This window comes from Hemibagrus wyckioides, linkage group LG11 (assembly GCF_019097595.1).
Source record: "Hemibagrus wyckioides isolate EC202008001 linkage group LG11, SWU_Hwy_1.0, whole genome shotgun sequence".
Taxonomy (NCBI): Eukaryota; Metazoa; Chordata; class Actinopteri; order Siluriformes; family Bagridae; genus Hemibagrus; species Hemibagrus wyckioides.
In genome coordinates this window covers 5,900,695-5,972,783 of record NC_080720.1, presented here as the reverse complement: position 1 = coordinate 5,972,783, position 72,089 = coordinate 5,900,695, and the positions used below count along the sequence as shown (strand labels likewise).

The 72,089-nt window shown below is 36.4% G+C and overlaps 2 protein-coding genes across 3 annotated transcripts; both read left to right on the top strand.

Annotated features, from left to right (window-relative positions):
* Positions 1–23,351: 23,351 nt before the first annotated feature.
* LOC131362231 (leucine-rich repeat-containing protein 15-like) lies at positions 23,352–30,841 on the top strand. Of its 2 annotated transcripts, XM_058404114.1 has the most exons (3): positions 23,375–23,478; positions 27,433–27,523; positions 28,113–30,841. In XM_058404114.1, the coding sequence occupies exon 3, from the start codon at positions 28,121–28,123 to the stop codon at positions 30,314–30,316; it is 2,196 nt and encodes a 731-aa protein (XP_058260097.1). In that variant the 5' UTR covers positions 23,375–23,478; positions 27,433–27,523; positions 28,113–28,120; the 3' UTR covers positions 30,317–30,841. The 2 variants fall into 2 exon arrangements, with proteins under 2 accessions (XP_058260098.1, XP_058260097.1); XM_058404115.1 differs by lacking the exons at positions 27,433–27,523; positions 28,113–30,841 and adding an exon at positions 24,442–27,405 and having other exon boundaries at positions 23,352–23,478.
* A 3,521-nt stretch (positions 30,842–34,362) lies between these two features.
* LOC131362029 (reticulon-3-B-like) lies at positions 34,363–50,701 on the top strand. Its single transcript, XM_058403748.1, has 7 exons — positions 34,363–34,777; positions 41,826–42,033; positions 42,423–42,561; positions 42,645–42,714; positions 48,893–48,939; positions 49,242–49,300; positions 50,265–50,701. Exons 1-7 carry the CDS (start codon positions 34,522–34,524, stop codon positions 50,305–50,307), a joined length of 822 nt encoding a protein of 273 aa, XP_058259731.1. The 5' UTR covers positions 34,363–34,521; the 3' UTR covers positions 50,308–50,701.
* The last annotated feature ends 21,388 nt before the right edge of the window (positions 50,702–72,089 follow it).

Here is a 72,089-nt window from a genome sequence, read left to right as displayed (position 1 = left end):
CATCAGACCGGGTTCCTTTGAGACGCAACAAAAAAAGTCACACAAGTAGGACGTTTTGTTTTCATGTGAGCATAAGCAAGCAGTCGGATATGAAATTCGCAGGAAAAGAAAGATCATTTTAGAACCTGTCTGCTCAGAGTTGCGGTGGTTTAAATTAGTCTACTACTTTATTTATATTTTGGTTAATCAAACCAACAAAATGTGTTATATGTTGAAAATTTTTCTGGGATGTTTATCTAAATTTAAAGTTACAAACTTGAATGATGTAGCTGAGGTTGAAAAACTGTCAGAGCCAGAATTCATGGAACAGGCTGACCATGATGTTATTTCCATATTGAATATTTTACACCTAGTTTTTTCAGCTATTCTGTCCACCCACTTTAAGTTGTTCAGAGAGCAGAATAGGACAAATGTCCTTTTTTTTCCCCTTGTCTAAATGTCCCAGAATATAAGCACTCCCTTAAATGAAAGGGCAGACATATACAAATGCAGATAATGATTTTAAAATGTTTTATTTTACTACATGTTCTTTGGTGATAACCTAAATGCTTGACCACACGAATTCACACCATGTTGCCATCCACATTTAAAATACAGTTTTTCACAGGGGTGTTTTCAACAAATTGTGGATTGAAGCAGATTATCATTGGCTTCACAAGCCTAGGTGGACACCAAAAATAAACAATTTTAACAACTTCAAAATAAAGTGACTGGAGGATTGATTATTATATTTATAAGCAGTGGAGGCTAATGGTATCGTACCTGGAGTAAGATGCCATATATTTTGATATTTTACTGAAACTCGATAATTTTTCTTGGAAACCCTTAAGCAGAAGTTAATTCAGGATTTAGGAGATAGGAGAACAATATATTGTTTAAAATTTAAAATGTAAATAGTCCAATTCTTAACTATATTGAATCTGGTAGTATCTAATATATACTATAAGTGTGTTTTGATTGCATTAAGCCAACAGCTTGTTGGAAAATCAACACATTTACCTGAAGTAGGCCTAATATAGGAACACATGTTTGATTTAATTAACAACCTCTGTGGTGACATTAAATTTAAAGCTTTAGTGGTCTTACATCTGGCCTACTCTAATTATTATAAATATTATATATTCATATTGAATTAAAAAATAACAATTAGCATCTGGTAGAATGGCAGATCTCCTAACAAATCATGATATTTAGATTATAGAAAAGTCATCTTAAGTCTGAAAACAAATGGAGTAGGTGTTGAAATAAAAAAATAATAATAAAAAAAAGAAAATAAGTCGATATAAAAAAGAATAAAAATAAATAAATGAAACTAAATAAAACAAATGATCAAAAATATTGGAACAATCAAATGGCTTATTTTTTTATTTTTTTTTACTTTGAATTTGTTGTTTAAAAGAATAAACCATCATGAAGACCAGACAGCTGTGTAAGGGAGTCAGAGAGCTGCTTCTGGGTGTAGCCAAAACAACAATATAGAATATCCTAAAAAAGAATCTACTGGTGTACTAACAACCAGATATTAAACAGATTGATGAAGGAAAACTGTGAAAAAAAACTGTGAAGACATCATAATCCACAGTATGAAGAAGAGCACAAGAGTAGAACTACAGAGGCCACACTATAAAATGCAAACCACTCAATAGCAGTAAGGAGCAGAAGCCAGACAGGAATTCTCAAAGACTGCTTAACTCTCCCAAAATTGTGGAAAAAGAAACCTTTGCAAGCTAATTGGTCAAGCATGGTGGAGGTAAGTGTCATGGCTTGGGTTTGCATGGCTGCTTTTGGAACAGACTCACTAATCTTTATTGATGATGTACCTCATGATGGTTGCTACCGAATGAATTCAGAAGTTTACAAGGACATTCTATCTACTAATTTACAGAGAGATACATCCAATCTAATTGAGAGAAACTTCATCACGCAGCAAGACAATGACCCGAAAAAACTGCCAACTCAACAAAGTAGCTCCTTGGGGCGGGGGAAGGAAAAGATTTTAGTCTGGCAAAGTCAATCACTAGATTTTAACCTAGTTGAGCAGCATTCTGAACAGGAGAACCCCCTGAAAACACCACAACTGAAAAACAGATGTAGTACAAGCTTGGAAAAGCATCACAAAAGAAGAATGAAACAATGTCAGTGGGTTGTTGATTTTTTACTGGATTTACTGGAAGCAATGGATATGCAACCAAATATATTTATTATTTTCTTTTATTTTTTACTTTAAGACTATCTGGTCCAAAACTTTTGCTCACCTCACAAGTGAATAGTCTGCCACTAAAGATGCCAAGCTGTTTAACACATTGAGATACATAAATATTGGGAAATAAAAGCTTAATAAAAATATGATTTATTATCATTTAGGAATGGTTCAACCTCTCAGTGTCATACAATAAATACAATCCTCACAGTAGAAAGCAGTAACTATGTAAATATTTATAAAAAAAGGTTAAGTAATGAATAGAGGAACATAATAGAGGATCTAGATATAAATATTAAGAAATGAAAGCTCAAATTCTGATCCATCATCTAACATACATCTTTCAATCTTAAACCCCAAACCTTGTTGTTCCAGTACATTCAGAAGGGGGCTGTAAATGGGCATGTGGTAGATTAGTGGTTAACTCATTAGACTACAGGTTGTGAGTCCAAATCCCAGGTCCACCACTGCTGGGCCCCTGAGCAAGACCATTAAACCTCAATTGCTCAGTTGTATTAAAGGTGTCTACCCAAAAATGTAAATGGAAATAACACAAATAACATAAAAAATCTGTTCATTAGATTCAAGTCTGTATGAATTAGTTTCCGTAGGTGCTATATTAAAGTGTATTAATATAAGCATGTGATTTGCCCAACAACAGGCACTAGTGCTATAGAAAATGAATCAATACCTTCTGACCTGTCAGATTCAATAATTCAGCTGCCTAGTAATATCAAGGGAAATGTCAAAAATTCAATAGAAAATGAAACAGCTATATTGACAGCTACAGCCAGGCATTAAACCAGACATATAAAGATGTAAACATTCATGTTTTATATTTTTAGATTTTATTTGTTCTGTAGTAACATATTGTAAATATCTGCAAATATCATTGTTCGGGTTTTAGCTTTTGCCATGTTTGAGATATCGCTGCATAACAGTCTCAGAGTCGTGATTCAAGGGACAAGCGGTGGCCAGCTGTGCACTTTTACATGACAGACATTGATCTAAAATACAGTCAGGTCCTTATCTTAGCAAGCTAGAGAGAGAGTGCCACACTGTGGTAAACATGGCACACACACACACACACACACACACACACACACAAGCTTTTGTCTTATTTGTTGCATGAAGAGCTTCTATCGATATCACGATGTCATTATTTGATATCTACATTGATAACCTCAGTAACCAAATGGAAACATCTGAGCATTTATAACAGTTTTTTGTTGTTTTTAACAACAGCAGAATCTCTTTTGTATCAAGAAAAAACAAAAACAATAGTACAAAAGAAAAGAAAAGAAAAGAAAAGAAAAGAAAAGAAAAGAAAAGAAAAGAAAAGAAAAGAAAAGAAAAGAAAAGAAAAGAAAAGAAATCCTCAAGGCAGCCAGTCAAACACTCCAAACACTCTCTCTGTCTTTCTCCTTCTGTCTCTCTCTCTCTCTCTCTCTCTCTCTCTCTCTATCTTTCTGTCTCTCCCTCTCTCTCTCTCTCTCTCTCTCTCTCTGTCTCTCTCTCTTATTTTCTCTCTAAATTATTTTGATTCAAAATATTTACAGTTTCTTTTTAATAATATCAGTCAAATTTCATACAGTTTTTTTCCCCAGTTGAAGGACACAGATTTGGTCTAATCACGTTTCTGAGTAGCTGTAGATTTTTATTTATTTATTTTATGTTTTTTACTTTTTTGAGTGCTTGCTCATTCTACTTTTGCGTGTGAATTTCTTATTGGATTCTATCATATACACTGATCAGGCATAACATTATGACCACTGACTGGTGAAGTGAATAAGACTGATGAACATCATGGCACCTGTTAGTGGGTGGGATATATTAGACAGCAAGTGAACATTTTGTCCTCAAAGTTGATGTGTTAGAAGCAGGAAAAATGGACAAGTGTAAGGATTTGAGTGAGTTTGACCAAGGGCCAAATTGTGATGGCTAGACCACTGGATCAGAGCATCTCCAAAACTGCAGCTCTTGTGGGGTGTTCCCGGTCTGCAGTGGTCAGTCTCTATCAAAAGTGGTCCAAGTTAGGAACAGTGGTGAACTGGAGACAGGGTCATGGGCGGCCAAGGCTCATTGATGTATGTGAGAAGTGAAGGCTGGCCCGTGTGATCCGATCCAACAGACGAGCTACTGTTGATCAAATTGCTGAAGAAGTTAATGCTGGTTCTGATAGAAAGATAGCAGAATACACAGTGCATGATGGGTCAGGGCTGTTTTGGCAGCATAATATTAGGCATGTGGTCATAATGTTATGCTGATCCGTGTATTTAGTTATTAAAAATGGCTCATAAACTAACTTTCTTTTGTCTGTTAGTGAACAGATGAAATACTAAAGACACGTCATTAAAGAGTTCCCAGCCATATCTGCATCACAACCAAATGTAATTAAGAAATGATTTATTCTGGGTCTCTGACTAATTCAGCTTTCTACATTTGTTCTCACCATTTAAAAAATCCTTGTGTTTTTATAAAGGATCCAACCGCATTATTTATTCAGTGTGTTCTCAGTGTAGCTTCAGATGTTTAAATCGGAAACAGAACAATGGATCAGTTCTCTGAACAAAATACTGTAGCTTTATCAGAGTTTCCTTTCTCGCTGTCATTATTTTTTTTTATGTAAATGATGATACAAAGCATATGTCAGAAATGTAAAACAAAGACCCCTGTTTCCAGGAACTTGTTCTTGTGCTTGTTGGTTCTTTACAATTAACATGTGATTTTCAATAGCATTAAAATTGAGGTGGCCACAACACAGACACAGACACACACACACACACACACACACAGACACACACACACACACACACACACACAGAGACACACACAAAATTGAGCCATTCATTTAGTCATCAGTCATTTTCTCAACCTATTCACAGACTTTCTGTCCTCTGACTTGGGCTCCTTACATTTGTCCTTGAAGGTGATGGATTTTTAAAAGGTTTTCCATGAAGTGGGTCAAACACCTTTAAGCTACTTTAAGGCTCCAGAAATGGCTTAAAAAATCCAAAAAGGATAGAGGTGGAATTAAAAATTAAAAATGAAATAATAAATAAATAAATAAATAAATAAATAAATAAATAAATAAATAAAAAAAAGAAATGTTTACTGCTTTAGGATTGGTTTAACCTCTCAGTGTCATACTACAATCCTCACTGTAGACAGCAGTAACTGAATATTAAAGGGTTAAGTAAGGAATAGAGGAACAGAATAGAGGACCTAGATATAAATATTAGAAAATGAAAGATAAAATTCTGATCTATAATTCATCTTTCAATCTCAAACCCCAAGCCTTGCTGTACCAATACATTCAAATGGCACTGTAATATAACACATTAAAAAAATAAAAATAAAAAAAATTCAGTAGATTCAAGTCTGTGTGAATTAGCTTCTATAGGAGCAGTCATGTATAATAAAGTAACTGAATACTAAGTAAAGTTACATTTTTTACCCCAAAGTAAGAAGATTATTTCCAATAACAGCAAGTCCTTAATTGTTTTATTAGTCCACCTTTTTGCACATACTTATTATATGTTTTTATATATTAAAGACCTACAGGTAACTATTTAAGGTTGTAGTTGTACAGTGTCCACAAAATCAGTTCTTCCCTGTTCCAAAATCAGTTCGTAATTTCTTCTCTCTCTCTCTCTCTCTCTCTCTCTCTCTCTCTCTCTCTCTCTGACTCAATAAAATAAAAACACAGCTTGTCAAGTTCTCAAGTATCCACAAAAGGTCATCTGTCCTGAAGACTTTCCATGTCGGAGAACTTATTGACTGTCATAAAGCACTAAAAGAGAAGACTCCTTCCGTAAATGTTAAGTAAATGTGTCCTAGGAGAGAACTTCAGCAAACTATTGTTATCACATGTATTAACAAAATTTTAAAATATAAAGCAATAATTATTAAATAAATAAATAAAATGTCTTAAATCATTTGGAATTTCATTCAGCACTATTGCAAGATTTGCAAAATTCGTCTAATCAACCATTCTGACCGAGAGAATTGTGTGATAATGATGCATAAGAGATTTTATTTATTGTTCCAAATTCAACAATACTGAGTGGACTGTGCTGTTTCATTTCTCTACACACCGGAAACAAATTAGCTCGATTCATTCTCTTGCTAATGTGAGGTTACATCTTTATGTTCATGTATTACCAATCTACATTCAACCACCATAATCTGTGATAATGTGTTTCGGCCCACTGTTGCCCCCGTGCTAATGATGTTGTTTGTATACTGATATAATTACATGACTACTGCCTTAAAAAAATATGAGCATCATGAGCTGTGGTAATAATCAAATCTCCCACTCACTCCCTCTCTTAGCCATTTAGCTTTTCACCCTTACAAACAAAGAAACTCCATTTATTGTGGAAAATGTGTATATCACCCTAGAGTCAAATACGATAACAGCCTTTTGTAACGTGTTTATGTACCATTACAGGAAAAGTAGCTTCACCTATCATAGCTTGCAAATCCTAATAAAAATAATGCAATGGGCATCGTTTGGTTTGCAACTGAACAGTTAAGATATCATTATTGTGGAGATGTAACATCAACTGGTACATGAAAATTGAAGCAAAAATAGACGCAGCATAAAAGCTAGAGAAAGTGAAAGAAGTGGTTGGATTATATCCACAATTTAATCATACTTTCTTACAATTCTATTTCATCTTGATAGAGGTGTACATGGGTAATGTTGCCACATCACCAGGGTACTAGGGTTTGATCCTGAACTCTTGGAATGGTCTGTGAATGGATTTTGCGTAATGTCAGAGTGGGTTTCCTCAGGGTTCTCCAGTTTCCACCCACCACCCAAAACATGCAAAAACCGCTCTTAAATATAAACAAGTGTTTTGTATGCATGTAATAAACTGGCATTCCATCAAGGATGTATTCTGGCCTCAAGGCCAGGGCTCTTGGAATACGATCCAAATCCACCAACAACACTGAGAGACATTTCACATCCTTTTTTTTTGTTGTTGTTGAAATGTATTTGTCTTTTGTTTCTAGTGCATAACAAGTTTTTTTTCCCAAAGAGTTTATTCTGTAGGTGCCCCAGATATGTGGAACAAATCTGTAGGAAAATGGCAAGCAGGAAGCAGGGTTACCATAGTGCACATTTCATCTTTCAGTGATTAGTGTCACTCTCGCCATGGTGATTTATGTAAAGCCATTAGCATGAGTAATGTCAGAGCAGACGCGTTTGTGTTTGTTTGTTCTCCCAAATGACCACTGAAAAATTAGGCACCTGCACAGATCTATAACTAGGCTAAGTATTGTAGAAAGAAACAGCTGAGCACACCAAGGCCTGTGATAGGAATTTACAATTACAGTGGATTAGATATTCAGCCAGATCTTTCTACATCCAAAATTGTACAAGTTCAGAAGCCCAGAAGGGAAAGCAATATAAATTTACGACAAAACAATATGTTTCTGACTGTGAACTCTATTGTATCTTTCTCAGTGCTTAACAGTACTTGGTTATAGAAAGACTGGATATGGTTTCTGAGCAGCTTTAAAACACCAATCGAGAGGCTTTTTGAGACTGGAAAAACACAGGGCGCTGAAGTCCTCTAGCCTTATAATAACCATACCATTTTAAACAGTTTGGTCAACACTCATGGTGTGTATAATCACCAACACGTTTCAAATGACCTGATCAGCAGGACTGTTCATGTTCATGGCAATCTGAAGTCATGTTTACAGACAAATACTGTGATTATATGCTTCTGATTTAAGACAAATAGACCAATGGTATGTTTGCTAAACATAATGCACTGTGCCATATGCACAAAGTTATTCATTTATGGGTTTAGTATTGATATACATATTAATGAGTGGGCAGTACATTTTTCAGTCCCTAGCTCAGGTTACTGTCTGTGCATTTTCATACATCATGTACGTTTCCATTCATGTTCACCAATGTCCTTTGGGTTTTCTAGTTTCTTCCTACTTCCCATAATCAATCTCCATGTCACTGCCTCGTGCCCAGTGTTCCCAGGACAAGCTTGGGATCAATCACAACCCTGACCAGTCTAAAGTGCTTACTGTTCACTCATGGCCAAGGTCTATTCCAACCTCACATCCAGGGTTCACAATATCCACCACATCTCTGGCTAGGACAGGGTAGTTATTCAGTGAAAGAATGAGCAAGCAATGGCAGAATCCTTTGATAGCAATTCTCTATTAAGCTAAACAATGTTTGTAATACATTTCTGATTGCTTTGCATGAAAATATATGACGATGAAAACCTTAATCATAAGCAACTTGTCATTTTTTCATTGCAGTAATGAGTCAGTTGTGATTCACATACAGCTAATAAAGAAGTGCCAAAGGAAAAATGAGTGTCGCATATATATAAAACACGGTAAGTAATGTCCTTATATAACTATATAGGCGTATATACTGCATATTTATAAACTACATAGCTTTCTCGTTCCCCTTCTTCTGCATAGCAAAGTAACTTAACTGTATGTCTCATTTTCTTCATATGATATGCTTACATATTATTGGACTTTTCATCATTGTGTCATTCCTAATTGCAAACCGCTATCTCTTTATGTCCTTAATCGGTCCTTGTGGCTTAGGGGTGAAGTAAGAATTTAATCAGTTTATTTTTTATTCCTGCTACGTCTTGTGCCATAATTATAATTCAGCACAACTTCTCAACACAATCAGCAAAACCTCAGCTGAGGCCAAGGACTGTCTCTGTCAAACTTCACAACTCTTCATTTCCTATGATTAGTGTGAATCAGGACGGCCAGTTCTCTGAGAAAACACTTAACCATTCATGGTAGTCCTAAGATGAACCCTGTTTGTCAGTACAGATTTTCAGATGGATACTGTATATGGATTCATTTTATAAATTGGTCATAGGGGCATTTATGCAAGAAACGTGATATTCATGAACATGCTGTTAATGTGGAAACAAATTTATTTATTTATTTATTTCAGTTGCACACATGAACCTTCTGAAAATTCACAACCAAAAACTAATATATAAAAAAATTAAGATAAATAAGCCTAGCTATTCAATGAGGACAAAAGTACTGGCAAAAAAAGTACTGGTATGAAAGTAGGAAGTGTTAGTGTGTATCTGTGGGTGCCAACTCAGTGGCTGAGCTGCATTACTAGCAATTTAGCACACACTGTTCTTGGATGCTCTTTCACTGTGACCGCTATTTAACTGTACTTAGCCACCAATTTGTCAATTTCAGCTCTCTGTGAGATTTGGGTAAGCATGATTGAATGTAGATAGATAGATGTATGTAGCTTTGCCATGAAAACTTTGTTAAGGTTGGAGTTTAGGAGGATTTATTTAGTTTACATTTATACACTAATTTACTGTAACACTGACAAATGAAGCTCAGCGACGGTGTAAGTTGTCCAGGTGAGTCTCACCACCCCAGTGAAATCCAGTTATGTCTCTATATTACTGTGGATCTGTGAATACTGTATAACCACTTATTATTCGGAAACTGGCACTAAGAATCTGTGAGAAGTTTACAGAAGGACGGCTTGCATGAGAAGGAAACTTATTTCAAATATTGTCACTTAGTAAATTTGTGAGAGGTCTCAGCATGCATGAACATGTGTCCAGGTGTTTTTCACCATGAGTAACGGATATGTAGGGTTGCTTGGATTACACATATTTCCATAACTACTGGAGTTATTTAATTTAATTTCATTTCATTTCATTTCATTTCATTTCATTTCATTTAAGTTAAGTTAATTTCATTTAAGTTAAGTGTGTGTGTGTGTGTGTGTGTGTGTGTGTGTGTGTGTGTGTGTGTGTGTGTGTGTGTGTGTGTGTGTGTGTGTGTGTGTGTGTGTGTGTGTGTGTGTGTGTGTGTGTGTGTGTGTGACTGTATCTTGTGACTGTCTGTTTTTGCTGGTAGCTTAGTGGTTAAGGCATCGGTCTACTGATCAGAAGGTTGTGAGTTCAGATCCCAGGATCATCAAGCTGCCATTGCTGGGCCCTTGAGCAAGACTCTTAACTGAATAAGAAATAAGATAAAATGTAAGTTGCTCTGGATAAGGGCTTCTGCCAAATGCCATAAAAATGTAAAATCTTATCTGTTAGTGTGCATTACTTTAGAAAAAAAAAATCTATTTTAATCTTATTATAAAACGAGATGTCAGTTGACTCTTCACCTATTCTATATCTTTCTTCAGCATGGAAACGCCATTGCTGAAGTGAAATTAGATATTTTTTAAAAGGTAGAAGTATTCTTTGACAGCCAGAATTACTTCACATGTCTAGTGCAGAAACGCCTGAACCTTTTACACACATAGCCTAAATTCAGCAGGTATCTTCCCACACACTTCCTGCCATTTCTGAATGTCATTCATTCTGCTAACCTCTTATACTTTTGGGAGATTACTCTAATAGCGTCCGTTTTTAAGCTGGCTGTATACATGAGACTGCTGCTGTCAGTGCGCTCTAGTTCACTTTCTATCTCACTGTTATGCATCGCTCCCAGCAGGTGTTCTTAGCCAAACTGGAGTCAGAACACTGAGGCTTGCTGTGCGCTGCAGGAACCTTTCCTTTAGTGCTTATTTTATTATTATGTCCACCGTGTTCTTTCTGACTACCTCCAGCAAGCCTTTGGTGTTTTCCGGACAAGCTCTTGTACGCAATGCTAACATTCTACCTCGTTAATAGATTGAACCATTTGGCTGACTGCAATAAACTTTATAATTTACTGCATGATTAACAGAACATGGCAACAGCTTGCTGTATCGCATTATAATTCTGGCCCCGTCATTTAGGCCTAGCGAATTACGCAACATAATGTAAATGGAAAAGCAAAAACATCATCTGGAAAAGCAGTGATGGGGCTTGATTGTAGACGTGGATTATGATTTCGCTGTTACAAGGCATCTGTCAATGAAATGTACATACAGTATGCTGGAAGTGTATACATGTTAGTGTGTGTGTGTGTAGGAGGGGCAAGTTTCTATATGTTGGTGGGGACCATGTCTTTCTTTAACCTGCAGTTATAGGTGTTAATTACATGGGGGTTAGGGATTTTTAGTAATTAAAAATGACACATAAAGCTATCTATCTATCTTGTATCGGTGTTGTATCATGATATATACAAATGTACATCTATCTATCTATCTATCTATCTATCTATCTATCTATCTATCTATCTATCTATCTATCTGTCTGTCTGTCTGTCTGTCTGCCTGTCTGTCTGTCTATCTACCTATCTCTCTCTCTCTCTCTCTCTCTCTCTCTCTCTAGATAGACAGATAGATAGATAGACAGACAGACAGACAGACAGACAGAAATTTTAACACATTTATATTTAGTCTTATATGATATCTTCCCATGTACAAGTCCCTGTGTAACCAAGCTTATTAATATAATCATAATGAGGATTTTTATTAATATAAATCTTTAACTTGCAGCCAGAATTTCTGTTAGAGCAGAAAACAGTAATTACATTTTTAAAATCAGTTAACCTTCAGATTAATCACATTCATCGGTCATTCATATCACTGATGCTACAGTATTAAAATAAGTTTCTCCCTACTTTTTTATGCTCACTAATAAACAGTATAACTCAAAAATAACACAATAATGTGCGTAAAAAAAATACATTTACATAATTACTTGAGGGCATTGCATTGTATAGTCACGCTATATCAATTTTGTTTCTGTGAAGAAACAGAGTTGATCTGGATTTTTTTTTCTTTCTTTCTTTCTTTCTTTTGCTCTACATGTTTGTCACAATTCTCAGGAGACTTTTAAAAGCATCACTCTGATGTCTGGAGTCAGATATTTTCTATACTTAGACATTATTTACGTATTAAAAAAAATAATAGACATATCATTTCGCAGTATTTTTTTAAAATATATATATTTTTATGATTAACAACATTATAACTGATTTATTTATGTGTATGGACTGCTCAAGGGTTTTGCCTCATTTTTTATTCATTTATTTATTCGTTTTAAGTAAGCGCTTAATCCTGGTCAAGGTTGATTCCAGGAAGCCTAAGTAAAAGTTTGGCTCGGAATTTAGTCCAACAAACAGTGGAAAACTTCATGACACTACAGTGTCTTTCAGAAATGTTAAACAAAGATCATTTTAGTACAGTATATCAATGATGATATATTTTCCCTTATTTTCAGGTGAAACTACTTTAATTTATTATTAGCTGTTATTATAAAAATAATAACATACCAGAACAACTGCATTAATATAAACTATTTCAAATCATTTGACTTACAAACAGTACTACTGACAGTGATGAAAATGAATCCTTCTCTTTGGAATAGTCAGATGACTGATGATTGAAACATGATTTTTATTTCAGTGGATTGAACAAAGCTAAACTTGTACACTGAAGGGCTGAGGTGTAACAGGTACACTCGAAGCTTTAATTAAAAGCCACGTTCACCTACTGCAGTGTCTATTAGTGTAATTTAAAGGGTTAAAGATCTGAAGTGGGAAACTGTTGTTCCTCTGGCACCAGTTCTAATCGAATATTTTTTTATTTATTTTTTTTTTACATGGGGGAATTTTCACTTAATAAAATGTCTTTTATTTAATTTGTGCACAATTGGTTTTATGCTTTAACCAAATTCACATCATTTTACTCTGTATGACTGCTGGCTCTGAGACATTTCATTAACTATGAGTTTTCATTACTTTTCCAGGCACGTACACGACACCAAAATGCTCTAAATGCTGTCTTATGCAGCCCTCTTGTGGTGAATATCAAATGTTGCATGTTTTCAAAAATGAAAAAATATTGCTAGACCTGCGTTATGAGACGCACCCTGGTGGTTGTAATGTAGTATTTCTTATAAGTATAAGTGTGTGTTACTCGTCGGTGGCTGTGTAAAGACTGTTAAGACAGACCGGAAATAAAAGTCTAAACCAGGACAGTAATTTATCTAAAATATGAAAAATTGTATGGAACTATAGTGTCATTATATTTATTTGTGCAGTTACCTAAAATTGAAATAAAATATGTTCCATGTAAGTTCCATGCATTACTGAGAATTTACCTGATACCTGCTTTAATTGTAGGAGATAATAAGGGTTAGGGTTGGTCAATATTTAAAGACAGCTAGTTTTAAAATTTTATTTCAAAATAACCCTCGATTTCTTATTCAATCTTGGATGATGATTTGCCCAGACACATGCCAGTTTATCGCCATTATATTTATTCAGTGCTGATTAACTGACTTATGTAAAGTTCTGATAAAGTGAATGGATTAAATAGCCATGATAACCTGTACATGTGAATTAATAATAAGAATTATTATTATTATTATTATTATTATTATTATTATTATTATTATTATTATTATTATTATTTGTTTGTTTGTTTGTTTGTTTGTTTGTTTTTTCATCTGAAGCCGGGGATAATAAGTTAGATTAAGAACTTCTCTTGAGGCTTTTTTACACTGAAATGTGTATATACTATTTACACACTTCACAGCAGTTGAAACTGGTATTTTTTATTCATTTGTTATGTTTCATATGTTTCTTTTTTTTTATAGTTTTCATATGATTCATTTGTTTCTCATGTTATATTTCATATGTATGGCAGGTGCTTACCTACTATATTATTCATCTAATCACATGTGAAATGTATATACTTTTCCCATGAAGTAATACAAATTCTTCCTGCCCATCTGCATAATATTAAGAGATGCTATTAGTATAAGTATTTGTTAGAGGTAGCAAAGGTGATATACTTTCATATGTAGAATGATTAGAGTGAATTTCACAAGTTTTACACTGTTAGCTAAAATACTGTTAGTAGACATCTTTAATCCACTGCATTGTTAAACTGTTAAAGATTTTGTGCAAAATGTGATCTTTTTAGAAAGACACCAAGAAAAGGTTGGGAATCAGCCTAAATAAAATCTTTTCCACATTTAATCAACAAGATGTCACAGTATATTTGGTAGAAAAACACTGCAGTAACACTGTACCATCCAGCAGTGACCCCAAGCATTAAGGACATATTATAAACTGGACTGCATACAGTTAATTCAAGCATTGAATTTGACTTGGTCAGCAAAGTTGTGATTATAAAGTTGTTTTAGCTGAGTTAACACTATGTGCCTATCTGCCATCTGGGGAGATTTGCAATGCTGACATTGCAAGTATTAGCATCTGTGCATCCAGAATTTTAATTGTAAATAGTGAATTGTAATGATGTTTGATGAGTAATGAGCCTAACAAGGAAGAGTTTTCCAGTTCACTTCAAGGGCTTTTAGGGCTCTTGCTGTTTGTAATTAGCCTTGCCAGTAGGTGGACTGTCATACTTCCCCTAGGTGTGTGTGTGTGTGTGTGTTCGTGTGTGTGCGTGTGTGTGTGTGTGGGTGTGTTGGAACAAGTTGGCATACAATCCATGGTGCATTCTTGCCTCATGTATAGTGTTTCTGTGGCACCAGGATGCACTATGGGAAAATGGCAAGCAGAGACTGTGTGATACTCTGGGAAATGTTCTGCTGGGAAACGTTGGATCCTGACATTCATGTGGATCAGTCAAGAGTCAAATCAAGAGGCTTTTATTGTCTTTTTGACCAAATAGAGTCGATGCAGTATATAGTAAAATAAAACAATGGAGCCTGGTGCTAAATACTGCAAAGAATAAGTAAGCTAAATAAGTAAAAAATGTCACATTAAAGTGTATTTGTGCAAACAGTACAAGACAAAAGACAGAAACAGAAATACAATACACTGCAAATGGATGTTACCTTGACATGTATTATCTACCTAAACACTCTTGCAGACCAAGTACACCCCTGTCATGGCAACAGTATTCCCTAAGGGCTCTTTCAGTTTTTCAATTTACAAATGATTGTTTCTCACCCTAAAGCTTGATCTGTGTTTAGTTTTAAATCTTTCACATACTGTAAACACCCATGATTTGATAAGCAATAATAGAAGATCTACTGAATAACTGTACTTTTTACTTTTTTTATTTTTTATTTTTTAAAGTAATTGCTTCAGTCTGCTGAAAAACCTGTCTGGATCTGCAACTGGACCATTGCAAACCATTTGCTGATCCTTGATCTACGTCAGTGTCAGTGTACTGGATTACAGCTTATATACTTCTGCATAAACATGGAAGGCTAAAACTTAAAATCAAAGAGCTGAATGTTTATATATATGAAGTGTAAAGCTTTATTAATGTAGTAGGAAGGTTTGCTTCATAGTCACCTAAGAAAATCAGGTAATGCTGCCCAACATAACAGGTACAAAACCTTGAGCATGAGAATATATGATATACAAGGTATGACAGTCCGTTGTTAATCCCACAGCAATGATAAAGCAACACATTAAAATGCAATGGTGCTAAAGCTTGAGCCAAATCCATCTGAAACAGAATAGTTTTGCCAATGCTGATTCAGATCCGGTATTGGACTGTAACTTACACAAAGGCTAGTGCTTTGTCAATGCTATTAAGGTTTTAGTACAGCCTGGACCAATCTATCTGCTGGTGAGAAGATTAGGTTACAAAAGTAATCAAATAAGACAGATATAAATGACTATACCTCCAGAAAACAAATAAAATAGAGCGATAAGTGAGACCTTATAGAAGAAAAATAAATAGGGACAGTAAATGATAAACAGAAATATATGCTTATTTTTAATTGATTGACTTTGAGACTTTACGGAATAAGTAAAAGTATTTTGGAAACTATAATTGAAGCAAACTCCAGGGAGCTGAGAAAAATTAGACATTTAGATAATATTTATAAGGTTAAGAAAAGCACAGCATCAGACAGTCCAAGGTTAGGAATCAGCAAATAGAGATATCAGTGACAGAATCCAGAATCCAAAGATTCAGATACAAAGGGGGTCAGGCAAAAACAGGCAAACAAACTAACAAAAAACACTGCAAACAAAGCTCAGAACAGAAGACCAGAAATGCAGTTCAGTATTCAGCATATGTATTCAGCCCCCTTTACTCTGATGCCCCTAACTAAAATCCAGTGGATCCAATTTCCTTCAGAAGTCACCTAATTAGTAAATCTAGTAGTAAATCTAGAGTCTAATTATAAAATGTGTAATCTCAGTATGAATACAGCTGTTCTGTGAAGCCCTCAGAAGTTTATTAGAGAAAGGAACACAGCAGACAGGTCAGGGATAAAGTTGTGGAGAAGTTGTGGAGAAATGATCCCAAGCTTTGAACATCTCACGAAGCACTGTTCAATCCATCATCTGAAAATGGAAAGAGTAGGGCACAACTGCAAACCTACCAAGACATGGCCGTCTACCTAACAGGCAAGGAAAAGCATTAATCAGAGAAGCAGTCAAGAGGCCCATGACAACTCTGGAAGAGCTGCAGAGATCCACAGCTCAGGTGGGAGAATCTGTCCACATCTGGAGAACTATTAGTCATGCACTCCACAAATCTGGCCTTTATGAAAGAGTTACAAGAAAAAATCCAGTATTGAAGGAAGCCATAAGATGTCCTGTTTGCAGTTTGCGACAAGCTATGTAGGGGACACAGCAAACATCTGAAAGAAGGTGCTCTGGTCAGATGAGACCAAAATTGAACTTTTTGGCCTAAATGCAAAATGCTTTGTGTGGGGGAAAACACTGCACATTGCCCTAAACACACCTTCCTCACAGTGAAACATGGTGGTGGCAGCATCATGTGGTGGGGAGGCTTTTCCTCACCAGGGACAGGGAAGCTGGTCAGAGTTGATGGGAAGATGGATGGAGCCAAATACAAGGCAATCTTAGAAGTTAGAGTCTGCAAAAGACTTGAGACAGGGGCAGAGGTTCACCTTCCAGCAGGACATCGACCCTAAACATGCAGCCAGATCTACAATGGAACAGTTTAGATCAAAGCATATTCATGCGTTAGAATGGCCTAGTCAAAGTCCAGTCCTAAATCCTAAAACATTTCACTCTTCAAATGGGCAAAACTTGTAGAGACATACCTCAAAAGACTTGTAGCTGTAATTGCAGCAAAAGGTGGTTCTACAAAGTACTGACTCAGGTAAGCTGAATACAAATGCACACCACACTTTTCAGATATTTATTTGTAAAAAATAATTTACCATTTTCCTTCAACTTCACAATTATGTGCTACTTTGTGTTGGTCTATCACATAAAATACGCTTGTGGTTGAAACATGAAAAAATGTGGAAAAGTTCAAGGGGTGTGAATACCTTTAAAGGCACTGTATGAAGAAATGTGCAAATGTGGCAAGACTTTGCAGAGTACTGCCAGATCTGTTGCTTGATTGAGCAGATGTTTTGGAATAATTAAGAATGGCACATTGTGGATGAGGGAGGTATTATGAGGCAGAGATGGTACAAGACATTTTGCAATCAATATTTTTGACTATAGATTAATTTGAGGAGAGAAACTGCACAATTGCTGTATAATAATAATAACAATAAGAAGAAGAAGAAAAAGAAGAAGAAGAAGAAGAAGAAGAAGAAGAAGAAAAAGAAGAAGAAGAAGAAGAAGAAGAAGAAGAAGAAGAAGAATTATAATTTAAAGATGGTATACACTGAACACCAGTGAGTGATGGAAGCTTGCTCTGTTTCCTACGAGACTGTGTAAAACACAGATTCTGCCTAATCACTATTTAATAAGATACTTCAGACTCCTCAGACCCGTGAAGCTGCTTCAACTCATCAGTTGATAATTATTCCCAGCTTGAGTAAGGTGCTAGAGAGATAAACCACTGACATGTTCAGTTCATACATTATCACCCACAGGACTGGAAATGAGAACCTCTTTTTTAGGCCTCATTTTTCATATGAGGTTTGCCAAAATATGAAATATTATTGTTTAAATATTACACAGAAAAATATATTGAATTGAACATCCTAACTGTAGGAGTTATAATGTTGAAGATCATACACTTAAAGGGATAAGTAATAATGTAAAAAGCATTGATATTCAGCTACAATTTGTGAATGTCTGGGTACAAAAAATATCCATTAGTTTAATATCATTATAATAAAATTATATTCATTATTTATAATCAATAATTTTAGTATAAACTCACACTTCTATGTCCATTCCTCTTTAATCTGTTGACTAAAATCTTTTTTGACTTAATGCCTCTAACTCTGCAGCTCTGGTCCAATTGGCTGTGTTTAGCCAAATAAATAACTTAATAAATAATTCAATATATGTATTAGTGTATTGTCCACAACAGAACATCTGCTATAGAATTTAAAGCATCCATTGCCAAATTCTTTTTTTTCCTTGTGAAAGGATCTTCAGCTCAGCTACCAAAACAAAAAAATATTTTTCTGGGTCCCCATCTAGACCTCCAATCAGTAACCTCTGACATGAGATGTTACGCCCTGTCTAGGTTAAATGCGCAACATGAAAAAGTAGATGATATGGGGGAGATATGAAAAAAGCGAAAAATATATATATGTATTTTTATGAAAACGATGGATTTACAGTACAATTGGGGGAATTTAGCTTCGGGAGCCGACAAACAGCAGTCAGTCTCTCACAGTCAATCACTCAGATGAACACCCAGCAATATTCTCAGTCTTACTAACACATACACTGTAAAATAAGCAGTGTCAATTTAACACTTAAAGCGCTCATTTTAACACTACTTAAGATCATATATGGTGTCATATATGGTCAAAAAAAATGACACCAAGAGTGTAGATTGTTACACTTACTATTGTTATCAAAGTTTTACACTAGGGGTCATTTAACACCTTCGGTGTTGTTGTTATTCCTATGGATTACTTTATAAGTGTTATAAATGATTTGCACTTACATGTCCATTGTTTGTGTAGGGATCACGAAGATATGGAAACAGGGCAACGATTCCTTGGGCATACATTTCCCTAATATGTCTGGGAGGAGATGTGCCGTCAAAATAAAACAATGAAATATAAATTTAAGTATGTTTGCAACTATGTCTGTTTGATATACAGGGTTCCCACTTATTTTAAAGATTGTTCACCCTAAAATATGCTGGTAATTTACACACCCTCAGGCTATTACGAGATGCAGGTGACTTTTTTCCTTCAGCAGATCATTAAAGATTTTTAGCTGAGTTTGTGGTCTAGACAGTTGACTAGAAAGTCAACAGCTACCATTTCGTTGAGAGTCCAATCAATAAATAAAATTAATACCCATGGCTACCCATTTGCTCTCCTGTTCCCATTACCTCACAGTATTAAGGTTGAACCACTGGACTCACATGGATTATTTCAAGGATGTTTTTACTATCTTAACAGATTTCAGGGACAGATTTCCTTACAAAAATCTTAATTTCTGTTCTGAAAATGAATGAAAGTCTTACGGGTTTGGAACAACATGAGTGCGAGTAATTAATGATAGAATTTTCATTTTTGAGTGAACTATCCCTTTAACACCCTGGCAGTGATATGTGCTGTAAAGAAACAAAACACTCACTGTAAAGAAATCAAATGCAGTCATGTGTAATTGACCGGATATAAACATGTGTCTTGGCTGACCAGTTGTGACTATCATCCAAGACATGTCAGTGGCAGGTATGAAAAGGGCCAGAGATTTGTAGTCTCACAGTTAAATTAGAACAGCCACAAAACCTTGTGCAAGATTTAGGTGAAGGTTTACAGATTTTTTTTACAGTTTTACAAGTCCTCACGTCAACATCTACATTTTTTGTACGGTGAAAATAGGGTGTGACTTGATGAATGCGTAACTCATGGCGTTAACGCGTCTTTTCAGTAACATTCATTCAACATTTATTGGCAAAAGTAGTGTCACAGTTACTGCTTTCACAATAAAAACTGGTTTAAACATAGCCTGTCCTCCGCTATTCGTAATTTATGATTTACACACGATGTTTCTAACTTTGATAGTATTTGAATATAATGACTTAAACTCATAAAACAAACTGTTAAGTGTTTGTGTTGGTGTCGAATATGATGCACAACTTTTAGATTTAGACAAATGTACAGTCAAATCATGTGTAAAGGGCTAACATTATTTATTTCACTACCGAAGGGGCTCAAGAAACATATCATTATTTACAGTTCAATAGCCTTTGAAGACAATGCCCTACAGTCACAAAAAAACGAATAAAATTACTGTGAAGAATTTTCAAATCGATGAAGAAAAACGCCTAAATGTCGCTGCTTTACAACCTCTTGAAAAACATCCTCGTCAACTTCATTGCGAGGCTCATTGTAAAACCTCATCGTAAAATTTCAGTTCTAAAATTAAACATTTTAAATCGTCTTGAGGTTAGTGTTAGCTAAATTGTCAAAACACTACCACAAATTCATTTTACAACTACATTACCTTCATCCAGAAAATCGGAAAGTTTCATGTCGGCACCAGAAACTTTCACAAACTTCTGTCCATCCTTGAACTTAACTTTAACGAGCATCCTTAATCCTAACAGAAACATCCTCGGTTAGTTATTTCTAAACGTAATCGACGTAATGTGTATTTTTAATTTAAATAATAATGTTAACACAAGAGAAACACCGTCGGACTTTCTCTGTCACGTGTACAAAAGGGACGTAACACCCCCATACACAAGATTAAATATGTTTTATGTTTACGATCAAGTTCTTGACAGAGAATCAGCAATAACATTATCTTTGCCATTCTTATACTGTACTTCCGAGTTAAAATCTTGGCAGATTAAAGCGCAACGCATAAGCCGCATAAGATTTTTGTTACAGAACTTTTGCAAAAATACAAGAGGATTGTGATCAGTAAAAACCTCAACAGGTTGGGAAGTTGAACGTCCATTAACTTCAAATTGTTGCAAAGCTAACAAGAGGGTGAGGGCTCCTTAATAAAAGAAGCCTTTATTATCACACATACATTACAGCACAGTGGAATTATTTTCATCGCATATCCCAGCTGAGGATGTTGGGGTCAGAGTGCAGGGTCACATATAGTGCAGTGCCACAGGTGCAGGGAGGGTTGAGGGCCTTGCTCAAGGGCCCAACAAAGGCAGATTGGTGGTGCTGGGGTTTGAACCCCAATCTTTTTTCCAATTTATTTATTTATTTTTTTTTTTTCACTTGAGTCTAAAGCATACATAAACTAAATTGTTACAAGAATTTTGATGGAAAATAAAAGAATTTGCTTGAGTTCTGTCAACCTATTTGCCTGCAAGTAAATCAGTATGAGGTTATTATTATTATTATTATTATTATTATTATTATTATTATTATTATTATTATTATTATTTAAACAGTAATCTCCTTGCCTTTGGTTTGGTCACTGATTTGAAGGAAAAGAACCATCTAACTTTAAGATTCTCGTGCACAACTACATTGAATATGAACACAGTATGATATGCAATGAAATTCTTCAGTGTCTAAGAAATAAAAACTTTGAGTCAACTGTCAACTGTTGCCAAATTCACAGAGGAAAAAAAGGAAATTAAAACACCTGAAATGTTGTCATTTTGTTATTTTTTTAAATATGACGTGAAATTAAAGATTTAGGGGAAGTCAGCAAGAGTATATTGAAAACAGGAATGCAACAGGACCGTGCTGAAACCTCCATGCATCGATTAGCCTGTCTTTATCAAATGAAGAAGTCTAGGTTTCATTTACGTCAGTGAATTGGCTTCTTTTAAAATAGATATGTGCTTTCAGCGTTGTCTCAGGGTCAAGTGGTTGTATGGAAATCTAAATATATAGAATATACTGCTACAGAAATATTCTATACTATGAATAGAAAAGTTGTCTATTTTTCTACTAGTAAATAAAATATGTTTGCTTCTGGAATTCATGCTATGGCATGGAACCAGGCACCTATCTCTATCCCCAAAGACAACCGAAATAAGATAAGACTGCATGAACACTGCCAACACATGCACACACCCATTCACACGCACACACACACACACACACAGGATCCATATGAAGCCAATATACAGAAATAATGACTTCTGTTACAACGTGTGCAGTTTGCCGTCTTCACCCTCCCAGATTGTGCTGTATCATGATAAGGAGAGGCAGGGTAGAGCCTGAACAAACATTTCTGCTGTTAATGTAGTGCTTTAAATATTCTAAGGATTCAAATGAAGTAACTATAAAAATCCTATAATAGTGAATTTATGGTCTAAATGTATAAAAGATACAGATCGATGATGTGAACTTGCTTCAGAACCCTCCAGTATTCAGTGATTTTGTAATCGTAGAATTTTACACAAAATCAAGTACAAGAATGCAGCAAAAATACAAAATTACAGCAGATTTTCCACAAGTTTGGGCCACAGCAAGACATGTCATAGCATGCATTTAGCTGAAGCCCTCCTTTGATTCGCATGTGTACATGCAATCATAGAAAGTGCAATTACAAATTGGTTTTCATTGGTAGTGGTTATGTCATGTGCCTGCGATGTCACTGACTCAAATAGTTTTCTTAAAAAGTGAAATAAAAATAAATAAAATAAAAAATAATAATCATCTCCACAAACTGAATCATGAATTATAAAACCAAAATAAATAAATAAATAAATATATACAGAAATAAATAAATCAATCTATAAATAAATAAATAAATAAATAACAGCAAAATCATGCTTTTTTGGCCAGATAAACATAGATAGATAGATAGATAGATAGATAGATAGATAGATAGATAGATAGATAGATAGATAGATAGATAGATAGATAGATCTTCAGCAAAATTCACATGAAAGGACTGCACTATTCTTAATATTTATACAAATATTGTTTGTATGCATTAATTATTATCTTTAGCTTATGTGAAATGTCTACTATACAAGTCCACTAGATTCAGCAGTTACCACTGAAATCATAACCTATGTGAACACATGAATAAATATTAAACAAACCTGTGATTTGAAGAACAACCTGCTCTACTGTGAGAGTAATAATGTAATAAAAATCTTCTTAGAAACATCCGGTCAGATTTGAACATTCAATATCTAGATATATAGTGAAATAAAAATATATATTAACTTGGTTACTTAGTAAAGAAAGTGAAGTAAGCAAGTGCCGATAAATTCTCATATGCAGTACAGATGAAAAATGAGAGAAATGAGAAATCCTTGAAATGAGAGAATCCTTGAAGAGAAAAACAAGAAAATAAACAAGAAAGAAGAACGATCCCAATCCTGAAAGTGGGTGGAGACTTAAACCAGTCCAGCTGCTGCTAATGTTAAATGGAATGACTGGGCTGCTCTGCTGGCTACAGTGCAAAGCAAACATCTAAACCGCTTCAAAGATAAGAGTGGAAATGTAACAGGAGCCATAAGTGAAAAGAAGACCAAATATCTGTGAGAAAGGCAACTGCTTAAGGTAAGGTTTCTTTTGGATTTGTGAAAACTTCACTGTGTATAAATAACAGATCATGTTAAATCATAATCATAATCATGAGAAATTTATTACAATTTATTTCAGCATGAATATAAACTGGTTAGTTCTTTATGCTCTTGTGTTCTGTAAATGTCTTGACTGACTGATTTTTCTGGAATTGATTCTTCTATCAACCGGTGTAATGTTTTGTGTTGCACTGGCTGTTATACAACCCCCCACCCCCCGACCGCACAATTCTGGCCAGAGGGATTCATTTTTACTTCATCATCATTTTTTTTTTTTTTTTACAAATTGTCTCTGGCTTATCTATATAATGTTTTCCATAGATTAGATGCTCAATTTGCTCAAACACTATGTTGGTGTCTGCTAAATCTTCCTGCTAGTCCTTGCTGTCATATTAGGGTATTTGTTTTGCCCTTTGCTGCATACAGACAGTTCTATCTGTGGGTTTTTTGTTTTTTTTTTGGTATTCCTGACTATCACAGTTTCCTGTGATAATTCTTACTGCTATTTCTTAATGACATTTTATTCAGAGAATATTGTGAGCTGGAGAAGGTCGATTTATTTTTATAGCTTTTCTTTCCTTTGAGAAAGACTTCTTGACCTGCTTAATGAGCGCGAACGGGGCTTAAAAAGTTCATTAAGTTCTAAAGTTAATCAAATCTAAATTTACTGTGCATCAACCTTAATCAAGGTTCATTTTAAAATAGTTTCTGTTTCTTTCACTTCAAGAAACTAATATTTCACCAGAATGTGTGATTTTTTTTTATATTAATCATTTTGATGATAATAATAATAATAATGATTAAAAAGAAATATCATGGCAATTGCATGTAACCTTTTAAAATGTTTTGTTTACTATACAGCATAAAGATTTCACACCAGGGAAATATATAAAAATTATGTTATAATCAAGCAATAAAATTCTTTTTTATTCCCTTTCAGGAGACCATGGAACTGGGACAGTATATAATTATTTGCATTTGTGCAGTGAAAGCAGTTTGGGGATGTCCCCAGAACTGCAATTGCAATGACACCCATACTGTTTGCATGGGCTCTCAAATTATAGACTTTCCATCCCCTCTTCCATCAACAACAAAGTCTATCAATATTTCAAATACTAAAATATCCTCATTGAAACCTGCTGATTTTGATGCATTGTCAGAGACTCTGACACAATTTATTGTCAATAAATCGAGTATCAGTGAGGTGCAACCTCACACATTTGACAACACACGTAAACTCACCACTTTAGTGTGTTCAGGAACTGAGCTGAATTCACTACCAGAGGACTTGTTTCAGAATCTACCGTCCCTCACCAAGCTGAAGCTGAATAACAACAAACTAAATAAACTCCATTCTACCCTGCTTCATCCTCTTCAGTCTCTGAAAGTCTTAGACTTAAGCATTAATAACTTGAATTTTATTCCAAATGATATGTTCCAGAATCTAACTCACTTGGAGGAGCTTTGGCTGCAGAGAAATGGCATCAGAGAACTGCAGCCCAGAACTTTCCATGGACTAAACAAGCTTAAAAAGTTGTACCTTCAAAATAACAACCTAAATGTGATCCCAGATAATGCGTTTGATGACCTGCTTAATCTGGAGGTTTTGCATCTGCAGCACAATCTTATCACACACTTACCAGCAGAACTTTTCACCCATCAGCAGAAGCTCCAAAAACTCTACCTCTCTAATAATAAGTTGATTATTCTTCAGCAAGGCATCTTCTTGAATCTCCCAAATCTAAAAAACATCTCACTTTTTGACAACCAGTTGCAGAGTCTGTCAATTAACACCTTTGGGCCCATGTTACTGCAGGAACTGTGGCTGTATGACAACATGTTAACCCGGATTGAGGAAAATGTGTTTAGCAATTTAACCCATGTGCGACTCCTAGTGTTGAGCAGAAACCGGATCTCACACATTTCTCCTGGTGCTTTCAATGGATTGAACGAGCTGAAAGAAATTTCTTTGCACACTAACTGCCTGACAAGCCTTGACGAAAGAGTTTTCAGAGGCCTTCCGAAGCTGTTCAATATATCATTGGAAAACAACCACATTCAGTCCATTCCAGAGAGTCTGCTTGATGGTATTCTTGACTTAAAACAGCTGGAGCTTCAAAACAACTCCCTATCTTCTTTACCAAAGACATTTCTAGACACTTTAACCAATGTTAGCAGTGTGCTGTTAACTGAAAATCCATGGAGGTGTGACCAGGACATTTTACCACTTCAAAGCTGGTTAAAAAAATATCCAGATAAAGTCAGAGATGTCACAGCCCTTGTGTGCTTTAGTCCTATAGACTTGAAAAACGCCAGTATAATAGAGTATAATTTAAGAAATCCCTTTCGGATATCCATTTATACACAAACAGGTAACTCGACAGTCCGCTTAGAGAAAGGAGATCTCATCATTGGTTGGCAGGAAATGCATATGATCATCATTGCAGTAGTCTGCACTGTAGTTACAGTTAGTATCATCATCTGTGTTGCATGCTGGAGCAGGAACAAATAGGACAGTCAAAAAGCTGTAACATAATGTAGAGTTTCTGTTGATCAGCCATAACAGTAAAACCAGTGACAAGTGAAGAGAACAACATTGATTATCTTGTCACCTGTCAAGAATGTCAATATCCAAGGCTTACTGATGTGTATGGGGAGCAAACCCTAGCCCATCTGGTCTGATTCCATAGAAGACCTAATGTAGCATGAGTTGCTGAAAAATGCTGGCCAGTGCATCACAGCTTGTATGGGGCTAATTCCTGTCCACCACCAAAAGTACATACAACAGGCACATGAACATCAAAATTGGACCATGGAGCCAGGGAAGAACGTTTGGTTTTATAAATCATGTTTTCTTTTTATAACATGTGGAAGGTCAGGTGTATGTGGGTCGCATACCTAGAGAAAATATGGCACCAGCATGGACTATGGGAAGAAGGCAAGCCAGCGGAGACAGTGTGATGCTCTGAGTAATGTTATGCTGGAAATCCTTGGTCATTGCATTGATGTGGATGTTATTTTGACATGTACCACCTATCTAAACATTGTTGCAAACCAAGTAAATAATCAAGCAACAGTATCCTCAAATGGCCTTCTTCAGTCAGATAATGCACTCTGCTACACTGCAAAATTATTCAGGAATGGTTTGAGGAACATAAAGATTTCAAGTTGCTCCAAATTCCCCTCAATTTGATCTCAATTTGATGAAGTATCTGTGGAATGTGCTGGACAAACAAGTCCGATCCACAGAGGGCCCCACTCTCAAATTTCAGGACTTAAAGGATCTGGTGCATCTTGGGGCCAGATACCACAGCACACCTTCAGAGGTCTTGTGGAGTCCATGCCTTGATGGATCACAGCTGTTTTGGCAACACAAGCGGGACCTTTGTGACTATTAGGAATTAGGAATATTACAGAATATTAGGCTGGTGGTGTTAATGTTATGGATAATTGGTGTATATATCTCAATTAGAAGAAACCAAATTCAGCTATATTACCTTCTTACTTTGTTTAAACTTCAAAATACATGTAAATTGTGTGTAATTTTATGGATGCTAATACATGTGAAATGCTTAGGGTTGTTTAATGAGTCTGTGGAAAGGATTAAACTAACACGAATTCTTGTCAACAATCATGCTCTCATTTGTATTTACTCCAAGCATTTGATATCGGAACTTTAAATTTTAATAATAGAATTCTGGGTAACACTTAAAAAAACAAACAAACAAACAAAAAACATCTATATACTATCATCAAACTATCAGTTAATTTTAAACAGCATGGCACTGGTTTATGGTTGTTAATACTAGATATTATTTAAACAATTTTGTTTCTTTAAAAAACATCCAATATACTACTCTATGAAAGTACAGTTTCTCAGCACCCAGCTCTTATCTCTGAACACAGAAAATGACCAGCCCACTCTTCCTAGGGTGTCCATGTATACTGGGGCAGGAAGATAAACACATCACACTGCAATATATGCTGACATGAGTCAATATTTTGGAGCAACAAAGTATAAGGTAACTATTTTCAATGTCTTACTGATAGACACATAATATTTCAGTTGATATGTTTAACTATATTAAATGGAGAGAAAGTTTAAGAGGTCATATTGTGAATTATTGACCGAGTTTATTTATTTTTAAAATTTAATATAGATAACAAGAAGATATAGTATGTGTGGTCGAATAGATAGATCTACTTTCTCCTTTGCATGTACAAACCATGACAATGCTGTGTAAGAAAAGAAACATTTTGGTGCATGTTTTTTATAGAAATAACATGGATGTGAATTTGAAGTTGATTATTTTCACATAAATAACATACATCAGGATCTGCTGTTGTCTTATGTCATTAATAACAGTGTGGTAATTTATAGATCCATAATGCTGTGAAATGTATATGAAACAATTTTTCCTATTATCACATAAATATATAATACATATGATATCATTATAATACATTCATTATAATAGAAACATTATAATACATTATAATATCTAATCATTTTCTCACTTTTTCTTGTGATAGGGAAAAAAATCATTGTTACAAAAACAGCTTGTTAAAGATCTGTTGATGTTCATTCAGTGCTTATTGGTTTATTTGCAGGTATAACTATGACAACATTACTATATCTCTGCATTCTACTCCATTTCATCTGTTTTTCTGCCACTGAGAAGGATAACACTAAGGAACTTTTTGGCAGAGATAAGACAGCAATTCCAGAAACACTGCAAGACACTACCATAGAAGTCTTGTTTATTGACAGTCAGATTTCTGTCATACCAAAAGGAGCATTTTCCAAAAACCCTCAGCTAAAGAAAATTTATTTTTCACAGACACCTACATATTCAATAGAAGAAGGTGCCTTTGAAGGTTTAGAAGGTCTGAATACCATTGAAATTTCAGATACCCAAGTGTCATCTCTACCTGTTGGTGTTTTTAAAAATCTGACCAAACTTCAGAAATTGGTTTTGTCATCAAACCAGATTTCAACAATTGAACAGGGAACATTTGATAACACAGAGAATCTCTTGGAGCTTAATCTCGGAAAGAACAATCTTACTTCCATCTCCACATCCCTTTTTTCAAAGCTTAGTAACCTGAGAACATTCAAGTTGTATGGGAACCAGCTGACATCAATGCCTGATGGAATTTTTGAGAATTTACCAAATCTGACGGAAATAAACATTCAAAAAAACAGAATTACAAACATACAACCAAATTTGTTTCCACATAAAAAGAAATTGCTAAGACTATTATTAGACAATAATCTCTTGACTGATCTTCCACCTGAGCTATTTCACGGTTTCTCTGCACTTACAAAGTTATCACTGAATCACAATCAGCTCGCCGCTCTCCCTCCTCTTTTTTTCAGAGAAACGGATAACTTGAAGGAATTATTTCTGAACAACAACAATTTTTCATCCTTACCTGCTGGGATTTTTCAGTCACTGAAGCGCCTTATGAAATTAGACCTGTCCTCAAATCAGTTAAAGGATCTTTCTAATTTTTCTGATGGACTTGAGAATCTTTCGGAGCTCAGTCTTCAGAATAATCTTATAGAATCACTGAATTCTGAAGACTTCAAAAAACTAAAATCTCTCACTTCCCTTAAACTGGATAACAATAAGCTAAGATTCATTCCACAAGATGTCTTTGATTCTCTGAAAAAGCTGAAGAAGATATACTTAAACAACAACACATGGCACTGTGACTATAACCTACTTCCCATGTACAAGTGGATGAAGAAAAATGAGGATAAGATAAAGCCTTCTGAAGTGGTTTGCGAGTACCCTGAGGATTTGAAAGGCCAATTACTCACTTCCTTAAATGAAACCCAACTAATATGTCCCACAACAATTGCTCCAACAACTCTTTCACCAGCTACAACCGCCTTACTAATAACTACCCCTGTTGCAACCACCACAGTTACAGCAACAACTTTACCGCCTATAATAACACAGATCACCACTCAAACAACAGTTACCACTCCATTCCCTACCACCACATTACAAACCACTCAGCCTACAACTATACAACCCACCACTTCCCCTTCTACAACAGCTCTTATGACAACATTCACCACTCCATTCCCTACCACCACATTACAAACCACTCAGCCTACAACTATACAACCCACCACTTCCCCTTCTACAACAGCTCTTATGACAACATTCACCACTCCATTCCCTACCACCACATTACAAACCACTCAGCCTACAACTATACAACCCACCACTTCCCCTTCTACAACAGCTCTTATGACAACATCCACCACTCCATTCCCCACCACCACATTACAAACCACTCAGCCTACAACAATACAACCCACCACTTCCCCTTCTACAACAGCCCTTATGACAACCACGAAATTCCCTACAACAACCGCAGCTACCACTACAATACCCACTACTATAGCAACAACCACACCACCAACTACTCCAACCACAGAACAAACCACTACTACTCTCCTAACAACAAGCACAATGAGACAAACAACACCAGCCTCTACTACACTCAGGACTTTTGTGTGTACTAGTTTCTCCACCTCTCAGCAACATTCTGCTAGGGTATTTTCTTCCTCCCCAGCAGACAGAGCATCATCATGTATGACCCTGATGATTTGCTACACAACACTGTTGGCAATTGAAATCTTCTGTACAGTGGTGCTTGCCAAGTTCACATATACACTTTATTGTTTGCTTCAGGAAAAAGAAAAGCTTTATTGTACTATCAGCCTCACACATTTTTCCTACACTAAATCTATTACACTCAGACCACTCCAAGAAACAGAGACTGTGGCTCTATGACAGTGTGGTTATAGTATTCTTGGACTTTTATACATGTAGTAACAACCTCAAAACTAAATTCATCTAATAGGGGGATGGGGTTGGGGTTTGTTGGAGAGAAATGTTTGGTTATATGACATCTCTCAACATAATGCTTCAATGATATCACTACCATGCTTCACTGACAGGGAAATAATTTGCAAAATACATAGATTTTTTGCTCATTTAAATACTTTGTGTTATCTGTCTTTCTCAATAAGAGCCACAGAGAGAGAGAGACCATACAAATCACAATATATGTAACCCTACAAATGTTTATATTTTATAGAATTTGTACATTTAATAACAATACAATGTAATGTATTTTCTATGGTTTATAATATTTTTATTGTTACCATTTATGTACAATACAATTGTGTGTGTACTACATATACAGTACTGAGCCACAAATGTGTACTATGACTTAAACACAATAATTTTTATATTTTTGTGCATGTTGGAATATTATAAAATAAAGTAACGAGTAATTTTATTGAAACTTTTATTATGCACATATTCCTGGTGGTCATGTTGGTCACACACACACACACACACACTCATTCACAGCTATTCACAGGGGCAATATAGTTCAGCTATCCTACTTCCCATGTGGTTAGGAAATGGGTGGAAACGAGAGAACTCAAAAGTTACACAGGGAGAACACACAAACAACCTCGAGTTTAAACACCTGAGGTGCCAGATACCAATGGGTGATCCACACATAGGTGTCTTTCATATGGTGGAGCTACTTAAACAGGGAGTGGTCTCAACAAAGGGAAAACTCAGCCCAACAGTACCAGAATTTGAGGACTGCCAATTTGATGGCCAGACATACAGATATGCATTCTTTATCGTACTGTACTTAGTCTCTCTCATAGAGAGCTTGGGGCTGGGCCACTCTTCCCCCTCCACCACCTTAGACAACATGTCTGTATGCAAAATAAAAGGGAGAAATAAGCAGCATGTAAAAGTGGTCTTTACCTGAGCAACTGCCTGTTGGCATGGATTAGTCCACTAGACAGGATCTTATGCTCCCTTTTTAATGAGATCATTCAGTGAGATGATGACTTATGAATAGTTCAGCACAATTCTATTATATTAACCATTCAGCTAGCAATGAGGCAAATCAAAGTTTTGTCTTGTCTTAAGTGTTCTGCCATTGGATTAAGGAGCACAGCACTTCAGGATTAACGAGTGGGTAATTTCTTTCCACATTTCAGTGTCCTTGTTCACACAATAAAACCTTTAATTAAAAATTAAAAAATAGGGATAGGAGAGTGCAACATTTGGCTGAATTTGCTGACCATCGATTACTGTCACTTGGTCATGACCCACAATGCATGCCTCTGGGTCTCATTGCGTGACTTCTCCAAGGGGAAATCACCGAATGGAATCCCCACTAAGAGGGGAGGAATGGGGCCCTCTCTACACCATGTCCCCCTGATGTGGAGCTGACATTGATGATCATAGCACTGTCTCCCCAGCCAATGCTGTGTACAATTCTCCACCCATCAACAAACATTTCTTTCACTAATGCATGAAACCCTGGCCAATTTGTCCCAATGGGTAAGGCGAAGACTAGCTTCAAACTCCATTATATACTTTTCTGTGGTGCATGGATGGGGAACAGAGGGTAAAGTGGGAAAAATGAGTTCAAGAGAGGGAGATAAAAGGTGAGTTCACCTGACACCAGGTGATCTTCTGGCAGCAGGACCACCTCCTCGAGTGACATCACAGCTCCAGTAACACAAGCCTGGTCACTTATGGTGTCACATCCTTGTTAAACATCTGAGCATGCATGTGATACCACATTCAGTAATCGCAATGATGTTGTATTATGCTGTCATCGAGGTGGATATGCATATTAGCATAAATGGGAAGAATCAAAATTTCTAACTCAGCTGCAACTAAATATTTTTGCATTTAAAACTAAAATAGGTTTTCATTACATCAATTAGTTCAGTTGTAAACAAAAGGCTCTTCTAATAGCTATTGAGTGCACTAAGTGATCACTGTATCATCTCGGAAATCGTTTGTGTATTGTAAGACTGTGATAATGTGCACTGTAATTTGTATTCTGTACTTAAGAAAAAGGACATTTTTGCACTTTTCTTGTTATGGACAGATTTTCAGTTCTTTAGACCATTTCTTTATTTCAGAAGAAATTGTTAAGCGTTGTATTAAGACTACATTCACAAACAGCTCAGGATGGTCTGGCCTGTTTCACAAGAATAAGCTATTTAATGGCTACCTAATTAACCAATTTACAGTAACTAACTGTGATCCCCTGGAAGGAATTCAAGGATCTGGAGCAGGACCTCCCTGTGCTGCATCAGGTCTCTGCCACAGCGTTCCACATCCTAATGACTAACTGAGTTGCCCTATCAACAGATCGCTCACCAGGGGCCTGCGCTTGACACCAGCAGAGAGAGAAGCCAGCTGATAACTAATCTCCAGCAGTAGGGCACTGTCTGGTAAACAGAATGAGCATTAATGATAAGACTTAAGCTACAGTCCTCTGCTCTTCTGAGGGCTAAATTATATATATTTCAAATATCCTTCTCTGGTTCAGTTGATTTAACAATCTCGGTGGCTTTAGTCAGAATGGACCTATAAAACATGTACTATATTTTCAATAGAAAAACAATGAATAAATTAATCTGGATTTCCTAATTGATGTATTCATAAATAAAAATACAGGATGTTCCATAAGTCCACCATAATAGAAGAACATTTTATAGAACATATTCTTGTAAGGATTCAATTATTTGGATATTTTTCTTCTTTGAACAGATATATTAAAAATATAACATATACATTCAACTTGATGATACCTGAATTATGGGACATTGTATAGTATTGTTAATTAGCATGGATGTTGATATTATTATAATAATAACTACTACATCTAACTTAGTACATTTTTAACTCATTTGCCATTGTAATATTATTATTACTTAAAGTGTGGCAGTAATTTTTTTCACCATTAATAGACAATGTAGGGTAAGCAGAGCATTTCTCTGTGAATCTGCAATATAATCATTGAATGTGATGTTCTATCTTTTCACTTTTGGAAGGAACCAGATTCTAAAATGCTAGAAACTTCCTTATGATTGAGAGTCCTGCAAAAGAGAAAGATATAGCAGTCCACAAACTATACACAGTAGAAAATGTCAAAGGTTTACCATGGGAAAGCACCAAACCATACATTGTAGTGCATTAAACGCAAATGGTTCTAAAACATGCTTATAACCTGTATATAAATAATTGTATGTATTGTACTGCTGCCACATGGCTGATTACATAACAGCATTAATAAGCAGGTGTACTGGTGTTCCTAATAAAGGTGACTTTATTATGAATAGACATTGTTCATGCATTGATCTGGGTGCGCTTATAAATGAACATGATGGATTAACATATTGCTCTTTAAATCTAAACTCTGACCTATATTTTCATCTCCTGATCTCTGATGCATGCACTTTCTGTTAAGATATTACACGATTACTACTTACAAACCCCATAGTAAACCGATTTGCTGTTGTTATATAGAAATTCTCGACAAAGAGATCCCAATAAAGGTGACAATGAATAGATATATGCATATACTGCATTGATCTGGGTGAGCATATAAATGAACTTGATGGATTAACATATTTGCTCTTGGGCAGTGGTCAGTATTTGATCGTGGTTCAAGCCCCAGCATCTCCAAGCTCCACTGTTGGGCAATTGAGCAAGGCCTTTAACCCTCTCTGCTCCAGGGGTGCTGTATCATAACTGCCCCTGTGCTCTGACCCCAACTTCCTCAGCTGGGATATGTGAAGAAAAGAATTCCACTGTGCTGTAATAAATGTGTGGCTATTCAGTTCTTTTAAATCTAAACTCTGACCTATATGTTCCCCTCATCTGGAAAGAAGGAGATCCTGGCTGCAAAAAAAAAGAAAAAAATGGTATCCGAGTATACTATTTAACAGCTAGCCACGCCCCTTGCGAAAGACTGGCGCACTAGCCCCTCCCCTTGGTTTGGCGTTGTTACCCACAAGTTGAGCAACTTCCGGCTTAACTTAAAAAAAAACGGAAAGCTGGAACGCTTAGTTCGATAATGTAAATCAGACTATCAGACGAATATTTTCGCTGAAACTAAGAGAGTAAGGCTTGTTACTACTGATTTTACAGCACTTTCCGCTATGGATGATCAGATCAGTTCCACTACAGATGATCAGAAGAACCTGCAGCAGGCAGATGAGAAACTCGCCCCTGATGAGTTCACTGACTGTAAAAACTTCGATGATGATGATATTTTGGACTTGGCCGGCGGTGCGAGAGACGCGATCGAGAGACACCGATTCGAAGATAAGACCATAGACATAAAGAACGTTAAGATACCCTCTCGACCTGGGAAAGAGGAAGCGCACGCGGAAGCTAAAGAAACATTGTCACAATGTAAGTAGTGGCCGTTAACTTCCGCTTTTCCTGCATTTAAACAAAAAAAAGAGAGCTTTAAGTGAATATATTTAGCATTTCCATGCAACAGTAGTGTACTATAAGTCCTGTAGATAAACAGATCATTCAAGTGCCTTCCTTCTCATCCGGGGCTTTAGGCAATAGTTAGCAAGCTAAAGGGCACCTTGCTGTCTGGATGATTCCATTCAACACTTGGGGTGTGCCATGTGTTTCCCCACTGATATTATATTTACAAATCTGCATCTAAAGTAAAGGTCATATATTTATTATACACACAAGTAAAGCATCCTCGACAACAAGCCATGTGCTTAGTTCAGATAAAAAGTTTAAAACATTAATAAAAAAAAGCAATTAATGAATAGCTATTGCTTAGCCCACCATTGAATACTTCAAAATACTTTTTAGTTTGCATTAATGTCTAAATTCTGTGCTTTTTTAAAAAATGATTTTAACAAAACAATACCTCACATTGTAACAGAACGTTCACTCAACCCTTTAACTTGAGCACATTCACCCCTATGAGCAATTTAGAACCTTCCGCAAATTTCCTGACGATCGTGCGGAAAACCAGAATTATATAATATGGTGTATATTTCCTTTCTTTTTTATTCAGTGATGGTGTGATAGATCACCGATGAGGTCATTTCAAAAGTGCAGGCCTGTTAAATAAATTATAGACTGAAAATCATTATCAATATAGTTAGATGAGTCTTGAATGCCATCAACTGCCGATAGCGACAATGCTAGTTATAGAGGGTGTCTGAAAATTCAGGTCCTGGTAAATGTATAACACTTGATTTTGCTTTTATTATTTAGAAAATGTTCAACCTTGCACTGTATTAATTTCCGCAGTTGCTGTCCCATGTTTATATACTCATTGGTTCAAACATCAATTATTTGTTAATGAACACAAAGGCTAACTAGCTTGATTGTTTTACTAGAGGTTTTTGGAAAAAGATTAATATAGAGGTGGCCTGTGTATTTGTTTTCTGTGTACAGGTTTTATTAAAGATGAAACAAGTTCATGAATATGTTTCTAAATACGCCATCTTTAAGGCGCTTTGGATATCTTGGGATTATATAATAAAGCCATTGTGCTAGGAGTGTCTAATTTAATTCTGTTTGATCACACACCTAACTTGTTGGTCTGCCTTAAAAGGAAAAGAAGAACCAATCTATTTTTTCCTCATTGCCATTACCTTATGAGTATTCAGGATGCTATCTGATAACTAAAACGCTTTATTAACCCTCCCGAGTTTCTACAAGCTTTTGTTTCAAGTTCAGGACAATGATGGTGACATGCTTTGAGACGAGACGTGCCATATGTGGCACATAACACATCCATGTTAAAAAAAAAAAAAAAATGCTGTACCGATCAAAATACTGATCAGTTGATCAGGAAAATAAAAGCCAGACCCGATCTGATGGCAGATCTGAGGATCAACCCTATACTGGTTGCATGATCAATATATCTTTAGTTAAGTTACAATTTATAAATATACCACTTGTTTTCCATTCACAGTACCGTAGGACTGTGCTTACACTTGTCTTTTACTTTCACACCAGTTTTTTTTTTTTTCCCTTTACAAAGAGAAAGGCGCTAACCGAGTCATTATTTTTGTGCTGACATGTGCTGACAGAAAAAGCCACAAATGAATGCTAGCAGAACACAGTTACAGTACACACAAAGCTAATGAATTATATAGAGGATACTAAAAACACAACACAATCCATGAGGCCATAAGAAGCAAATTTATTTGAGCTTTACAAGCCGGTTATTCTGTCTATCTATCTATCTATCTATCTATCTATCTATCTATCTATCTATCTATCTATCTATCTATCTATCTGTCTATCTGTCTATCTGTCTATCTGTGTATCTGTGTATCAAAGTCAAAGAAGCTTTATTGTCAGTTCAACCATATATAGCTGATGCAGTACACATTGAAGTGAAACAACGTTCCTCCTAGAACAGAGGTGCTACACATAACACAGACAAAGTACAGTGACGCAGACAAACATAAAGCTATGACATAGAGATAAAAAAATTAAACTATAGTTTAAAAATTAAACTATACTTAAGGTGCAGTCTTTAAGAACTAGATATACAACAGAAGTGCACAGGAAGACAAGACAGTGCAGACAAACAACATATAGGCCGACTTTGTGCAATGAACAAGACAATGTTCAAAGAACAGTGTATACAGTGATTGCAGATATTTAAGGCGACACATGTAAACAGGATTAATATAAATATATATAAATGTAAAGTGGCATGTGTGTGCAAACAGGACAATTTAGTGTGTGTGTGACTATGTCCAGCACAGTTCAGTTCTTTTTTTGTGTGTGTTGTGTGTGTGTGTGTCTGTGTCCAGCACAGTTCAGTTCTCCTCTGAGATCAGATCTTGGTTGTACGTGTGTGTGTGTGTGTGTGTGTGTGCATATGTCCAGTTCAGCTCAGTTCTCTGTTGAGATACCTGATTGCCTGAGGGAAGAAACTGTTCAACAGTCTGGTTGTGCGGGTCCGAATGCTTCTGTACCTCTTACCGGATGGCAGAAGGGTGAAGGGTGTGTGGGATCATCCACAATGCTGTTAGCTTTGTGGATGCAGTGTGTGGAGTAAATGTCTGTGATGGAGGGAAGAGAGACTCCGATGATCATCTCAACTGTCCTCACTGTACGCTGAAGGGTCTTGCATCCGAGATGGTGCAATTCCCAAACCAGGCAGTGATGCAGCTGCTCAGGATGCTCTCAATGGTCCCTCTGTAGAAGGTGGTCAGGATGGGAGGTGGAAGATGAGCCTTCCTCAGCCTTCACAGGAAATAGAGATGCTCCTGGGCTTTCCTGGTGATGGAGCTGGTGTTGAGTGACCAGGTGAGGTCACCAAGGAATTTGGTGCTCTTGACGATCTCCACGATGGACCCATCGATGTTCAGTGGAGAATGGTCACTCTTTGCTCTCCTGAAGTCAACAACCATCTCTTTAGTCTTGTCAACGTTCAGAGACAGGTTATTGACTTTACACCAGGCTGCTAGTTGTTGCACCTCCCCTCTATATACGCTGACTCGTCGTTCTTGCTGATGAGACCCACCACGGTCGTGTCATCGGCGAACTGGATAATATGATTAGAGCTGTGCATTGCTACACAGTCATGAGTCAGCAGAGTGAACAGCAGTGGACTGAGCACACAGCCCTGAGGAGCTCCAGTGTTCAGTGTGTTGGTGCTGGAGACGCTGTTCCCGATCCGGACTGACTGTGGTCTACCAGTCAGGAAATCCAGGATCCAATTGCAGAGCCAAGTCTCTGAGTCTGCTCTGCAATTGGATCAAGAGCCAGATCCAATTGCAGAGCAGACTCAGCTTCTCGATCAAATGTTGAGGAATGATCGTGTTGAATGCTGAACTGAAGTCAATGAACAGCATTCGTAGGTAAGTGTCTTTATTGTCCAGGTGTGTGAGGGCCAGGTGGAGGGTTGTGCTGATGGCATCGTCTGTGGAGCGATTTGGACGATACGCAAACTGCATGGGGTCAAGTGAAGGTGGCAGCAGGTTCTTGATGTGCCTCATGACAAGCCCCTCAAAGCACTTCATGATGATGGGTGTGAGTGCAACGGGACGGTAGTCATTGAGACAGGATACTGGAGACTTCTTCGGCACGGGGATGATGGTGGCACGTTGGGACGACGGCGCTGCTCAGCACTCTGCCAAGAATGTTGTCTGGTCCAGCAGCTTTCCGTGGGTTAACTCTGCATAGAGTTTTCCTCACGTCAGCCGTGGTGAGACAGAGCACCTTGTCCTCTGAAGAAGGGATGGTCTTCCTCGCTGTCACGTCGTTACATGCCTCAAACCAAGCGTAGAAGTTGTTCAGCACATCTGGAAGGGAGACATCACTGTCACAGGCAGGTGGAGCTGGCCTGTAGTTGGTGATGGACTGGATGCCTTGCCACATGTGCCGAGTGTCACCGCTGCTCTGGAAGCGGCCATGAATTCTCTGGGAGTGTGTGAGCTTTGCCTCTCTAATGGCTCGAGACAGTTTAGCCCGTGCTGTTCTTAGGGCGTCCTTCACTCCAGCTCTGAAGGCAGAGTCTCTGGATCTTAGCAAGTCCAAGTCAATAGAGTCGCCGTTGGTTGCAGCCTCCCTAAATATGTCCCAGTCAGTGCACTCAAAACAGTCCTGAAGAGCAGAGATGGCTGACATCTCTGTTAGATCTTCTAACAGCAGGAAGTTCATACCAGTCATGTGATGCATGCAATTTTGTTAAGATATTACACACTCACTACTTACAAGGGCATTAGTCAACCTATTTGCTGTTATTTTATATAAACTCTCCATGAAGAGAAGGAAGACCATTTAAGATTTTAAAAACGAATACTGTATTTGCAAATTTAATTATTTTTTTTCCATCTTAGACATGTTAAAAACCCTTGAAAGCTTGCTTATATGCTGTCTTTGCTGGACCTGTAGTCAGATAATCTCTAAGAAACCTGATATTAACCCAATTACACCTAAATTATTTAATTTTTTTCAGCTGTAACTCCTAGATATCTAAACCTGTGTACTAGTAGCAGAAGTTTATGTTGTTGTTTTTAATCATATTGTAATTTCACATGCTCTATTAAATTGCATTGGGATATTTATTAAGAAATAGTTTCAATTCAGCATGTCAGAATTCTCCTTATATTCACTCGCACAGCATTTTTTCACTGGCACTCTGTCCTCTGTGTTTGATTTTCTCACAACTTGTGACCTGATTGATCGTGAGGTTAAAAAAAAAAGCGCTCGACATCACTTAGTACTTTTCTGAACTTTGAAAGCTCACCCATTATCAGTACCTTTTCAGAGAGTTTGCTTTCAGACTGTCTTACAAGGCTAAAGGTGAAGGTTATAGAACTGGCCGGTGTAAAAGCCTGGTAATGGATACATTTGGTTGGAGGATTGTTCTTCAAAATACGTGTAAATTTTTTGTAAAATTTATTGATTTACATGTAAAATTGAAATAAATAAATTTAACATGCTTATTAAAAATATATTTTAGTGGTTCTTCTGAGTGTCATGCAACCATTATTAACATCCGACCTCAGAGCGCCATAAATATGCAAATGTGTTGTTAAATTTTGATCTAATCGTTTAAAATCGCAGGTAATCGGAATAAATCATTTCAAGTAAATAGTTTAGGTCAAGTATTTAGATTGACTGACTGAGAATAAGTTTATGAAGCCCTGATTTAGAATAATGATCCATTGCTGCCATCTGCTGGGCGTTTCTAGTTGTGCGGCTTTTTCTCAAAGAATTTATAGAATCTGTTCATTATTTGGTAACCCAGTAGAATTTTTCAGTGACCTTTACTTAACCATTTGAATAGATGCTAACTACTTGCCAATGAAAACTCGGATAGCTGCTTAAAGAAAAATATATAACATAAATAACGTAAATTAAATCATAATGTTAATAATGTGAATTAAATCCTACTAGAAATTTACTGTGAGAAGGACGGTCCATTACGCAACAGGAAGACTGCAGCATGTCTCAGCAGTGCTTTCCAAGGTAGTCTGGCAAGAACGGACTTCACGAGAACGCATGTTTGTTGTTTGCATTTTTAGATCTGACAAACAGCCGTTGTTTCACTCTTTCACATTCTTTCATTCACAGCCTCCATTTGACCGTAATCTTGCTGCCACACAAATGCACTGGTGCATACAAGAATTGCAAGCTGTAACACCTGCTGTTGGATTAAAGCGTGTTACATTACAATAATAATAATACATTTAAAAAATGATTGAAATGTTGCATTAAAAATTATAATAATTAATTAACTTATTATACATAAAATAAATTTTTTATATATATATATATATATATATATATATATATATATATATATATATATATATATATATATATAAATTATAGTAAGTAAATAAATAAATAAATAAATAAAAACTAAAAAAAGAAAGGGTGATGAAAATGTCCATCGCATTTATCACTGCTTATAATGCAGAAGATTTTGTGCAATGAAATGCAATCATGCATTATTAAAAGAAAAATGAATACAATACACAAACAGTATTGTTTTTTTTTTTTCTTTAATATCATGAATAAAACATTACACACTTAAACTATTTTTAACCCTTTATTTACCAGTACTCTGAAGTTACATTTCGCCACTGGAATAGAAATAGACTTATCTGATGTTTGTTTTTCCCTCTGTTGGAGAACCTTATACAGAATTTTAGTGGCTGAAGATAAACACCTTCAGATTCTAGATGCTTACGAACAAGTACCACAGAGAGCAGAAATGGGTTTGATGTCAACATTTACTTTAAAGATACAAACATTTGTGTGTGTGTGTGTGTGTGTAAATAAAATAAAAAGATAAATTAATAATAGAATAAAAAAACATTTGTTTCCTTTTTTGGAAACTTTTCTATGAATATATTGCCCCTTGTAGGCTACAAACAAAATTGAAATAAATACATTTCCAAACACTTATTAATTTTTTTTTATTTATTTGTTCTTCTGCGTGTCATGCAATGCAAATAAAATAAATAAATTATCAAATTAAAAAATAAATAATTAAATAGATAGATAGATAGATCTTTTATATATTTTAAACATTTTAAACACAGCAAAACAGAATCAAATTCCATTTTTTGGGGCCTTTGGAGTGATAAAGTTGCACAATGCATTACTTATTTAATCAGTTCAAAATATAACAGCTTCGTATTGTTCTGGAAGGTTCTGTAGAATATTTGTATGTTTTTTAATGAGTTCATTTAGTGTTTTAATTGAACAAATATCTCTGTGTCAGACTGAGAGTGTGTTCTCAATGATCAGTAAACTGTGAATGTTTTTAGGTTTTCATTCATTCATTTAGTAATTTATTTATTGTTTGTTTGTTTGTGTGTTATGACCTGCTCAAATAGCCAGCATGTGTGCAGTGGTTTGCAATGATGAGCATCAGGCTTGTGTTTCAGGAAGAAATCTGCTGTGTGCCCCTGTAAATAGTTTGTGTGTGTGTGTGTTTCAGTGTGGGATCTGCTGTACTGGCGTGACGTACAGAAGACAGCGTGTGTGTTCGGAGCGACGCTGTCACTATTGATCTCTCTGAGTGTGCTCAGCATCATCAGTGTGTGTTCCTATATCGCTCTGGCTCTGTTATCCATCACCATCTGCTTCCGAATCTACAGAGGAATCACAGATGCGCTACAGAAGAGCGAAAACATTCACCCGTTCAAGTGAGCAACATGCACATACACAACCGTGTGTTCCATTTAGAGTCATAAAGCAGTTAAATACTGACTATATTTGTGTGTGTGTTTTGTGTTTATGTGCGCTTTTGTGGTTTGTGTGCGTGTTTGTGTGCTTTTGTGGTTTGTGTGCATGTGTGCATTTGTTTGTGTGTACATATGCTTGTGTGTGTTTGTGTGTGTGTTTTTGTTTTTGCTTGTGTGATTTTGTGTTGTGTGTTCATATGTTTTGTGTGTGTGTGTGCGCATGTGTTTGTGTGTACATATGCTTGTGTGTTTGTGTGTACATATGCTTGTGTGTTTGTGTGTACATATGCTTGTGTGTTTGTGTTTACATATGTATCTGTGTGTATGTATGTGTCCATATGTGTGTTCAGATTGTATCTGGAGCAGGATGTCACTCTCCCAGCTGATTTCATTCATAAACACAGTGACATGATGTTGAAGTGCATCAATGCCACTGTTAATGAACTGAAGCATCTTTTCCTGGTGGAGGATCTGATTGACTCTCTGAAGGTGATGATGATGATAATAATAATAATAATAATAATAATAATAATAACAACAGTCGGTGATGGTTCTGTGTTATTTGTGTACAGTTAGCGGTGCTGCTGTGGGTTCTGACCTATGTGGGTTCTGTGTTTAATGGACTCACCCTTCTCATTATGGGTAAGTTTTCATCTTAATAAGAAAGTTATTTTCGTTTTCGAGTTTGTGTCAAATGCAAACACACTAGTTTAAAAATGTGAAACAAACCTTATTGCTTTTTAGTGCTTTTACATTTTAGAGCTCTTCAGACGTTTTATTTATTTCTTTTTTTATTTATAGTGACATTTAGAAGTGAATGTAATTCTCATTTCATCAGTGTGTTGCAGTCGTGCCATACTGAAAAGCAATCAAAGCCAGCACAATCACTTCAGACTGAAATCAGTGTTGATTTAATAATAAAATAAAATAAAATTAAATTAAATTAATAATTAAACAATTAAATAACAAATACAATTTAAATAACAAATACAATTTAAATAAATAAATAAATAAATAAATAAATAAATCTGAAATACCTATATTCGTTGAAATAATACCTTTAGTTTTTCCCTTATCTAGTCTCACTTCTAACATACCCCATGGTCCCTCCTTGGGTTATTCCTCAAGTTCCTCCTTTAATCCCTTCCCTTGTGTTACTTCTCCTCTTGTCCCTCTTTTGATTCCTATTTTTTGCATTTACGTTTTCTATCGACGTTAATTTATTTAGGTTTTTATCTGAAGTGACTTAGAATTAAACTATTTAAGGGTCTTCCTTGAAGACTTTAACCATCACTGTGGACCCCAACATCCCTCTCTGATTCCTTACTCAGACTAGCTGCATCCTGAAGTCATTCTCTACTAACTATCCCACCTCTTTCCCCCTACAAGGTCCATGCCATTGTCCTTTTTTTGCGTCATTTCCCTCACCACTGCCCATTCACTTCCTCACTCTTGCTGAGCCTTGCTTGGCTTCTCCCTTGGAGGAAGCATTGTGTGGCCCTTCCTGTGAGGTCTCACTTGGTGCATGAGAACAAAGAAAATGTTCATCCACATTTAAGATCTGTCAAAGGTTTCGTAAATTTTCATTTGTACGTCATGTTAAAAAAAATCTGGAATTTAAGATCAACTCAAGTCATTATTATTATTATTATTATCATCATTGTTGTTGTTGATGTTTGTTGTTGGGTTTATTGTGCACAAAGTGGAAATTTGGATATTTGGATTTACCGTATAGTAAAAGCAGGGCATTAAGACAAAAATAAAAAGAACACATAAAACAGTATTTAAAAAAATGAAATAAAACTTAAGATATATTATATTTAACATTCACACCTTATAAATTCCTTGTACTTGTTTATATCCACCTATTATTATGTGTGTGGAGTTTGCATGTTCTCCCCGTGCTTGGTGAGTTCCCTCCACGTGCTCCGGTTTCCTCCCAAAGACATGCTTTTAGGCTGATTGGAGTCTCTAAATTTCCCGTAGTGTGTGAATGAGTGTGTGTGTGTACCCTGCGATGGGTTGGCACTCTGTCCAGGGTGTATCCTGCCTTGATGACCTGAGATCGGGCTCCCCGTGACCCGAATATAGATCGGATAAGTGGTACAGACAATGAAATGAAAAATTTATTATTATTATTATTATTATTATTATTATTCAGACATGATGATTGAGCAAACAGATCTTTTATCTTTTATCTTTCAAACAGTGGGCTTGTTTCTAATTGCCCATTTCTGTCAAAATGTCTAGAAAGGGTGGTAGCTGCTTGGCTACAGAATGACCTTGCTATAACACCCTCTCTGAGCTTTTCCAGTCTGGTTTCCTTTCACTGCACAGCACTGACACAGCTCTTGTAAGAGTCACTAATGCTCTTCTCTTGTCTGCTGTCTCTGGTACCCTCAATCTTCTTCCTCTTTTAGAGCTCAGTGCAGACTTTGATGGAACGAAATTCTTTTCGCTCGCCAGGAAATTTCTGGCATGGTTTACATCTCGTCTCTGGCAGACTCCACTTTGTTTCTATTGATAAACATAAATCCTTTACTGTCCCTGTCACAACCATTTCCTCCTGCTTCGGATCGTAGTCTGCATCGTATATTTTCTCCTTCTCGGTCAGACAATTTGACGACACTGTCTCCCGTTGTTATGCAAAATGTCACTCAGAGTTACGATGGCACCCGTTCCACCGCGGTAATGGCTTTAAATAATTGACCGCATGTATACATGATTCAGAATAACTTCAAATCTACAGTTTTAGTCGTCCGCCCGAAGCTGTGCTTAATAGAAGCTTTCTGTTGGCACTGTGTCACTGTTAAGCCTCGTTTTATTGTTCCAATTCGGTAAGGTTTCCTTCGGCATAAAGCTAAATTAACTGCAGCTTATTTAAAATTCATCTCACACTCATCGAACCCTCAGCTCAGATTACACCTGTGGCTGGCTGGGACATCCTGAGTTAAGCACAAATTACTTCTCTGTACATTTTAAACTGTTTCTAGTCACATTCGATTTTATGGCTTGAAGTATTTACACCCTCACAACCAAGCTCACATTCTCAACATCTACTTGAAAGATCTGCTGCTGTAAAACTCTTATAAAACTCAACTTGTGCATTTATGGGGTACATCTAGATCCATATTCTCTAGACTTTTATCCTGAGGTATATTTGCATTCCTCTTTTTCTTTTCTCGTCAAAGTTTTTTTTTTTTTTTTTGTTTTTGCTCTGTTGACTCTCCTACTCTTGATGTATCAACGCAGGTTAATAAAGCAGAAATTAGCAGTATTTTCTAGAAATAATAATCATAATCATAATAATAGTAGTAATAATAATGAAAAGACAACCAAAATCTGCAATCAATACTGCTTGAAGAAAATAAATTAATTGGTAATTTCTCTTACCAGTTTTAGCCATAAACCTTATGAATTATATGAATGTGAAAATGTTACCTAAGTAACCAAGTTATAGCGAGTTAGAAATAATTGAGTAAACTTCATCTTAAATATAGGCAAATTCAACTAATTCCACTTTATTAGATATAGATTTATTAATCTATTAATTAATTAACATTAATCTACCTATCTATCCATCCATCCATCCATCCATCATTTTTTATTTATTTTATACAGCAAAACAACAAACAGCTATTTGAGAAACTGTTACCAGTGCTCACTCAACAAAGTGGTCTTATGTGTTATGTGGTGTTATGTCTGAGGCGGTTTCTATTATTCTTATTCTTATTATTAATTTTATTAATGAATTGATATTATTAGGGCCCGAGCACCGAAGGAGCAAGGCCAGAGGCCTTGCACCGTAGGTGCGGAAGCCCTATTGTTTTTGTTAGAATTTTATATTTATTTATTTATTTTATTTATTTATTTTATTTATTTATTTATTTTATTTATTTATTTATTTATTTATTTTTTCTCAACCTTTCGGGGCATTTTGGACCCCTTAACATGCTCAAAAACTCTTGAAAATCAGTAGACAGGTTGGAATCTGCGGTCATTAGGAAGTCACTGTGGCTCGGCCCTGGGCGTGGCACACACCCGTTACAGTGCCCCCTGGAACATCTTGCTTCATAGCTGATACACACTTGCACATATCCATGTACAACTTGGTACACACTTAGATCTCATTGAACTGAACAACTTTCACACTGCATGTCATTAAGTCTAATCCACAGGAAGTCAGTTATTTTGAGTTGTTTGCAAAACGCCCCAATGGAATTTGAAATACTCCTCCTAGGGAATTGATACAACCGCCACCAAACCCAGGCTAATATGATCTCAAGACATCGATACAACCGCCACCAAACCCAGGCTAATATGATCTCAAGACATCGATACAACCGCCACCAAACCCAGGCTAATATGATCTCAAGACATCGATACAACCGCCACCAAACCCAGGCTAATATGATCTCAAGACATCGATACAACCGCCACCAAACCCAGGCTAATATGATCTCAAGACATTGATACAACCGCCACCAAACCCAGGCTAATATGATCTCAAGACATTGATAATGCAAAATTGATGAGGGGTTTTTGATCTCAAACGGTTCAGCCGTGAGAAGCCCTTAAACTTATGGCGAATAAAACGAAACAGGAAGTGGCTAATAACTTCTGTGTACATTAAGTGATCTACACGAAACCTTAGGATTATGTTAAGCATTGAAATCTGATCACACTGATATGACAACTGTGAGTCTCGGTCATAGTGCCACCAACTGGCAGCAGGAAGTGTGTGACTTTTTGAAATCTCTAATATTTTCTCCCTTACTTTCACCTGATTTGGTTCAAAATCAGTCAGAATAATGTCAAGACATGGCTGATGTGAAACTGTGAAGGAATTTGTGATACCTTGAATCGTGTTACTATGGCGACGATTTACATGAGAACATAATAGAAGAAAATTAATCTTCTCATATCTTACGAGTGGAACAGCCTAATGTTCCAAAATATTTCACATAGAGAGTGTAAATGGGTATGAGAAAGGCCAGAGTGGCTGGTCCCCGGGCATGACACAGGGCTGTCACAGCGCCCCCTGGAACTTTGTCAGAAATATAGCTGCACAGCTCATATTCACTTGGACGTATATGCATGAGAGTCGATACATTTAGATCTCATTGAGCTAAATGACGTTCATCCACCTGTCATGGGATCTGCTTAACAGGAAGTCAGTTATTTTGGGATGTTTGAAAAACACACCCAATGGAATTTGATATACTCTTCCTAGGGGATTTGTATGATTTTGACCAAACAGGGTCCAATATGATCTGAAGACATTGAGGATCTAAAGTTGATAAGGGATTTTTGATATCTCAAACGGTTCAGCCGTGAGGAGCCCTTAAACTGATGGCGAATAAAAGGAATCAGGAAGTGGCTAATAACTTCGGTGTATATTGTGTCATGTACATCAAACCTCAACTTTATGTTAAGAGAAGAAAGCTGATCACATGGACATGACTACTGTGAGTGTCAGTCATAGCGCCACCAACTGGCAGCAGGAAGTGTGTCACTTTTAGAAATCTCTAATGTTTTCCCTTACTTTCACCTGATTTGGTTGAAAATCAGTCAGAATAATGTCAGGACATGGCTGATGTGAAACTGTGAAGGAATTTGTGATATTTTGAATGATGTTGCTATTGTGAGGACATTATAGAAAAATATTAATGTTCTTATATCTTAACAGTGGAAAGCCCTAATGTTTCAAATTTTTTTACATAGAAAGAACAACTGGTTGTGAGTAATTCTGCTTAGTTTCATGATTTTGTGATGCTCTAACGGCTCACAACAAATTTTTACATTTATCAGACCATTGACTGGACATGGTTTTGGCCTGACTCCTGCAGTACTAGACTATGTCCACTAGAGGCTCTTTCCCCTTTATTTTAACTTCTTTACAATATGGCTTAATTTTCACAACTCTTATGTACAGAGTCAACCAGAAAATGTATATACTCTTCAGGAAAAGAAAAATAGTATGATGTAAATAATATTAGTATAATATTATCATAATATTATCATAATATCATCATATAAATCAATCTATAACGTATAGCAATAAATTTAGTAATACAATATTTATATAAATTTTTGTATAAAAAATTTTTCTTAAATCCTGAAATGTGTATACATTGTATAAATGTGTATACGTTTTTCTGGGTGACTAATAATATAGTAATAATAATAATAATAATAATAATAATAATAATATTTGTATTAATTTATTTTTATTATTGTTAGTTAGTTAGTGGAAATTAGGATTCACCATATAGTGTGCTTATAAAGCAGGGCATAAAGACAAAAAAAGAAAAAAAAAAACAAAAAAGATGGGGAAAAAAGAAATACATAAAATATATGTTTGTGTGTGTGCTTGTTAATATCCATAGTATTATTATTTTTCAGACTTGATGACTGAGCAAAACGAACAGATTTATGAATGCTATTTTAGTGTTAATTGCACACCCTTAGGTGTTAGGAATAGCTGGTTTTGACCTGTTGTGATGCTAGAGGAGGAATTGGCTCGGACTCACACACTCCCCTTCAGATGGGTTTGGAGTTTACAGTGTGAGCTGATCTAAAGGAGAATGGACAGAGAGTACAGGGGCAAGTGGTCAACATGAAGCAAAGGTTATCAATGGCTTTGTGTACTCTCAGAGACGATTCATTTGCAAGCGAGAAGGCAGAGAAGGCAGTTTTGGGCTGAAGAGGAAGGAAGCAATATCTCGACTTTCGCTTCTTAAGTCTGCTCTGGTGAATGATGTAATTATGCTTTAGAGTTCATTGCATAGTGAGCATTGATTTCTCTCTTCTCTCGTAGGTGAGGTTGCAGCGTTCACCTGTCCGATATTCTATGAAAAATACCAGGTGAGTCTCAACATAATGAAGGGACTAAATCATGACAGGGCATGAGGTTACAGGAAACCACAGGGTGGGGTGTTGCAGCCGGAAGCACAGGTCCCAGAAGAGTGCATTGAGAAGTGTTTTATTCTATTTATACCACAAAAAATGTGTATTTATGTATATAACACATGTTAATGAATAACAAATTATTTTTTATCCTTTTATAGTTATTCTGTTAGGGTGTCATGACACTAGTTCTTATGATGTGTATAACAAATAAAATCAGTTATGTAAATGAATTAATTTTTATGTTTTATCTCTCTCAGACGCAGATCGATCATTACTCTGGACTGGCGAACGGCTATCTCCAAGACGTGGTAAAAAAGTAAGGCTGAAGATCATTCGGTTTTCCTTTAAGTGTTTTTTTGCAGATCGATGCAGTTAGGACACACCGATACGTTTCTGAGATTAAATTATTATTTATATAAAACGGAACGACTGCACTTTCTATTATTATTTCCTTTTTCTATTCATATCTTCAGTGGTATTTGTGGTACAGACATGCGATTGTCAAACAGCAGGGGCCGATCTGCAGCGTGACAGCTGGTGCCTCTTCCGTGGCACTTGACACTCTAATTAGCGTGCTACTTCAGTACCCCCTAAAGTAATTTTTATTGAGCACAAACTGAGTGTACTGTCAAAGCCTGTAAAATTGTAAACCCCATAAGGATTCTATTATTTATATGTGCATTCAAACTGGGGAGAAAAAGGTGTCCTGCATTGAATTCCATCATAATAATTACACGAAGAAGATCTGTTTACATATTTGTGACCAGGGCCTGTGTTAAGCTAGCACAGTTTGGTTGTGAGATCACCGAAGCTGTTCTAGTGTCTTGAGGTGGCACTTCACGAAAAACAGATAATGGTTATGATGGTTTTTCCATTAATATGTCACCTGTCAGTACACCAGATGGAGTTAAGTTAAAAAAAAGGCAAGCGCAAGCATGTCACTGGCTGTCACTTGGCTTCCTCGTCAGCTTGAGAGTTAAATGAATCGTCATAATGTAGTGGCCAAGTGAAATATTGGGCTTTTAATGTCAAAAGACATTTACGTTTTCTTTTCTTTAGCACAGATAACATCCACAGAGGAACTGAAGCATTTACTAAATGCATTTTTTTTGTATTATATTAAATAATTCTATTTCATTATTGATACACAGAGAACCTTAGAGACTTCTCTGAATAGGTGTGTGTGTGTGTGTGTGTGTGTGTGTGTGTGTGTGAGAGAGAGAGAGAGAGAGGTTTATTCTTAAGTGTTATAATTTTGTTGCTTTAACTTTATTCTGCAGGATTCAGGCAAAGGTTCATGGATTGAAGAATAAAGCTGAATAAAGAGCAGCATTGTTGGAATGTAAGCGATTGAACGGCGTGGAGTGTGTGTGTGTTTATGAAAAAGCTGTTGTGTTACTGTAGTGTGTGTTAATCAATTGCGTGTTAAGGAAAAGAAATCCACTTAAAAATAAATGGATTGTGTATTTTCATTTTCCCCAGCTTTATTACTTCCCAATGCTGCAGTGTTTTTTTTTTTGTTTTTTTTTCTGTTGATTCTCATCTGTGTAAATGAAAATGAGTTTATAAAAGAATAAAATGAGAGAGTATTTTTCTGCATCTTTATTTTTAATGTTATATTGAATATTATGACTGTGAAGATCGATGTAAATCAGATTTCATACAGCTGTATTTTTTTTTCTCTTATGGCCGTTTCTGTGAAAATTTAAATACATGCAAATAAATCATATGAATGAATTCAGTGATGTTCCTAACACGTTGTAGTTTATCATCTGTTTAAAGCTTTCTTGTGTGTGTGGGTGTGGGTGTGGGTGTGGGTGTGTGTATCCCCACATATAACCAGAGAACTTGCCCTATGGCTGTTTTAAAATAATTGTTTAATGCAGCAACACAACAAACCAAAACACTTTAAAATATTAAAAAACAAAAAATATACAATAAAGAAGGCATGGACCTTCTCCTCTTAGCGAGGCCTGATGGAACAAGGAACTTTGGATGATGTGAAGATGTCACGAGTGAGGAAACAATTTTTGCTGACAGCCGTGTTATAAAGTCTTTCCAGGAATAAAAATGTTTGGCAGCACATCGTTTTAGAAACAAAATAACAACTCAGGGTGGTGTGATGTGGCCTTACGCACAGTGGAGTTACTTTTAGCACCCTGAGGTTGATGATTTTAAAACAGGACATCCTGTAGCATTGTTGTGTTTGGTTCCTCTTATAACACAATAATTTGTAAACTATGGCATAATTGTGGTCATTAAAAAATAACGCATCTATCTATCTATCTATCTATCTATCTATCTATCTATCTATCTATCTATCTATTTTATGTTATGATATATTTGCAAATCATTTTTGTCCCTGTTAGGACTTGCATTATATCAGCTATAAACAGCCACTCTAATTTTCTTTAAAAACAAATAAATAAATACTGTAAGTAACTGTTACAAAGCACTGAGCCTGGAGTATCCTTCCATAAACATTTCCTCACTATTTTATCATTTATTTTTTTTATATTTACAGTATATTTATTTATTTTGTTTTGTTTATGTGGCGCATTTATTATAAAGGTTTCTTCTATAGAAATGATAACATTACAATTAGCACCTTAATAATAAACATACAGCTGTCACTGTATTAGAGTTACAGTAAATGAATTTGCTGACCATAATAAAGCTTTCATTAGTGAAGTGGAATAAATGATATTTAAATCATGTTTGGAAAATAATCTTAATCTTATTCATTTTATTATATGCAGTTTGACCATTTTTATATACTATTAAATAGATAAAGAAAGAAAAACAACTACGAAGCCTAATACGCTAGAGTGGGTGTAAATTACTTTTGCTATCATTTTTTTTTCAGTGTATGTAAAACTATTATACTAATCTATACACATTCCTCCAGTGTAACAGGAATAGCTGTTACTCTTATTTTACGATACAAACAACATTTTCATCCCTTCCTCCCTCAGCAAGTAAACTGTGCCACATTAATGTACTTCATGGATTTTCCAGGTACCTCCACTTGGTGTTGCTGTTGCACTTTTAAAAATAGACTCTGGCTTTTGTGTGTGTGTTTCTCCTCTAGATCAATCCTGTAAAATGAAAGCACTCTTGGTAGATATTCATTGACAGAGAGTGAGCGAGATCAGCTCCAGACTTTCTGTGGTTTGTTACAAATGTTACGCATTTCAAGATGAACAATTACAAGCAAAGCCAAAAAGTTGCCTGAGTGAAGAATTGAACTGAAGTAAAAACATATGGGGCAAAAAATAAGATAATTTTATAAAGTCAATGTTGACACATTAAATCAGTGTTAGATGTGAAGCATCACATGGTTCACTCACCCACATAGTCACTAGTTCACTCATTAAGTTACTCAACACTCACTCACTCACTTACTGGGATACTTATTAACTAACTCAACCCTCACACAACTTACATATTAACCCACTCACTCACTAACTTAGTGTGTACACTCACTGTCTCACTCACTCACTCTGTGTGTACACTCACGGTCTCATTCACTGACTCACTAACTTACTCAGTGTGTATGTAACCCCCTGGGTCCTCCTCAGACCCACTCCAAGCTGGTCTTGAATCCGGGTCTCTGGCATGGGAGGTAGGCTCACTAACAAGGAGGCTAAAGACTGCCGCCACTAGCATCAGTCGCTAGTGCTCCTCTTGAGATCGGGGAGTGATGTTTACCTGCACAGCACCTAACGCTGGCCTCTGTTACATGTACACTCACACAATCACACACTCACACACATGTACATCACTCACTCACTCACTCACAGAATGACATACTCACATACTCAATCACTCACTCACTGATTTCCTCATTCACACACTCTCTCACTCACACATTGATTCACTCACTCACTGATTGACACACTCAATGATGCACTCACTCATTAACCCACTCGCTCCCTCACTCAATCACTCACTCACTCACTCACTCACTCACTGATTGACACACTCAATGATGCACTAACTCATTAACCCACTCGCTCCCACACTCACTCACTCACTCATTAACCCACTCGCTCCCTCACTCACTCACTCACTGATTGACACACTCAATGATGCACTCACTCATTAACCCACTCGCTCCCTCACTCACTCATTCAACTAACTCACTCATTAACTCACTCATTCACTGATTCACACACTCAATGATGCACTCACTCATTAACCCACTCGCTCCCACACTCACTCACTCACTCATTAACCCACTCGCTCCCTCACTCACTCACTCACTGATTCACACACTCAATGATGCACTCACTCATTAACCCACTCGCTCCCACACTCACTCACTCACTCATTAACCCACTCGCTCCCTCACTCAATCACTCATTCACTCACTCACTGATTGACACACTCAATGATGCACTCACTCATTAACCCACTCACTTGCTCACTCACTCATTCAACTAACTCACTCATTAACTCACTCATTCACTGATTCACACACTCAATGATGCACTAACTCATTAACCCACTCACTTGCTCACTCACTCATTCAACTAACTCACTCATTAACCCACTCATTCACTGATTCACACACTCAATGATGCACTAACTCATTAACCCACTCGCTCCCACACTCACTCATTCAACTAACTCACTCATTAACCCACTCATTCACTGATTCACACACTCAATGATGCACTAACTCATTAACCCACTCGCTCCCACACTCACTCACTCATTAACCCACTCACTTGCTCACTCACTCATTCAACTAACTCACTCATTAACCCACTCATTCACTGATTCACACACTCAATGATGCACTAACTCATTAACCCACTCGCTCCCACACTCACTCATTCAACTAACTCACTCATTAACCCACTCATTCACTGATTCACACACTCAATGATGCACTAACTCATTAACCCACTCGCTTCCACACTCAATCACTCACTCACTCACTCACTCACTCATGTTTAGCAGGCGTAAGATTTTTCACAAGGCTGAACTACTGGCATCCAAGGGAGCCGCACAAGAATGGCGACAGAGGTAACTCCTCAGATAACCAGTGGAATAAAAACAACATCTTTTTTTTAATTCTGTGGTCAAAGCAGAATCAGGACTTATTTACAACTCGGGCTGAACTTACAGTATTTATACCTCAATACTCGGTAGAAAACAAAAGGTAACACCATATCATTGGTAAAGGGCTGATAAATATATGCTCAGTAAGGCACATTTTACATCAGAGAAGCGTCATGTATTATAGTATGTTTCATGCTATTATTTTTGTCACTAGGCAGCAGAAAAAGCACAAACCCAGCATGTTTTTTGGGAGGTGGGAGGAAACCAGTGGAAACCAGTACAAGCACAGGAAGAATGTGTGGGTTTCCACTAGTTCTCTGGTTTCCTCCCACATCAGCGCTACCTGCTGCACTACTGCTTTCCATCAAGGTATTAAAGTTTAAAAGTAAGCAACTGTATAGTTCTTTCAATATAGTGGTTTACAATAGCCTAGTTGTCGATCCACAACCCTTCATCAGTCATCAAAAACAATAATACCACAGTAAAAGTACATAGAAGTGAGGTACAACTGCAATAAAACACAGCTGCTGCAAAGAGCTATGATTATATAAAAGGCTTTCTTGAAAATGCTCGCTGAATCTGATAACAAATGCAAAGGGCAATTTAAAAAAGCCCAAAAATATTACGCACATGTGCATGGTAGATTTCATAAATCCACATGTCCTTGATGTGTGTGTGTGTGTGTGTGTGTGAGAGAGAGAACGAGAGTGAGAGCATGGCATTGCTAATCATGTCTACAGAAATATTTCACCTCACAGACTCCCACTGTTTTATTTCCCACTGTTTCACGAGCTGTTATTTGCAGAGTAAATGATCATTCACAGGGGACACTGTAGCACTGTACTTAATACAGGGGCTATTGTATTGAATTAATGTAACGTAACAATTATTTCCGAGGATTTTTCTGCAGTAAGGATAATCCTCTCTTCTCTCCGCACACACTGACACCAGTCTTTATCATCCCTTCACAGGACACAGACGCAGTGTGTGTCTGTGTGTGTGTGTGTGTGTGTGTTTCTCTCTATGCACACTGTGAATGAATCAGTCGCCCGAGTCGCATTGTGCTTCGGCTTTGTCTGTTATTTTTTGGGAAGAGAGAGAGAGAAAAAAATTGGCTGATACACACACACACACACACACATATACACACATAAACACACACACAGAACACAAGGTTTTCCACTTTAAAGTGTCCAGTGCACACAGGAGAAAAATCAAAGTCTTGATTTTTCTGCTATTGGGAAGCATATGAAAAAAAAAGAGCTTGGGATTGTGCACAATACAGTCAAACAGACGTAGCGTTTGAGTTTATTGCCAAGTCATACAGCATTTCTCTCTCTCTCTCTGTCTCTCTGTCTCTCTGTCTCTCTCTCTCTCTCTCCAGTAACACTGCAAACCCAGGAGACCTGTTAACTTGCAACAGAAGACAAAACCAGATTTCACAAAAATCCCAGCAGGAGAAAATTACAAAGCCATGAAGATGCTTTATCAGATGTTATCCATGAACGCAGATAACACTGATGTTTGAGTTGGCTAGAGGCTGCCATGGTGGAAAACTAAATTCCACACTGCTTTTGCCAGTCCACATATGCGAGATTCGACATTGAATGCAGCAGACATGGAATTGTGACTTGTTTATTTTCATTTCACAGAAAACAAGATTGTATAAGCTGTGTGTTTTCTGGGCTTGTTGTGAGGAAATATGCAAATGCTATGCCAACCTGCAGAAACACACATACGAGCCATAATATTGCTAAGGAGACTGGAGGAACACAGATTCGTTTCAACCTACAGAAATGCCATTTACTGGATGCTACTAGTTTTTTTAAAGCATTCTTTGATAAAAAAAAAAAAAAAATAAACAACTAAATAAATAATAATCCAAGGAAACCAGCAGTTTCAGAAATCCTCAAACCAGCCTCTCTTGCACCAACAACCATGCTATGATCAAAGTCTAAGATGACTGATGTTCCCAGATTTTCTGATGTTAACATTAATGGAACTTCTTGACATAAAGCTGTATGATTTTATGCATAACACTACTGGCTGACTGGATAAGAGCATGAATGTGCAGGTATACAGCTGTTCCTAATAAACTACCCATATGGGTAGTTTGTTGCTCAGTAAATGAAAGAAATTTACAAATTTTTTTTAATTTTCTCTTTTCATTTTTTCTTTCTTTTTTTAAAAGTTTTAAATATTTTTTTTGCATGGAGAACAAAAAGAAAATGAATCTAAAGTATCAGTTCCACTCTTATTCTGACCCTGTGGTTGGAGTAATAGGTGTGAAGGTATTTAAAGCTCCTGGGGTTTACTGATCAGAGGATTCAAATCAATCCCAGCACTCCCAATTCTCCCAGTATTGGAGCACTCCATTTCATGTGCTGTAGGTAGTACTGTGCCATGTACTACAGCATATATTACATGCTGTAATATAAATGGTGGCTGAGAAGTGGAAAACAAAATAACAAATCCGAAAACAAAATAACAAGTCAAACAAACAAACAAAATCAAAATAACTTCCTGTGTATCTTGAGTGAAAGATGTCTCATCCAATCAGAAGTAGGAATTTCATTTGCAAACTATACCTATCTTTTTTGGTTTGTCTTGATTGTCGTTGTGTTTTTTGTTGTTGTTTTTTTGTTGTTGTTTTTGGATTAGTTATTTTGTTTTCTGTTTTTTGTACTTGTTATTTTAATTTTATATTTATTATTTTGTTTTCTGATTCGTTATTTTGTTTTGTTTTTGTTATTTTTTGTATTTGTTATTTTGTTTTTGTATTTGTTATTTTGTTTTCTGTTTTGTTATTTTGTTTCCAGATTTTTTATTTTGTTTTCTGATTTGTTGTTTTGTTTTCTGATTTTTTATTTTGTTTTTGGATTTGTTATTTTGTTTAATGATGTGTTATTTCATTTTTGTTTTTATTATTGTGTTTTTGTTTTTGTTATTTTATTTTCACATTTGTTATTTTGTTTTCAGATTTGTAATTTTGGTTTTGTATTTGTTATTTTGTTTTTGTATTTATTATTTTGTTTTCAGAGTAGTTATTTTGTTTTCAGATTTGTAATTTTATTTTTTCATTTGTTATTTTGTTTTGCACCTCTCGGCCACCATAGTAATGATTTATAATCCCACTATCCAGCGTCACCACAAGACAATTGAGTCCTTCATGCTATGCACATTAAAAAAAATGAACACCTGTTACATTGATTCTTAAGAGTGTTTCCTTGTTGCAATCCCCTCTAGTTTGCTCATTAGGGATCTAAATCTACATTCTGATTTTATTTTATTGCTATTTTTGCAACCATTGTCAAAAATACTGTTTGAAATTATTAGTAATGTAAGCAGACATAATAAATTTGCGACATTTTTGTCTATGTAGTGTAACATTACAAACAGCGTTAAAAGGTTAAAACACATCCAGTTCACATGTAGGACAGTAGGTTGTTGTAAGTTTACATTTCTAGCATTTGGCAATCTAGCAACATACAATTTATCTCATTTTAAACAATTAAGGGTCTTGCTCAGGGGACCCACTATTGGCCGCTTGGCAGACTTGGGATTCAAACTCACAACCTTCCCATCAGTAATCCAACGCCACAACAACTAAGATACCAGATCCCTACATAATTATTATAATTTATTGCAAACATTGCAGAATATAATAAAACCATGTATAATAATTAATTGCTCCATTAGCTGTTAACTTCAGTATACCATTCTCCATAAAATAAAAGTAAAAATGTACAAACACAATATGCACATGTGAAGAATTCAAGATATGAGCCAGATGTTCATATCATTCAGCAGCCAAACTTTTACAGCTGATAGAGGAAAAGTTCAGTTCATTTGAGGACAAAGCCACCAGGCTAAAGAATCGAAGTTTCTAGTAGATATCCATGTTTATGGTTTAGCCTTTAGTGACTCTGATGTAACAGTATGTAAGCACTGTTGAAGCAATGAACATTTATTACAGCTTCGGCGCACTGGTGGAAGTTTTAAGTATGGAATAGAATCTAAAATTGAGAAGCACACAGATGGAGGGATTTAGGATTCAGCTGCATGCTGATAGAACATAAAAGTTATATATATATATATATATATATATATATATATATATATATATATATATATATATATATATATAAATTTTACAAATTTTGAAAGAGTTAACCCACGATACCAACACTGCCTTTGGCATGTGTTCAAATGCTACATGACTTTTCGGGTGTTTTTTTGTTGACAGATTGGTGCCATGGGTGGTCTATTCTAATTTTAGCCCAAGCTTGGTGGCATGACTTCCTGTGAGGACCCTTGACATGGAATGCTTGGTTTGGGTCAGTTCTTTGTAAGCAGCCAATACGCTTTGTATTGGTAATATTGGTAAGATTGGATTATCTGCATTTACAATATTTCTTATGGGAAAATTTGTTTTGCAATACAAATTTTCACCTTAATTGAGGTTCAAAATCTGAATTTCTTTTGAGTGCTAGTCAGCATGATGTGGTGAACAGGAAATCAGACTCAGATTATATTAGGTTTAGATTTAGATTATATTATATTAAAAATCTGATCTTTATCATTTGCTCACTAGTGTCTATAAAGATTTTTGAAAATAAATATAGTACGAACAGGACTTTACAATTCATATATTCTCTTTCATTCTAGTACATCAAAGTTAAGAATAAAACACATCTTTATAAGACTTGCTGTATGCACATGAGCTTAAATCTTATGTAAATCTCAGCTTGTTGTTGTAGCTGTAAAACTTTCATATCGTTCCTGCACAAGTTCCATTACAGATTACAATCGCTTCAGCTTGTTTTTCTGATAGTCTTTTTGCACAGTATCAAAAAAATGCATGAATTCACTAAAAAGATGTGCCTTTCTCTGTCCTTCACACTAGTTAAGGATTTGACACTCAGAGATTTATGACTCACAAGACACATAGAGAAAGATCAAGCGCTTTCTTAAGCCACGTTTTATCAGCATTCACCTCTATACATCTTTTTTTTGTTTCTTCTCTTGGTCTTTTATAGTCTGGTATGGTATGTAAATTGGATGTGAAGTGAGTTGAGTTTAGAAGGGGGAAAAACACAAACATTTTATGTGACTCAGTGGTGCATGTGAGAGAGAGAGAGAGAGAGAGAAGAGAGAGAGTATCTGAAATCATCATGTCTAGAAGAGTAATAAAAGAGAACTGTGTGATGAATTCATTCTGGCTTTTCCCATTAAACACTGAAGAAATCGATAGTGTATGATGGTGATTGAGGAATGAAAGGGTGACACTCTAAAAAGAACAGATACGAGACGGAGATCTTAGAGTCATCTTATCAGACCAAGAGATGAGTGTGATAAAGGGATCACCATCCACTTTTATATAACAGAATTATGAATTATGCTCAAAGAGAGATAAGGCTGCATGCTCTCGTATCAAAATTGTGCAGTTCCTTTACAAAAAATAATTCGTAGTAATTCCTTAGAAAAAGACTACAGAAACTAGTTGGTAGCATGCTGCTCAGAGAACACAGGCGACCTGGGGTAAGAATGCATGTGAGCATTTATTTTTATCTCATGCCCCTTAGCACAGTCAATTAATGTGAACTCCAAGGAAAACAGCTCGCTCGTCACTTCTTTGCTTAGCTTTGGTTTTGCACCTACTCACTGCCACATAAATGCTTTTCTCAAAAAGAGACTGAGTGCAAAATCACACGAATATTCGTAGAAAAACATGGCTCAGATGTGCCATATTAGTCATTTCCTCTGCAGATCATCCCCAAACACCTCCCACTCAGTGCAGACCCATGCTAAACCCTGTACCTAACATCAGCCATTTATGCTGTGTCTAACCTACCTTCCTTGAAAAAGAGTCTGCACATCTGCACCCTGGATCAGATTAATCTGCTGTTAATATATTTTAACAGCAGATAGCAATGAATGCTGGCATGCTTCATGCCATGGTGGCCCTGCACGGAATTGTGGTATGAACAAAGGATGAAAGGGTAAATACATTGTATGATGAAAACTCGAATGATGACTTCTCACTAGCCAGACACTCCTTTTCAATAGTGTTGTGCTTGCTCTTCAGCTAGAAGGGCTTTCAGCTAATGTACAATACTTGGTGCTCTTCTTTCTCCACCATCTTGAACATAATGATCTTCAGAGTTCAGTCTGCAACAAAAAAATGAGAGAACAATCAGGAGAGGGAAAAGGAGGCTAAAGTGGAGAGCCACTTTAACACTCACCAAGGCTCTCTGGCACTGCTCAAACTACTGGACCAGACATGACCATCTCGGATCAGTCAGGAGGACCAACTGATTATACACAAACCACTAATAACATCCCACTCGTTTTACCTCTGTCTTATTATTTTGGTCTTTGGTCTTGAGTTGATGAACAGTCTTATTAGTTTAAGGACACTTTGGATCCAAGTGGAACTATAACTCAGCTTGCACATACATTAGTGAGGTCACTATAAGCCTGGCCCTTCTTGGACATTGGTAATAAACGAATCTGCCAATAAACCTTGGTAAAATCCAAGACAGAATAAAAACAAGCCACACCTAGGCGATCTGGGATTTCATTAACACATGGCATTAGATAGGCATCAAATTGCACAAAGGTATTCCCCCTGCAGAAGCCCATGCAGAAACAAACTGACTGATCCTGCTTAGGCACAAACACAATAGGATTCTTCCAGTCATTGTGTGACTCCCCTTTATCGCTTTGATGTTAATGGAGTCTGCCAATAGCCCTTGGTCAAATCCAAGATAGAATAAAAATGAGCCACAACAAACAGATCCAGGAGCTCATCAACACATGGAATTGGATAAGCATCAAATTCCAGAAATGTATTCACTTTGCATAAGTCGATGCAGGAACAAACCAGCTTAAGCACCAGCAAAATGGAGCTGTTCCAATTACTATATAATTCATCTATTGCTCCCATGCCCCAAATTTCACATCCCTTTTACTTTTGTATTTAATCAAGCAACCCCAACCCCTGTCCAAAGTCACAGCAAGTCAAGTCAAGTGGGTTTTTTATTGTTATTCCCTTTATACACCAATATATATCAGAACAAAATGCCATTGTTCCAGGACCATGGTGCGACAAATAACAATACAGGAGTACGTACAAAGCTACTGTCTATAAAGGCTAAATAAAGTGCTAAATAAACTAAATAACCAATTATGGATCTTATATAGGTGAAGGCAACCAGACTAAAGTTGTCCTGTCAGTAAAAAAAATGGCCCCAGTTTTCTCACTGTTACATCACTAGCAAAGATGGCAGACATAAAGTGATCTATATAACAAACAGTGCACACAATGCAGCAGGCAGGAAGACATCCGATCCTTTTTATATATTCATTTTCATGGCAGTTTGTTGGCAGAAAGAAATGGTTTTATGCTGTCAAGCTGATGCTTACTTGTTAGCCCAATGTCTCTAGTTTCAGAGCAAAGAAAAGTAGCTCTCGTGCTCAATGAACAGTACCGTAGCTGTGCTCTAAATAAAGAGGTGAGTCTATTCCACCAGTAGAATGACTTCAGGAATGTGGTGGTGATACCACCCAGTATAATAAAATGAGAGTTGAGATGGATATTTCCTTGGGGTGTGATTTGATTTGACAGCAGCAGCAGCATGTGCACCATCCGAGGTATTTGCTTGAGGATGGATATTCAAGCCAACTAGAATGATAGTAAAAAAAAAAAAAAAACTTTCTTCAGAAATTAAAAATGTTTGCAAATTGTGGATAGTAGATGTAGATCTGCAGGGCAGTATCTTCATAGCATGGTAGCATACCCTACTGCCTTTTGATTTGTTTCTGTGTTCAAAATCCCAACATGAATTCTTGAGAGATCTAGTGCTAAGTCTAGAGGCACTTCAAAACAAAATAAAAAAAATGAGCATGTAATCCTCTTTCCTGAAGTCAAAATTTGCAGTTCGTCCATTTTATTTCTCAGGGATGACACAGTGGAAAGAAATAGTCCTGCTAGCAATGCGCAAATACCATGACTTCTACAACTGACCCTATGGTCGAATAATGCCCCATTTTTGGCCAAAGTCCCTTGGCCCCAGCTGAGCTAGATTCCTAAGACTGCTTTTTCTTCCTGTGCCCAGGAATGTTGCTCAGAGGGGAAATCATGGTGGCATATGCTCAGGGTGACATCTAATACACTGCAATATACAGCTTTTATGCAGCTTTTTCATCTTAAAAGAATTGAAGCCCTGACATTTTCCATGGTTTTCATTTTGTTCTTTACATGTAAATGCCATATGCAGTTTGTCTTAAGATCAGATGCTCTTGTGAAATATGAACTATATGGCCAAAAGTTTGTGGACACCTGGACATCACATCCAGATCTATTTCTTTCCAGATTTATTAGTTCTTTTTGTAGTATAATAACATCCACTCTTCTGGGAAGGCTTTCCACTAGGATTTGGCGAATGGCTGTTGGGAGCTGCTTTTTCAGCCACAAGAGCATTAGTGAGATCAGACACTAATTTTGGGTGAGGGGCCCAGGACTGCAGCCAACATTTCATTTAATCTCAAAGGTGTTCAGTGGGATGGAGGTCAGAACTTTGTGTTCTTGTGAACTTTGTGAAACTTTGTTTCTTCCACTACAGTCTTGGCAAACCATATCTTCATGGACTTGGACACAAGAATTTCCCTCATGGGATTAATAAAGTATCTATCTATCTATCTATCTATCTATCTATCTATCTATCTATCTATCTATCTATCTATCTATCTATCTATCTATCTATCTATCTATCTATCTATCTATCTATCTATCTATCTATCTATCTATCTATCTATCTATGGACTTGTTTTGTGTTTAGAGACAATGCTATATGCTAGGACAGGCTTGGGGACCTTAGCTCCAGTATAAGGAAATTGTAATATAAAAATTTCTGTAATTCTGATCAATTGTACGTTTTGTGGCAACAGTTAGAGGAAAGCCAAAATATGAGTATGATGGTCAGGTTTTCAAAAACATTTGGCCATATAGCACATGTGGTTTACTTTACTGGTACTGAAACACCAGAGCTCAGTAATCTAAAAAAAAAAAAAAAGCTCTGCTCTCTAACATGTATCTTGTGTTCATAATGACCCTGACAGTCGAAGCCAATTTACAGACAAAAGACAGTTGTTATGGATGCAAATGCAAAGATAAGTACGAGCTTTTTGTTGTTTCCTTAAGCGGAGCACAGGAGAGCTGGTTGAACAAGCTGAACTATCGACATTGGTGGGTGAGCACCAGGATTAGGAGGAAAAAGGAAATGTAGAGTCAGTAGGAGTCAGCACAGTGAAAGGGTAACACACTGTATTTTTATGAAGCTTCAAAAAACCACACATTTCTCCAAGTTAACCCTCAGAACCCAAAGAATGCAGCTGATGGCCGTTTATGTACTTAGTCTTCTCAATTTCATAACTCAAGAACATGCAGAGGTCTGTAATGCCATGGACTTACTTTTCAATGAAAAATCAGAGTATGAGCTCAACAGAATTAGATTTTCTATTATGGCTCTGGATCTGATTGTTCAGAAAGTGCTAATAAATGTTCGGTAATTCAATTCAATTTAATTCAATTCACTTCACTTCAACCATTCTATGGGATAGTGTGCCATAATTCACAACAATCACAACATAATAATAATAATAATAATAATAATAATAATAATAAGAAGAAGAAGAAGAAGAAGAAGAAGGCTTCTCAAATAACGATCTATTTTTGACTTTCTGATCCTGATATATATATATATATATATATATAGATAAATGAGTCTCCCATGTCAGTAAATGAAGGCGACCTACTGAAGTGCTCATCATTCAAAGTAGATATGACACTCCCATCAGTCTCAATATAAGCATGCACTCAAATGAATATTGTTGTATCCCTCCATCAAATATATGATGGGTGATATTTTAATCGAAATAAATACTCACTTCAATTCATAGGCAGAGAGAGAGAGAGAGAGAGAGAGGCTATAAGCTGATAATTGGCAAGGATGTTAGAGGTGATTGAAGAGAAAAAAAATCAACTAAGAGGTAAGAGGCAGAGAAAATCCCAACCCCAGTCTTTATATTTTTTTAATAATCCATTTTAATAACAGGTGCAATGAGAGACTTGAGTGGTCAATGGTTTTTAAGTGCAAATTTGAAAAAATAAAAATGTTATGAAATATTGAAATATAATTATATTTGAACCTGGTGATTCTATTATTTATTCAATAAGTCATAGTTTTAAATGACATGAGCAGACTCTCAGATTCTTGCCATAATGGCGTTGGATTTTTACTGCTGTTAATGTCAATTTCTCCACCTCAAGTCAAATTTTCTTGATTGTACAAGCTGCATGTGATCATCATTCAGCAGAGAAAAATTCAAACAAGCAGCCAGCAGTGATAAAAAGCACTAATAAAACTTTCTTTCGGGAATAAGAAGAAAAATGTTAGACTAATAAGAAACATTGGAAAGGAAAAAATAAATGAGAGAGCAACAGGAAGGATAAGCTGTAAACATACGGATTTACACTTTTAAAACTTGCTAACAAGCATTTATTTTTTCCAAAGCTCATCACACATCTCATTGCACAGGAAGAATGGTAGTTTGCTTTGTTTCCAAAATGCAACAGACAAAAGGAACAAAAAATCCCATGAACACATTTAGAAAAATTGATGATTTCTATTAAAACAACAGCACTGGTTTAATTAAACAAAGCATGGTCACACCTTACAGTAATGTCTCAATTCATATTAAATTATATTAAATAAACATACACTGACTAATGTTTATTCAAACCATGACTAAATGTCTTCATAAAAAAAAAAAGAAAAAGAAATTTTTTTTTTAACATGTCCATAAATATTTATAGTTTACTGAAACATAGCAAATCGATTATTTAGAACAATTCAACACCCACACTTTATTGCCTGTACCGCTTATCTGATCTATCCTCGGGTCACAGGGAGCCTGTGCCTATCTCAGGCATCAAGGCAGAATACACCCTGGACGGAGTGCCAACCCATTGCAGGGCACACACACACACTCATTCACTAACACAATATGGGCAATTTAGAGACTCCAATCAGCCTAGAAGCATGTCTTTGGATGTGGGAGGAAACCCACCAAGCACAGGGAGAACATGCAAACTCCACACACACAGTGAGCTGGAGCGAGACTCGAACCCAGGATGCTGGAGGTGCTGAACGTGCTAACCACTAAGACACCATGCCGCCCCAGGCCTATACATTATTATTATTATTATTATTATTATTATTATTATTATTATTATTATTATTATTATTATTATTATTTATTGATTTTTTATGTACAAATTCAAACTTTTCTTTTCCAGTGAATGGGGCTTTTTCATTAAATTGATTTATGTAATCATGGTTATTTAAACTGTCAGAGTATTAAGACCCTGAGTTCTGTGACTGCAGATTGAGGGAATGAATTGGAAACTTTCTAGTTCAATTTCTAGCTGTAGGATTTGTGTAGGAGCTAAAATGTGTATGCTTCTATTCCTGAACATCTGTTCACTTCACTACACACACACACACACACACACACACACATTTACAGCATGTTCCTAAATATTGATATCTTACTAAACTCAGGTCTTTACTTTACAGACTGAATTTTGTAAGTTGAAAAAATTCAGACTTACCCTGAGCAAGTCTCTAAATGACACCCTAATGCCTGTTCAATAGGTCAGGGCCTAAGAGTACCATCAGTCTAAAACTGTAGTTAGTGGGGTTACTATAGTACAAAGAGGACAAAACAAGGATTTGAAAGTGCTTGTGAAAAGGGAAGTCTTTAGTTTTTGTTCCATCACCTAGCTGCCAGAACAGAGAAGAGCCTGGATGAATGTCTGCTTTGTGCCCTATGAGATGGACTACTCCCATTGAGTAGTGCCAGAGGATTGGAGTGTGCATGGTGCAGTTCAGGCTGTAATAAAAGCTTTAATGTTTAATGTTTAAGGGCACTGGTCCATTTTTGGCTATTAAAGAAAAAGCCTTTATTTTTTGTCACATATACATTACAGCACAGTGAAATTCTTTCTTCGCATATTCCAGCTTTGGGAGCCAGGGTCAGAACTCAGGGTCAGCCGTGATGCAACAGCCCTGTAGCATAGAGGGTTAAGAGCCTTTCTCAGGGGCCCAACAGAGGCAGCTTGTGATTGCACCCCAACCTTTCAATTAACAACCCAGAGTCTTAACTATATGAGCCACAAGCATCAGGGTTTTAGACCTGATGGGGGATTTTAGCCAGTGGAGGGAATGTACAAATTGGGCAGTGTGGGAAACTTGGGAAACAAGTTGTGCAGCTGCATTCTGGAATATATGCAGAGGTCACGGTCGGGTGTGAGGTCCAGTTTCAAAATTGGCCATCCCAATGTTAGAGATAAGGAAATGCTGTAGAGAAGTAACTAGTATGAGTATGTCAATTTAGAGATGCCAGTTGAGAAGACAGTTACCTTAAGGTTGTGTGCAGTGACAGATGGTGAGGTCTGAGAGTTGTCAAGGGAGATCATAAGATCTTGACAAGGGGACAGCACTCAGATTTGCTGAGATTAATTTCAGCAAATGAGCTGCCATCATGACATCTTGACGAGATGTCTGCTAATATCCACGCAGAAACAGAGTGTCAAAGGGAGAAAAGGGAGGATAAGATGAGTGTCATCAGCATAGTGATGGTATAAAACCAACATGAGAACCTAACCAAGACAGCACGTATTAAGGAAGAACAGTAGAGGCCCCAGTAGCGAGCCTTGTGGGACACCATTGGATAGTCTGCATGGAGCAGATGTGGAGGTTCTCAGTGACACCTGATATGAGCTTTCCTTTAGGTTGAAAGCAAACCACTGACATGCTATGTCACAAATATTATTTTTTCATATAATACCATGCTCCATTGTGTTTCATTTCTTACATAGCAAATTGTCTAACTCAATTCCACACTTGTCTGAGTGCCTGAATGTTAAAAGAGACCAGGTTCTGAGACTGCAGGTTGAGGGAGCGAATTGAACACAGTTAAGTTTGTAGCTGTGGGATTTGTGTAGCGGTTGAAACATGTGTTCACTTCTGTTCCTGAACATCTGTTCACCACACACACACACACACACACACACACACACACACAGACACACACAAAGCCTACAGAAACTTCTTCAAATTTACTTTGCATGTGATTATATTTCATGTTTAATATTGTCAGTCAATGGTTATTTGGCTGGTTTATGAAATCCTTGAGGATATTTGTGTGTATGAGTGTGAGGAATCTCCTGGTGTGTGTGTGTGTCAGTGTGTGTTTAATTAGATGATGCACTGCAGCAGTATGTGATGAGAAACATGATGCATAAGTGTTAATAACAAATAAGAGAGTGTAGATCTATCTATCTCTGTGTCTGTGGCACATTTTACTTCTGAATTTGAAAAAAAACTTGCATTCTTTTTTAATATTTTTAATATTCCACCACTCCAATTAAAGATTAAAAAGCATGACAAAAATTTACACAGCCGTAGAAAGAGATCACACTCAAGGTCGTGTCATAAAAACACAGAGGACACACGCGAACCATCTGTTTGCTCAAATATTCCTCTTCTTCATGTCAGATTAAACTCTAATTAGGGAATTCTGGATTGAACTCACATCTGTTTCAGTCTCTCTAGTGTCCAATCCTGATAAAGTCTAATCTTCCTTTCAAATGAAGGCGAGAAGCAACCTGGTCACACTGCATGCTAATATTAACTTTTACATTTTGTTTATCAAATATATCACTTTTTGTTTATTCCAAAATGCAACAGAAATCCAGGCAGCTAATTGGAAAAGGTGAAAACAAGAGAAGAATTTGAACTAGGAAATCGGAAGGCCCTGATATACTCAGATCCATAATAGTAGGTGCTAATTTGTGTGTGCGGTGACGTGATATGTGCAGGCAAATAGTGGATATGATGTCCAGTTTAAGAAAGCAAGTGTGTAAATTTATTAAGGGGGGAACAGGAATCATAGTCAGAGATCAGGGCAGGGGTCAAAAGACAGCCAGACAGGCTCAATATGGGGCAATCCATAATCCAATCCATTCATTTTCTGTACTGCTTATCCTACACAGGGTCACAGGGAACCTTGATCTGATCCCAGGGGACTCAAGGCAGGGGACATCCTGGTGACATCGCAGAGACAATTGCACACTATGGACGATTCTTTTTTAAAACTCTGTGTAAATCTTTGCAGAAGCCAAACCGAGTAATGCTACCAGATTTACAAATGTTTCAGAAATGATGGTTTTCAAATGCCAAATGACTGACAAATGCCAGTCACTTTGATATGACAATGTGTGTGACAACGTGTGCATGTCTTATTTGTATTTAGCGATGCTCACAAAATGTCAGAAATGGGAAAGCTCACAGAGTTGAAAGAACAAGTAGTGGCAAAAAAAGACCTGAGGCAGAAGTTAATATTGTTTTGACTCATGTTATTTAACAGTATAATAGCAGCAGAAAAGCTTAAAATCCACAGCCGAATTATGACAAGGGTGAAATAAATGTAAATTACTTAAAGTGAGGTGAAATGAAAATGGTGTGACATGTTCCCTAGGTGATTGTGGACCAATTATTATTATTTTATTATTATTATTATTATTATTATTATTATTATTATTATTATTATTATTATTATTAACAACAGCAACACCACCACCACCACCACCAACACCAACAACAACAATGATAATAATAATAATAATAATAATAATAATTATTATTATTATTATTATTATTATTATCATTGTTGTTTTTATTTATTTATTTATTTATTTATTTATTTATTTTTATTAATTTTTTTTTATTCAATTTTTAAAACAGTGTCTTTTTGACTCCTTTTAGCCAAATTCCTTTCCTCCTCCCTGAAATCATATTGTAAAAGCAGGAAGTAGAATGTCCAAGCACTTTAATACATTTCTTCTTAATTGAGTGACTGGTATTATTCATTTTAATTTGCAGCTGATTAAATTAATATTTATATTAATTAGTCTTCTTACATGTAAATTTACAATCTCCACACACACAGGAGTTGGATGCCATAATTTTTCTCCCCTAATTGAAAGGATTTTCACAAATATTACATTTCTTCTGTTTCTTCTGATTTACAAATACATCAACAGTTTTTTAATCCAGATAATAATATCTGAGAAATAGTGTAAATTCTGTCGCATGCAGTGCTGGTGGGTGGAGACGATTGATTCTTTAATGAGACTTTAGTATACTCGTTATCAGAAAGCACACACAAGTTCAGATCTTTAAGACACTCAGATGAGATAAACTGAGATTGAACCTGAAATGTGGTGCTGACAAAATTTGGTGAGACATTGAAAGTTTGTATGTAAACATGCTCATTATTAAGACTAGGTAACCTCTATAATTTTGAATTATGGACATCACAAAATGACTCAGTGTGTAAGATGATGTGCGTAGTCAAGGGTGTGGATGAATAAGGATGGAAAAAAGATTATAATTATGGACTTGTTCACCTAAGTTTCAGACAATGGAGACCACTGCTATTGACATTTGAAGAAAGTAATCTCTAACAAAGCATTCAAATCATCACAAAGCACCACCTGAACATGGAAGATAGCCATTGAAGGAAATAGAAGACAGGTGTGAAGAGCATCATGTGGACTAGAGAAGGATGCAGAGGTGAAAAGTAAAGAGCAGAAGAACAGGGAAAAGAAACTAAATGTGCTGCTGCAGTGCTCCACTCAACTAAATGTTCACTACACAGTACAATTAGAGCGGCTCTTCCTCAGACATCAATAAATCACCGTCATGTTTGTCTCAAACCTCTGCAATTAAGAAGTTAGTTAGTTTGTCAATTTGTTAATGTTCAAAATAACAAACATCTTTGTATAGCAAGAAGAAAATAATTTATGTGTATGTACATGCCACTATTTATACTAATCAGAGACGCATACAATGTAGGAATGATGAATTGTTAGACATGTACTTATTTGTAGACATCTCTCTCTCTCTCTCTCTCTCTCTCTCTCTCTCTCTTTCTCTCCCTTAATTAAGCGAAATGCACCAAATACAGTTTCACAGTGTGTGATATTAAAAATCTAGAAATATTACAACTATTAATATTACTACTGATAACAAAACAATAACAAATAATAGTGATGAAGAATAAATATACAGTTTATTTGAAGTAGGAGTTTGAAGTTGAAGATGTATCTGTTATGTAGTGGTTGAATATATCATTTGGGTATTATAGATTTGGTTTAAGAGACATCTACATGACAGTCACACAATCCTGTATTTCAAACATACCTGAATTTAGAAAGGCAGTGATAACTGGGACTGGATACATCATCAAAAACATTGAGAGTCTCACTGGAGAGAATCCATACAGCCTTGTTAGCAAAAGCCTCTAAAACATCACTGGCCTTCCACTCCACACTGAGCTCCACACTGTCCTAAAAGCCATTCAATATAAGAGCAGGACAAATAAAAAGCACAGTTTTATTGCAGCAGAAGAAAAGTGTTGATGTGCGGATTTGAAGCGAAAACAGAAGATAGATCATTTTGTCCCATAACTGTAATACAGTCTTCTGTCACAACAGCGAGGCTGAGACAGATGCAAGCGCAGGTTAGGCAGCTTTAATAAAAGTTATAGCAAACAATTCGAAACACAAGGCAAAATCAAAATCAACAAAACAGTCGCAGGTCAGGCGATGGACAGACAAGGTAAACAGAGCTAGGTGAAAACACAGGAAACAAGCTAGAGATACGGTCAAACCGGGACAGCGATCACATGAACAAAGGCTTGGTATTGTTAGAACAAAAGGTATGCTATTCACAAGTAGTGTGAATGACTGGAAACAGAGGAGCCTAGTTAAAATTTTGGTTACTGTGAACGAGAAAGTTGATGGGTTCATGGGTTGGGTTGACCTGACTTCACACTGCAGTCTTCTTGTACTACAGCACTGAAGGAAATAAAGCAGTTTGAAACTAAGCAGATTTGTCTTTCTTTAGTCACCTTTCACATGGCTTTATGATCCTCTCTGCAAATTTAATGCTTATTCAACATCATACTCTTTCCCTCTTCAGAAATGTAACACAGTATCAACAACTGGATAAAAAACGGCCCTGTGTATATAACTGGTTACTAACAGACTTATGTATATACCTTGTATTCTGCTTCTGAGTGTAGATTTCTGCATAAGGTGACTAAATAATGCAAGACTTGATATAATCGTTAAAGTTACTTTATTTTTTTTTTATATACCGTATGTTGTCAAGTTCAGATCACATATTTATTTCAAATATACACACATTAAATAGTTTTTTAGACATGACATTTCATATAAGCCTCAATGGTATAAAGGGGAAATAGCAGATAAACACATACACTACTCACAAAAAGTTAAGGATATTTGGCTTTTGGGTGAAATTCATGGAAAATGTAAAAAGTTCACGCTACAGTGATATTATATCATGAAAGTAGGGCATTTAAGTAGAAGCATGCAATGGTGATTTCCTCATCTCAAACAATTTATTGAAACAAAAGCCAACAACAGTGGTGGGTATACCACAACAAAAAATGTCAACTTCTCAATAATTTGTCATTGTCGTCCATGAAGATGAAATTAGGCCTGTGTTGTTCATGCAGGGGCACAATGACTGGATTAATGATGTTATTCAGGTAGTATCGGCTTGTCACTGTACCATTCACAAGATGTAGGGCAGTTCTGTATTGAGTAGACACACCTGCCCAGACTGTAACACCACCACAACAGTGGCTGATGCATAGCGTTCTCCTTGATGTCTCCAACAACATTGGCGGCCATCATTTCTGCTCAACGTGAATCGACTTTCATCAGAGAACAGCACTGAGGCACACTGGTCCCTCGTCCAGCGTAAATGCTCCCTGGCCCGACGCCTGTGCCTGGTGGTGTGGTCAGGTTCCCTTGCAGGTCGTCTAGCACGCAGACCAGGCTGATATAAACGGTTTTGAATAGTCTGACATGA

Bases quoted from the DNA above. Each gene is read 5' to 3' on its own strand.
- LOC131362231 (XM_058404114.1), top strand. From the start codon at position 28,121: ATGACAACATTACTATATCTCTGCATTCTACTCCATTTCATCTGTTTT.
- LOC131362029 (XM_058403748.1), top strand. From the start codon at position 34,522: ATGGATGATCAGATCAGTTCCACTACAGATGATCAGAAGAACCTGCAG. The intron at 42,562-42,644 runs GTGATGATGATG...ATTTGTGTACAG, and splicing joins ATCTGATTGACTCTCTGAAG to TTAGCGGTGCTGCTGTGGGT. The intron at 42,715-48,892 runs GTAAGTTTTCAT...CTTCTCTCGTAG, and splicing joins ACTCACCCTTCTCATTATGG to GTGAGGTTGCAGCGTTCACC.